Source organism: Triticum aestivum, chromosome 3A, assembly GCF_018294505.1.
Source record: "Triticum aestivum cultivar Chinese Spring chromosome 3A, IWGSC CS RefSeq v2.1, whole genome shotgun sequence".
NCBI classification, from domain to species: domain Eukaryota; kingdom Viridiplantae; phylum Streptophyta; class Magnoliopsida; order Poales; family Poaceae; genus Triticum; species Triticum aestivum.
This window is the reverse complement of record NC_057800.1, coordinates 278084327-278156415: the sequence shown is the minus strand read 5'-3', so window position 1 is coordinate 278156415 and position 72089 is coordinate 278084327. Positions and strand designations below refer to the sequence as shown.

Here is a 72089-nt window from a genome sequence, read left to right as displayed (position 1 = left end):
TGTTGTGTCTATCATTCCTCTTCTAACCGGACTCTCATCCAAGTGCTTTCATTTTGCCAAGTTCATATTCTTTACCTTCCATTTACAACCGGAGTGTTGTCGTAATTGATCCTTATCGTTCCCTGTACATCTCGTTTCTACCGGAGTGCTTGCTCGTACTTCTTGTCCTTTGTGACACTTTTCCTATGTCTTTCAACCTACAAGGTTCTAGTAATGTTGCTTGTTCCTTTTTCTAACGGAGTGTTTTCAACTTCGATCATATCCGTTGTATTCTTTTCTCAAAATGGTTTAACCTCTCAAGGCTCGTGGTTTCATTCGTTTGTCAAAGAACCAACTTTGTTTTACCTCTTCCTTTTCTGCTTCCCTCCGGTGCCATCCTAGATCTCGGGATGAGATCCTCTCATAGTGGTGGAGTGGCCAGAAAATGTTCTCGGAATGGGTTGAAAGTTGGCATGTAGTGTTGTTAGGTTGCCAGTAGGCCGCCTGCCAAGTTTCATCGCATTCGGAGTCTGTTTGATGCCCCAACGGTTAACCTATAGCGGCAGTATAGCCGGTCTTTTCATCGGACGTTTTCGGTCTCCGGAAACCATGCCAGGCTGCATCTCTACACTCTTCTCTCAGACCAACCAGCTCTCCACAGTCCACCTAGGCCCAGCCTACCCCTCTTTGTGCCATGCACAGGCCTCTCGTGCGCGTCCGAAACTTCCCCGGACCCGACCCGGGCAGTCGTCACCATTGGATCCGGATCATCCCCAAACATCTACAAAACATCTCGGTTTTTCTTTTTGGCCTCCCTAGCCTATTTATCCGGGACCGTCCGATTAAGATCGGAGGGACGAGATACCCTCGTAACCCGGCCCCCTCGGTCGTAACAGTTGAGTCTAGATCAACCCTGAAATACCACAATACTTCTTTCGTTTCTTCTTTTGAGTACCCAATTGACCTGGAGCCGTCCGATGATGATCGGACGCACCTAAAAACCCCTTCCGTCTTCTATATATATAGACCAACCCTAAAATTTAGGGAGTTGTCCCATCCATTCCATCACCGCGCCGCCACTCCACCTCGTCTCTCCTTCCACCTTGGGATCTTCCCAGATCCAAATCCTCCCGCAGCCAACCGCTAGAGCTCACCTCCAGATCCACAAACCCATCCATCCAACAACCATGAGGGCCTCCCCTGCCTTCTCACTCGGTCTAGATCGGAGCCCGAGCAAGAAGTGCTCGCTCCCGAACCAGCGCACTCTTGCCGCCTCCGAGCACCTTGCCACCAACCCTCACCGGCCATCGGAGCCCTCGCCGTCCGCGACCGCGCCGCAGGACCAGACCGCCCCTTGCTCCTCTTCCTTCTTACTTTTCCTCTAGCTCCTTTTCCTTCTCTTTATCTTTGTCTCACATCTCTCCCGCTCACAGGACGCCATGACCGAGCCGAGTTTGAGCTCGAGCTCGGGTTGATCCGCCCGTCTCTGTCCGGCTTCTTCCGCTAGGAGCACCACGGCATCGACCGTTGTCTTCCTCGCCTACGCTCGCTTCCACAAGGACCCGGAGAGCTTCTTCCTCGACGTCCACCTCCCCTGCACGCGACGTCGCCGCTGCTTGAGCCCCAAGTCCGGACACTGCAGGTGTTGCCCCGCGTCCTGCTCGTCTGAGCTTAGAGATGAACGCAACGAGGGTGCCCTCTCGCGTTGACCGTGCACTGCCACGCCAAGTCCCCTCACCGAAGTCCTTCTCCACGCCACTGCGAAGGAACGGCTGAGCTGACGCCGCCATGATCTGACTCGTCGAGTGGATCGACAAGTCCCTGCACGCGCCCCTGCCATGTCGCCTTGGCCTCCTTTGCTTTCCGCGTCGCCGGAGTCCATCGAGCTCCATCCACGCCGTGCTTCATCCTTCTGTCGGGAGCATACAGAAGAAGCCGCCCCTGCCGCGTTGACCACAAGTCCCACGATACCCCGCCTGCTTTTTCTCGCTGCCGCCGGCATCGTCCTGCTCGTCCCGTCTCCTGCCAGCCTCTCCGTCGCCACGCCGGAGCCGCGCCATCCCGCCGCTCACCGGAGTCCCACGCACCCCTGCAGCGTCGCTGCCTTCTGACAAGCACGAGCTCGATTCTCTGCCTCCCTGCATCGAAGGAACCAGGCGCGTTGACTACGTCTGTGTCACACCCTAGCAAGTTCATGCATTAGAGTGTTTGCATCATGTTTAATTCTCCCAGAAAGATGAAATGGGGATAATAGAACCCCCAGCATCCCCTTAAACCAACTAGGGTTTACTAAAATTGGTTTTAATGAACCCAAAATGCCCTTCACAAAATGTTCATCATTTCTGGATTGGGCTAAAACCCCTGGCAAAAATGGTGCACTCTTTTCTAGGACATTCTGGATTTTTTTAATTAAATCATAAGTATTTGAATTTGGACATTTAAATGCTATAAAATACTTTAATTGCTCAAATAATTCTGGAAATAAGTGTGGGCTGTTGGAAATAATCTAAACAGAGCCTATGATTATTTTCAGGATTTTTTTGTAAGTGCCTAACTATTTTTAATAAAGCCACAAAGTTACAACAATAATAGAAAATCAATAAAAACAGAAAACAGAGAGAAAGAGAAACCCACCTGGGCCTTCTTACCTGGAACTCCTGTAGCCCAAATGGCCGGCCCAGCACGGCCCAGTCCATCTAGCCGTGCCATTCGTCCCCTTCCTTGGGACAGAAGGACGCCGGGCGCGTGCCCGACGCGCGCGCACCGCCGAGCGCCACCTCCTGCTTGCCGCTTCGCCGCTGGACGAGCTAGACGGCCTCCACGTCGTGCCCCCGACCCCCTGGACACCTCAAACTCCTCCCCCTTCTCTCTCCCTCGCTCCCCCGAAGCCATGGCCGACGCAGCCGATGCCGTCTTGCCGTCGTAGCCGTAGCCACCATCGTCCCCATGCCGCCCCACCATGTCCACGAGCTCCGCCGCATCTCCCTCGACCTCCTCGCTGAGCTACGCAACGCTGGAAGCCCAGCAACGTCTTCCTCGACCTCTTCTTCAACCTTCGGGCTCCGAGATCGCCGGTGACCCCGCGCTCGACTCGCTGCCTCCCCGAGCTCTCCGAGGCCACCGCTGCACTCGCTGTGAGCTCCTCTCTCTTCTCCCCCTAGCCACGTCGCTCGAGCTGCCCCCTAACCCCGTTGGCCATCACGGCCGAGAGCTCGGCTCCGCCGGCCATGTCGTCGTCGTAGCCACAGACGCGTAAGCTCGAATCCGAGCGCGTCATCGCACTCACCATGTCCCCAGGAACCCAACACACCACCCCACATGCCTCGCCGTGCCTTGTAGCCTCGGGTTCATCTTCACCTGACTCCGACCGCCGCCAAACTCGTCATCAGCGTCGTTTTCGGCAACCCCGAGCCCAACTACTGCCACCAAACGCTGTGGCTTGCTCCCAGCAACACGTAGAGCCTCTCCGCTGCGCAAATGGTCGTCTGTGGGCGTTTTCCGAAGCCTCCGCCGCGTCTGGCCTCGTCGGCGGTTAAACGCCGGTGGGTTTGACCCATTGACTTTGACTGGGTGGGCCTAGGTTGACTCCCCTGAGTCTATGACAAGTGGGCCCCCTCTGCTAATTAACCTAGGGTTAGCACTAACTAATTTTAGTTAGTTTAGGTCACTGACATGCAGGCCCACGCCCCACTGATAGTTTAGTTAGTGTTAATTTAACCCTGTTAATTAGATGTTTCACTGACGTGTGGGTCCCAGCCATCAGGTTTGACCTGGGCTGGCGCCTTTGACTCGCTGACATCATAGTGACGCAGTGCTGATGCAGTTATTTAATTTCTGGGTTTATTCTTATATAGGAAATTCCTGAAATTAGCCAAAACATCTAAAAATCATAGAAAATCAACCATAGCTCCAAATCAAACAAATTACATATGAAAAATGATCAGAAAAATTCAATCTTTCCATCTGTAATGGTTTCATGCATGACAAAACACTTTAACCTTGCTGTTTAGGTGAAACAAGCTAATACACTTATTATGCATAAGAACCTAAGCTTCCATTTGAATCTTTGATTCAAATGGATCCATTTCAACTTGTTTCACATTGCATTAGGCAGGACACCTCATTTTGCCATGTCATAGCATGCATCATATTGTTGTATATTGCCATGTGTTGATTATATTCTGTGGTGTCTTTCGTGGTAGGTTCTGCCTCCGAGGATATCTCCGAGTATCCAACTGAAGGGCAGTACCCTACTACCACTCCATCAGGCAAGCAGCCCCATTGATCATATCAATACAATCCCATGTTCTCGCCTCTGCTCTCATTTACTGCATTAAGACAACAACGTTTCAAACTGTTGTGTGCTACGGTAGTTGAACCCTTATCCTCTGCATGACCTGTCATTGCCACAGTAACTAGATGAAACCCACTAGCATGTGTAGGAGTTGATTGAGCCATGTATGTGTTTCCTACCTTGCTATGCCTGCTATGCTTAGAGTTGTGTCAGGTCTGGTTCATCTGGGCGATGGGCTAGAGTGAAATGATTATGTCGGTAATGTGAGAGATGTGTTGAACATGATTTGGTAAAGGTATCGATGAGAGGCCATGTAGGAGTACATGGTGGGTTGTTTCATTGAGGCCGTCCCTAAGAACTGAGATCTGTATGTGTGATTTAAGAATCAGCTACTACCATGCATTGGCCGAACCTAATTGACCCTCTCGGCTTCTTAATCACCCTAGTACTCTGTCCAGGAGTTGCAATTAGTTTCTGGTGTTTGTAGGTTATGTGTTGGCGGCCGTGCGTAGCGCTGACCCTAGGGGTGGGCTATGATGCGGTAGATACACCGTGGCACGGTGTACCGAGTCACCCGTTTGGTGTCTCGGGAACCCTGTTCACATCGTTCGGGGCCGTATGTGGAAACCTCGGCCGGACTCCCTGCGGATGGAACCTGGATAGGCGATAAACCTGGACTAGAGACTTGAGTGTTTAGGTAGGCCGTGGCCGACACCCTCGTTGGGCTTCCGCTTGAAGGTTGCCGAGTACATGTCGTGTAAACGACGGTAAGTGGTGAGAGCGTGTATGAAGAAGTACACCCCTGCAGGGTTAACATCATCTATTCGAATAGCCGCGTCCGCGGTAAAGGACTACTTGGTTGCCTATACAGTTCATAGACAAGTTAATGGTTACTACTAAAAGACTCAAGATAAGTGTGAGTACCGAGGATGGCCCTCTCGTAGGATGACGAGGGAGGATCCCCGGTGGAGTATTGTGTTGGTGATTAGTGGACTCGTGTGCGAAAACTATTTTACTAGTGGTGTCTCGTAGGATAGCTTAGCCAAGAGTCAAAGCTGGCTTGCTGCAATAACTCCACCACCTTCTTGAGAATGAGCATGTATAGTAGGTTCTGTTGTAAGACTTGCTGAGTACCTTTGTACTCATGTTTGCTTTAATTACTGTTTTCAGACGACAACACCAGCCCCCTCCGATGGGTTTTATGTAGACCTCGACGTCGATGAGTAACTTGCCACCCAGGTGGTGATCCTGGCCATGGAGGGCCCTATGTAGATAGACAGGCTTCGAGAAGACTTCTTTCTTTCTAGTGTCTGTACTCAGACTATTTGCTTCCGCATGTGCTTGTATGCTTGTATGACTTGAGTGTCGGGTCATGTGACCCCTACCTGTATGAACATGTTATGTATGGCTCTCTGGAGCCTTTAAATAAAGTACTTGAGTTGTAGAGTTTTGTTGTGATGCCATGTTGTATTTGCACATATCGAGCATATTGTGTGTATGATTGAAATGCTTGGTATGTGTGGGATCCGACAACCTAGTTGTTTATCCTTGACAGTCTCTCTTATGGGGAAATGTAGTCTAGTGCTCCTCGAGCCATAGTAGTCCGCTACAGCCTGGTTCACCGGAGTCCTGCTAGCCCAGCACTACTGCTCAGGACACTTGACTGGCCGGCATGTGTTTCACTTCGTTCCTATGTCTGTCCCTTCGGGGAAATGTCACGCGGTGACTTCCGGAGTCCTGCCTAGCCTGCTACAGCCCGGGTTCCCCGGAGTCCTGTTAGCCCAGTGCTACAGCCCAAATTCACTTGCTGATGACCGACATGCTCGATGTGATTCATGTATGCCTGTCCCCATAGGTCTGTGCCGCTTTGGGTCACGACTAGCCATGTTGGCCCGGGTTCTCTGTCATATGGTTGCTAGCGACACTATCATATACGTGAGCCAAAAGGCGCAAACGGTCCCAGGCCATGGTAAGGCGACACCCGTGGGGATACCGTGCGTGAGGCCGCAATGTGATATGAGGTGTTACCGGCTAGATCGATGTGGCTTGGAATCGGGGTCCTGACAGCGTTGGCATCAGAGCCGGACTGCCTGTAGGTTCGTTGAGCCAAACTGGTCGATTTCGAGTCTAGAAATGCTTTAGTTATATGTAGGGGAATTGATTGTGGGAGGGAACGTAAGGCTCTTTTACTCCTTTACCTTATGCCCTCTGATCTGAGTCATTCTCTTCTCTCTCTACGTGGGTTAAGGACTAGGCTCTCTTCTTTCTATCAAGTTCACGTGTTACTAATCCGTAGTAGCTTATAGGATTGTTGTTACCAGCCACAGTACAGTTTCTACTACTTTTAGTATGTTGTCAGTTGAATCAAAACCTTGATATGATGTTGTTGAGTGGTATTGCAACTGCTGTCGATGTCTCAAATCTTTTCCTGAGCATTTACAGCCGTTATGTTGTCCGATTTCCCCTAGAAAATTCTAATGCCTTTGCATTATTCTATGCTTTCAGATGGCCACCCGTTCACAGAACCAAGTGGTTCGTCTACCCGGTGCCTCGATGTGCCTGGCCACACGGCCATGTTGGTTCGAGTGATGGTCGAGTCAGGTTATCGGTGGTATTCGGAATATACCGTCGAGGAGCAGTTCAAAGACTTCAACCAGAGCCAGTACCTCTGTACCGTCAGGATATATCCCTCTTATCCTGGAGCCACTGAGCCCCTTCACTGTTCCTATGGACTTGGGGTCACTATTGAGATGTCTGTGCAGGATGCAGCCTATTCAATGATGACTATCATTCGAGCCAGGACTGCCTTGCTTCAGAACACATATTTCCGTTACATGCCAGCCTCACTTCCTGGAGCACAGGGGTACTATCAGGCTTTGTACTATGACTCTACACATGAGGAGTCACTACTCCGCACCACTGCCGAGATGCTCGAGGATAAGGACCGCGAAAATCGGGCCTTGCGTATGGAGCTTTTCCACACTTGTTCTGATCATTGGGCCACTTTGACTCGGTTTGCACCTGCGGTGCAGGCAGGATACATGGACATGAGGGACTTGTACCCTGTATGGTCTAGATTGCCAGATTGTATGGAGTGGCGCAATGTAGGAGGCATCACCCCTCCTTGTGGTCCCCGTCTGCCACCACCTGTGGGACCAAGGCCACATCCGAGTCCCTATGGTCCGCAGGCTCCGCAGGACCGTCTATTCCCAGATGATCATGTTCCACTTCCAGGCTTTGGTGGTGACTTTTATGAGGATTACTACGAAGCCGTTTGAGCTAGTAGTAGTTTCACTAGTACTGCAATAGTTGTATTCTCCACAGTCCTACGTGACCCGTGGGATACGACTTGGTGTGTATCATGCTCCGGAGGTATAGAAAAATAATGTATAGGAGCTTGGAATGCCTTCGATGAGATGTAATGTCTTTCACCGTAGTTGTACTCTAGCTTGGGCTTGTACTAAACTATGTAGGGTGTGTATGACCAATGGTATATATATGGCAGTTTCTATATTACCATGTCGTGCAATGAACATCTTAGCATTCCATGTTATCCATTACATTCTGCACTTCCTTGCTAAGTTTGTGCCAAATCTAAACCGTTGTCTTGTTTTCTCCTAGGATGGTCAACACCCGCAGCAACCCTGCTGCCCCGGAGCAGGGGGAAGCCAGTGCAGCTAGGGGTGAAAAACTGCCTCACTCGCCTTCTCTGACCGAAGTTATGCTGGAGGCGGAAAGAAACAAGTGTGAGACTAACCGCTTGCTGGAGTGGATTGAGCAGAACACTGCACGCCATCAGCGAAATGACTTGGTGTCAATCAATGACTTTATCAAGTTGTACCCACCAAAATTCCGTCAAGCCCCTCGATGCGGATGACTGGCTCCGCAGCATAACACACAAGCTACGTTCTGCCAACGTAGCCGAAGCTGATAAGGTTACCTATGATGCCTATCACCTCGAAGGCCCTGCTAGCCTTTGGTGGGAAAACTTTGAGGCTATGCGCCCAGTCGGCCAAATCACTACTTGGGCTGAATTCAGTGAGGCTTTCCGTGAGCATCACATCCCGGAAGGTCTCATAGATCGCAAGAGGGAAGAGTTCTGCAATTTCACCCAAGGAAGACTGACTGTGGATGCATATAGTCATGAATTTGGGAATCTGGCACGATATGCTCCTGAAGAGGTATCCACCGACGCTAAGAAGCAGGCAAGGTTCCGCAAGGGACTTAGCCCTGAGCTTCGCCGCGATCTTCGTCTGCACGAGTGCACCTCCTTTTAGAAGTTGGTCAATAAAGCCATCAGTGCTGAGACAGGCCAGTCTGACTATGACGCTTCATGCAAGCACTATCGTGATTTTGGTTCTTCATCCGGCTCGGGATCTCAGAAGCGCTGGGTGTGGATTCCAAGCACGGCACTGCCACCCAGGCTCATTCCGAGGCCACCCTTCGAGGCACCTCGCCCCAACCAGCAGTTTGCACCGTCTAAGCCCTATGGTGGCCCCGCTGCTAATGCTGCTCCATGCCCCAATGTTGTGACATGTTTCAAGTGTGGAGAGCTGGGTCACTACAGTCGAGAGTGTCCCCAGAACAACAACCCCAATCAGTCTGGAAAGTCCGTTGGCCGTGGTAAGCCAGCGGGAAAGACCTTCTATGCCAAGCCAGCCACCACTGCACGTGGCCATGTCAACTATGTCACAGCTGAGGAGGCTCATGAGGATCCTAACGTCGTCCTTGGTACGCTCCTTGTTAATTGCCATCAGACATCTGTTCTTTTCGATACTGGAGCATCTCATTCATTCATATCTGAGAACTATGCTCGATTGCATAACACGACATTCTGTGACATGCCCACTTCCATGGTAATTCAAACTTCGGGTTCCAAATGGCAAACTTCTAGAGTAAGCCATGGGAACGAAATTCTTGTCAATAGACTTGTCTTCCTTGCATCTTTAATAGCTCTCAAGTCCTCGGACATAAACATCATCTTGGGTATGGACTGGATGTCAGCTCATTATGCTCAGATTGATTGTGCCACTAGAACCGTTCAACTTACTCACCCATCGGGCAAGACAGTCAATGTCTTAACTCGAGTGTCCAAGCGCCAGCTTTACTCCCTAAATGCAAACCCCCTTCCAGACCTTGAAGATATTCTGGTAGTCCGAGACTTCCCGGATGTCTTTCCAGAAGAACTGCCAGGTGTTCCACCTGACAGGGATGTCGAGTTTGTGATAGACCTTGTCCCAGGAACCGTTCCAATTTCTAGAAGACCCTATAAGATGGCACCCTTAGAACTAGTCGAGCTTAAGAACCAACTCGATGAGTCCTTGAAAAAGGGTTTCATCCGTCCTAGTTCCTCTCCTTGGGCTTTCCCCGTCCTCTTCGTCAAGAAGAAGGATGGAACGGATCGGATGGTTGTAGATTACTGACCTGTCAACTTGGTCACTATCAAGAACAAGTATCCGCTTCCCAGGATCAACGATCTGTATGACCAGCTCGCTGGATCCTCAGTCTTTTCCAAGATGGATTTGAGGTTGGGCTACCATCAAATCAAAATCATAAACGGGGACATTCCCAAAACGGCCTTTGTTACTCGTTATGGCCAATACGAGTACACCGTCATGTCCTTCGGTTTAACCAATGCCCCAGCCACTTTCTCTCGGTTAATGAACTCAGTCTTCATGGAGTATTTGGATAAATTCATCATGGTATACCTCGATGATATACTCATCTACACCAAGAATGAAGAGGAATATGCCGAACATCTAAGGCTGGTATTGACGAAACTTCGAGAGCATCGCCTTTATGCCAAATTCTCCAAGTGTGAATTTTGGTTGCCAGAAGTGACCTATTTAGGCCATGTAATCTCTGGTAAGGGTATTGCTGTCAATCCCGAGCGAGTTCAAGCCATCCTTGATTGGACTCCACCTGAGACGGTCAAGCAAGTTTGAAGCTTCCTTGGCTTAGCGAGTTATTGTCGCCGCTTCGTCGAGAATTTCTCCAAGGTTGCTAAACCCCTAACTGAACTCCTCAAGAAAGATAAAAAGTTCGAGTGGACCCCACAGTGCGAGTTTAGCTTTCAGGAACTGAAAAGACGCCTGACATCTGCTCCCGTACTGGTACCACCAGATTTCTCCAAGGACTTTATTATCTATTGAGACGCCTCGCGACAAGGACTAGGTTGCATACTCATGCAAGATCGTCAGGTAATTGCCTATGCCTCACGGCAATTACATCCACATGAGGAAAACTATCCCACACATGACCTAGAGCTTGCAGCTATAGTCCATGCACTTAAAACTTGGCGACATTACCTTCTCGGTAATCGTTGCGAGATCTTCACCGATCACCAAAGTTTGAAATATATCTTCACCCAACCGGATTTGAATCTCAGGCAAAGACGTTGGGTTGAGTTGATCTCGGATTACGATTTAGGAATAACTTATACCCCGAGCAAAGCCAATGTCATGGCTGATGCGCTAAGTCGTAATATTGTAACAACCTGATGTTACAACAGAGTCAACCACTTCTCCACGAGGAATTTCGTAAGCTTAATCTTCACATTGTTCCTCAAGGATTCCTATCCACCCTGGTGGCGAAGCCTAACCTTATGGATCAGATCATAACCACCCAGCGGTATGATAAGGGCATATCCCGGATTAAGGAAAACATTGCTAGCGGAGTTGCTAAAAGTTTTTCCATGGATGAGCGAGGTGTTATCTTCTTCGAGAACCGCTTGGTGGTTCCCAAGAAACAACATATACATCAGTTGAATCTTAAGGAAGCTCATGAATCCCCTCTCACCATTCATCCCGGTAGTACTAAAATGTATCAAGACCTACGCCAGAGGTTTGGGTGGACTAGGATGAAGAGAGAAATTGCTCAATACATTGCTAGTTGCGACGTCTGTCGTCGTGTTAAAGCAGAGCATCAACGGCCTGCTGGCACCCTTCAACCTTTGGCTATTCCTGAGTGGAAATGGGATAAAATCAGTATGGATTTCATTACTGGGTTTCCTAGGACCAAGAGAGGGAATAATGCTATCTTCGTCATGATCGATCGTCTTTCCAAAGTAGCCCATTTCCTACCTGTTCATGACAGTATCACCGCTAGCCAACTAGCTGAATTATACATCTCCCAAGTAGTGTCTCTTCATGGTGTCCCATTGGAAATTAACTCAGACCGTGGGAGTCTCTTCACCTCTCGATTTTGGGAAAGTTTCCAAAATGATATGGGAACTCGTCTCTCTTTTAGCACCGCCTTCCACCCCCAATCAAGTGGTCAAGTAGAGCGAGTAAATCAAATTCTGGAAGATACCATTCACGGAGTTTTCTTATAACAATAGTTATCAAGCTAGCTTGGGCAAAGCTCCTTTCGAAGTTCTCTATGGACGAAAATGTTGAACGCCTCTTAACTGGTCAGAAACCGAGGAAAGACAACTCTTTGGCCCGGATATGATTCAGGAAGCAGAAGAGCAGGTTCGCGTTATTCGTGAGAAATTGAAAACAACCCAATCTCGTCATAAGAGCCAATATGATCGTAAACATGAGCTCATGACCTATGAAGTCGGCGAGAAGGCTTACCTTCGGGTTACTCCGTTAAAGGGAACCCATTGTTTCGGTATCAAAGGCAAATTGGCTCCTCGATACATTGGACCCTTTCGCATTCTTGCCAAACGAGGAGAAGTTGCCTACCAATTGGAACTACCTCCGCATCTTTCTAGAGTTCACGATGTCTTCCACATTCTCAACTCAGGCGTTGCTTCGCGGATCCTATCCGTGGAGTGGACCACGAAACGCTTGATCTACAAGATAATCTCTCATATCGGGAATATCCCGTTTGTATCCTTGATCAAGCCGAGCGTACCACTCGACGCCATAACATCAAGTTTCTCAAGGTTCAATGGTCACACCATTCCGAGAAAGAAGCCACTTGGGAAAGGGAGGATCATCTTCGACTCGAGTACCCCACCTTCTTCCCAACAGATCCTAAATCTCAGGACGAGATTCTTTTGAGTGGGGGTGAGTTGTCACACCCTAGCAAGTTCATGAATTAGAGTGTTTGCATCATGTTTAATTCTCCCAGAAAGATGAAATGGGGATAATAGAACCCCCAGCACCCCCTTAAACCAACTAGGGTTTACTAAAATTGGTTTCAATGAACCCAAAATGCCCTTCAACAAAATGTTCATCATTTCTCGATTGGGCTAAAACCCCTGGCAAAAATGGTACACTCTTTTCTAGGACATTCTGGATTTTTTTTTTGAATTAAATCATAAGTATTTGAATTTGGACATTTAAATGCTATAAAATACTTTAAATGCTCAAATAATTCTGGAAATAAGTGTGGGCTGTTGGAAATAATCTAAATAGAGCCTATGATTATTTTCAGGATTTTTGTAAGTGCCTAACTATTTTTAATAAAGCCACAAAGTTACAGAAATAATAGAAAATCAATAAAAACAGAAAATGGAGAGAGAGAGAGAGAGAAACCCACTTGGGCCTTCTTACCTGGCGCGCCTGTAGCCCAAATGGCCGGCCCAGCACGGCCTAGTCCATGTGGTCGTGCCAGTCGTCCCCTTCCTTGGGACAGAAGGACGACGGGCGCGTGCCCGACGCGCGCGCACCACCGAGCGCCACCTCCTGCTTGCCGCTTCGCCGCTGGACGGGCTAGACGGCCTCCACGTCGCGCCCCCGACCCCCTGGACACCTCACACTCCTCCCCCTTCTCTCTCCCTCGCTCCCCCGAAGCCATGGCCGACGCAGCCGCCGCCGTCTTGCCGCCGTAGCCGTAGCCACCGTCGTCCCCATGCCGCCCCACCGTGTCCACGAGCTCCGCCGCATCTCCCTCGACCTCCTCGCTAAGCTACGCAACGCCAGAAGCCCTGTAACATCTTCCTCGACCTCTTCTTCAACCTTCGAGCTCCGAGAACACCGGCGACCCCGCGCTCGACTCGCTGCCTCCCCGAGCTCTCTGAGGCCACCGCTGCACTCGCCGTGAGCTCCTCTCTCTTCTCCCCCTAGCCACGTCGCTCGAGCTACCCCCTAACCCCGTTGGCCATCACGGCCGAGAGCTCGGCTCCGCCGGCCATGTCGCCGTCGTAGCCACAGACGTGTAAGCTCGAATCCGAGCGCGTCACCGCACTCACCACGTCCCCAGGAACCCAACGCACCACCCCACATGCCTCGTCGTGCCCCATAGCCTCGGGTTCATCTTCACCCGACTCCGGCCGCCGCCAAACTCATCGCCGGAGTCGTTTCCAGCAACCCCGAGCCCTACTACTGCCACCAAAAGTTGCGGCTTGCTCCCAGCAACGCGTAGAGCCTCTCCGCTGCGCAAATGGTCGTCTGTGGGCGTTTTCCGAAGCCTCCGCCGCGTCTGGCCTCGCCGGCGGTTAAACGCCGGTGGGTTTGACCCATTGACTTTGACTGGGTGGGCCCAGGTTGACTCCCCTGAGTCTATGACAAGTGGGCCCCCCTCTGCTAATTAACCTAGGGTTAGCACTGACTAATTTTAGTTAGTTTAGGTCACTGACATGCGGGCCCATGCCCCACTGACAGTTTAGTTAGTGTTAATTTAACCCTGTTAATTAGATGTTTCATTGACGTGTGGGTCCCAGCTGTCAGGTTTGACCTGGGCTGGCGCCTTTGACTCGCTCACGTCACAGTGACGTAGTACTGACGCAGTTATTTAATTTCTGGGTTTATTCTTATATAGGAAATTTCAGAAATTAGCCAAAACTTCTAAAAATCATAGAAAATCAACCATAGCTCCAAATCAAACAAATTATATATGAAAAATGATCAGAAAAATTCAATATTTCCATCTGTAATGGTTTCATGCATGACAAAACACTTTAACCTTACTGTTTAGGTGAAACAAGCTAATACACTTATTATGCATAAGAACCTAAGCTTCCATTTGAATCTTTGATTCAAATGGATCTATTTCAACTTGTTTCACATTGCATTAGGCAGGACACCTCATTTTGCCATGTCATAGCATGCATCATATTGTTGCATATTGTCGTGTGTTGATTATATTCTGTGGTGTCTTTCGTGGTAGGTTATGCCTCCGAGGATATCTCCGAGTATCCAACTGAAGGGCAGTACCCTACTACTACTCCATCAGGCAAGCAGCCACATTGATCATATCGATACAATCCCATGTTCTCGCCTCTGCTCTCATTTGCTGCATTAAGACAACAACATTTCAAACTGCTGTGTGCTACGGTAGTTGAACCCTTATCCTCTGCATGACCTGTCATTGCCACAGTAACTAGATGAAACCCACTAGCATGTGTAGGAGTTGATTGAGCCATGTATGTGTTTCCTACCTTGCTATGTCTGCTATGCTTAGAGTTGTGTCAGGTCTGGTTCATCTGGGCGATGGGCTAGAGTGAAATGATTATGTCGGTAATGTGAGAGATGTGTTAAACATGATTTGGTAAAGGTATTGATGAGAGGCCATGTAGGAGTACATGGTGGGTTGTTTCATTCAGGTCGTCCCTAAGAACTGAGATCTGTATGTGTGATTTAAGAATCAGCTACTACCATGCATTGGGATCCTTAATTGACCCTCTCGGCTTCTTAATCACCCTAGTACTCTGTCCAGGAGTTGCAATTAGTTTCTGGTGTTTGTAGGTTATGTGTTGGCGGCCGTGCATAGCGCTGACCCTAGGGGTGGGCTATGATGCGGTAGATACACCGTGGCACGGTGTACCGAGTCACCCGTTTGGTGTCTCGGGAACCCTGTTCACATTGTTCGGGGCCGTATGTGGAAACCTCAGCCAGACTCCCTGCGGATGGAACTTGGATAGGCGATAAACCTGGACTAGAGACTTGAGTGTTTAGGTAGGCCGTGGCCGACACCCTCGTTGGGCTTCCGATTGAAGGTTGCCGAGTACATGTCGTCTAAACGACGGTAAGTGGTGAGAGCGTGTATGAAGAAGTACACCACTGCAGGGTTAACATCATCTATTCGAATAGTCGCGTCCGCGGTAAAGGACTCCTTGGTTGCCTATACAGTTCATAGACAAGTTAATGGTTACTACTAAAAGACTCAAGATAAGTGTGAGTACCGAGGATGGCCCTCTCGTAGGATGACGAGGGAGGATCCCCGGTGGAGTATTGTGTTGGTGATTAGTGGACTCGTGTGCGAAAACTATTTTACTAGTGGTGTCTCGTAGGATAGCTTAGCCAAGAGTCAAAGCTGGCTTGCTGCAATAACTCCACCACCTTCTTGAGAATGAGCATGTATAGTAGGTTCTGTTGTAAAACTTGTTGAGTACCTTTGTACTCATGTTTGCTTTGATTACTGTTTTCAGACGACAACATCGCCCCCTCCGATGGGTTTTATGTAGACCTCGACGTCGATGAGTAACTTGCCACCCAGGTGGTGATCCTGGCCATGGAGGGCCCTATGTAGATAGACAGGCTTCGAGAAGCCTTCTTTCTTTCTAGTGTCTGTACTCAGACTATTTGCTTCCGCATGTGCTTGTATGCTTGTATGACTTGAGTGTCGGGTCATGTGACCCCTACCTGTATGAACATGTTATGTATGGCTCTTTGGAGCCTTTAAATAAAGTACTTGAGTTGTAGAATTTTGTTGTGATGCCATGTTGTATTTGCACATATCGAGCATATTGTGTGTATGATTGAAATGCTTGGTATGTGTGGGATCCGACAATCTACTTGTTTATCCTTGGTAGTCTCTCTTATGGGGAAATGTAGTCTAGTGCTCCTCGAGCCATAGTAGTCCGCTACAGCCCAGTTCACCGGAGTTCTGCTAGCCCAGCACTACTCCTCAGGACACTTGACTGGCCGGCATGTGTTTCACTTCGTTCCTATGTCTGTCCCTTCGGGGAAATGTCACGCGGTGACTTCCGGAGTCCTGCCTAGCCTGTTACAGCCCGGGTTCCCCGGAGTCCTGTTAGCCCAGTGCTACAGCCCGGATTCACTCGCTGATGACCGACACGCTCGATGTGATTCATGTATGCGTGTCCCCATAGGTCTGAGCTGCTTTGGGTTCATGACTAGCCATGTCGGCCCGGGTTCTCTGTCATATGGTTGCTAGCGACACTATCATATACGTGAGCCAAAAGGCGCAAACGGTCACGGGCCATGGTAAGGCGACACCCGTGCGGATACCGTGCGTGAGGTCGCAATGTGATATGAGGTGTTACTGGCTAGATCGATGTGACTTGGAATCGGGGTCCTGACAGTCTGGACCGGCCTCGCCTAGGCCCAGCGCCACCTCTTTCCTGCAGCCCACAGAGCTGGCCCAGTTGTTGTTGGCCGAGCGTGAGCAGTTCCCCGCAGCCCAGTCCGCCTCGGATTCAGCCCATGTCATGTTTTTTTCCGTTCTATGAATTTGTCCTTTTATCCAGAGTTTACGGTTTCACAGAAAAACCCCTAGTCTTCATGCATATAATAACTTATGAATAATGCATCATATGTAATAACTTTATATATGAAACTTTACTAGAATTTCATCTAGTTTAATAATATCCAACTTTCAATCATGTTTGACATGGTTAAAATGATGTTTGCTTATATTTTGCCTATTGCCATGCTAGAATGATTTAATTCATAAATAATTAACCGTAGCTTGGATTTATTTAATCTTCATATGTAAATGGGGTAAAAAAATGCCTAGTTTAACATGGTGGCATTACTTTGCATGTTTAACAACTCTAAAAATAGGCTTTAGGGCAGATCAGTACCAAACCTAATATATGCATATGAGGATTTTCCGGAATTGTTGTTTGTTGTTCCGGCCTCATTTAAACTTTCCTAGTTAAGTAGTTTTATTATGCTTCACCTCTTGCCATGCTAACTAACATTTAATTGTGTTGAGTACATAAACGGGAGAGAACTAAATAAGTCATGTGGTGTTCCGTCAACATGCAACTCGTTGCATATTGAGCTCCACTTAATTTGTACTTTTGTTTGTGCACTCTGCCATGCCTCATTAAACCGGACATGCATCATACTTGGTTGTGCATCATGCCATGTTTATGTGATGGTTGTTTACTATGTTGTTTGCTTCTTTCCGGTGTTGCTTCTTCGGGTTAGTTCCGATAACGTCGCGTTTGTGAGGATCCGTTTGACTATGTCCGTTTGTCTTCTTCATGGACCCGTTCTTCTTCCTTGCGGGATCTCAGGCAAGATGACCATACCCTCGAAATCACTTCTATCTTTGCTTGATAGTTGCTCGCTCTTTTGCTATGCCACGATACCTACCACTTGCTATATCATGCCTCCCATATTGCCATGTCAAGCCTCTAACCCTCCTTTCCTAGCAAGCCGTTGTTTGGCTATGTTACCGCTTTGCTCAGCCCCTCTTATAGCGTTGTTAGTTGCAGGCGAAGTTGAAGTTTGTTCCTTGTTGGAACATGGATATGTTGGGATATCACAATATCTCTTATTTTAATTAATGCATCTATATACTTAGTAAAGGGTGGAAGGCCCGGCCTTATGCCTGGTGTTTTGTTCCACTCTTGCCGCCCTAGTTTCCGTCATACCGGTGTTATGTTCCTTGATTTTGCGTTCCTTACGCGGTTGGGTGTTATGGGGACCCCTTGACAGTTCGCTTTGAATAAAACTCCTCCAGCAAGGCCCAACCTTGGTTTTACTTTTGCCTCACCACCACCTACTTTTCCCTTGGGAGTCGCGCTCCCGAGGGTCATCTTTATTTTAAGCCCCCCGGGCCAGTGCTTGTCTAAGTGTTGGTCCGAACTAGAGTCCTTTGCAGCGCCACCTCGGGGAAACTCGAGGTTTGGTTTTAGTTGTACGGAGCGCTCATCCGGCGTGCCCTGAGAACGAGTTATGTGCAGCTCCTATCAGGATTTGTCGGCATAGTGGGTGGTCTTGCTGGTATTGTTTTACCATTGTCAAAATGTCTTGTAACCGGGATTCCGAGTCTGATCGGGTCTTCCTGGGAGAAGGAATATCCTTCGTTGACCGTGAGAGCTTGTGATGGGCTAAGTTGGGACAGCCCTGCAGGGTTTTGAACTTTCGAAAGTCGTGCCCGCGGTTATGGGCAGATGGGAATTTGTTAATGTCCGGTTGTAGAGAACTTGACACTTAACTTAATTAAATTGCAGCAACCGCGTGTGTAGCCGTGATGGTCTCTTCTCGGCGGAGTCCGGGAAGTGAACACGGTTCTTGTGTTATGCTTGAATGTAAGTAGCTTCAGGATCACTTCTTGATCACTTCTAGTTCACAATCGTTCATTGCTTCTCTTCTCGCTCTTATTTGCGTATGTTAGCCACCATATATGCTTAGTGCTTGTTGCAGCTCCACCTCATTATCCCTTTCCTACCCATAAGCTTAAATAGTCTTGATCTCGCGGGTGTGAGATTGCTGAGTCCTCGTGGCTCACAGATACTTCCAAACAGTTGCAGGTGCCGATGATACCAGTGCAGATGACGCAACTGAGCTCAAGTGGGAGCTCGATGAAGATTGTGGTCGTTGTGTTGTTTCGCTTCCAGTTGATCAGTAGTGGAGCCCAGTCGGGTCGATCGAGGATCTAGCATTTGGGGTTGTCTTTCTTTATTTTGGTTCCGTAGTTGGACCTTGATTGTATTCTGGATGATGTATGTTTAATCTTGTATTTGTGTGAAGTTGCGATTGTAAGCCAACTCTTTATCCCTTTTTCTTATTCAGTACATGGGATTGTGTGAAGATTACCCCTCTTGCGACAAACCTACCATGCGGCTATGCCTCTAAGTCGTGCCCCGACACGTGGGAGATATAGCCGCATTGTGGGTGTTGCAGCCTCCCTCTCATCAGGTGTATTACATCGCGCCGCAAGCCTACGTGGCGCCCTACGGGCCCCTCTCCTATGGACAGTCGCCTCAGCTAGGAGGGCTGCCACTGCTGCCCCTGATTGCGTCGCCGTCGCAGCCTGCCCTCCCACCCGCGCCATGGGACCCGGCGCTCCTGGCGGCCCTGCACTTCGCTCCCTCTCCGTCCACCTACGCTAGCAGCGGCGACTGGTATATGGATACTGGAGCTACCGCGCATATGGATGCTCATCCCGGTAACCTCCACACCTCCTACCTCGTCCACACCTCCGCTCGCATCACCGTCGGCTTCCCATTACTCTTATAGGACATGCATCTTTTCCATCCACATCTACTCCGTTGTCATTATCTAACATCTTAGTTTCTCCTGATCTTATTAAAAATCTTGTCTCTATTCGTTCTTTTACACGTGAAAATCCTATTACCGTTGAGTTTGACGAGTGTGGTTTTTCTATTAAGTACACTCGTACCCGGATGGTACTCCACCGATGTGACAGCCCCGGCGAGCTCTACCCGGTCCACCTCACCGCCTCCACCACCTCCGCCACCCCAGTCGCCCTCGCCACCAGTGTGGATCTCTGGCACGCTCGCTTGGGTCATCCCAACCCCGCCACCCTTCGTCATATACTTCGGAGTTCTTCTTTCACGTGTAATAAGATCGATGATCACTCTTGTCATGCATATCGCCTCGGCAAACATACTCGTCTTCCTTTTAGGGCGTCTTCTCATGTTGCATCGTACCTGTTTGAGTTAATTCATAGTGATCTTTGGACCTGTCCAGTTGCAAGTAATATGTGATATCTTTATTACCTTGTCATTCTTGATGATTTTGTGCACTATGTGTGGACCTTCCCGTTGCGGCGTAGGTCCGATGCTATCTCCATCTCTCCGAATTTTACTCCTATGTTCTCACGCAGTTTGGTCGTCCCATCCTTGTGTTTTAGATCGATAACGGGAAGGAGTTTGATAACTTAGTTGTTCATACTCTCCTCACCACACATGGCACGACTTTTCGTCTCACATGCCCGTACACTTCGCAACAGAACGGTCATGCGGAGCACACCCTCCGCACTCTCAATGCCTGCGTTCGGATGCTTCTCTTTCATGCCAATGTGCCCCCGCGCTTTTGGCCGATGCTCTCGTCACTGCATCACTCCTCATTAACATCCATCCCTGTCGTACTCACGGGAACTTTGCACCTCATCATCTCCTCTTCGGTGCACCACCCTCTTATGATAGGCTTCATATTTTCAGTTGTCTCTGCTATCCTAGCATCGCCGCCACTGCGCCACATAATCTTGCACCCCGCTCTGCGCATGCATCTTCCTCGGCTACCCACCTAACACTAAATCTACCGCTGCTACGACCCGGTCTCCCATCGAGTATTCACCTCCCGACATGTTTACTTTGATGAGAAGGGTTTTCCTTTTCAGCAGTAGGTACCTCTCGTCGCCCCGTCGCCGCTGGCCACCGGCGGCCCTTCGGCGACCCTGTCAGGTGGACGGCCCAGCTCGGCTCTCGAACCGCCCCCGGGCTTTGGCGGTCCCCGCGCCGTGGGACGAGCTGCGCTTCGCGCCCTCATGCCTCCTTCGCTGTCACCGCCGGCGCCTTCCCCGGCTGCCTCGGGTGCCGCCCCTTCGCCGCCGCCTCGTAGGCGCTCTCGCCCGCGGCCTCACCAACCGCCTCGCCAGCAGCCTCACTGGCCCTGGCGCCCTCGCCGATCGCCTCGCCGGCCTCAGCAGCCCCCTCGAGCCTCATCCCAGAGTTGCCATCTCGCCCCCTCACTCGTGCTCGAGCCGGCGTTCACCGCCCGAGTCTTCGGTACTCCAGCGACGAGTATCTCCTCGCTGCCTCCACCACCGAGCCATCCCCGATTCCTGTGTCTGCCAGAGCAGCCCAACGTGATCCTCACTAGCTTGCTGCGATGCAGGAAGAGCTCGACGCTCTTCAGCGGAACCGTACCTGGACACTGGTTCTCCAGACTTCTCGCGCCAACGTCATCAGCGGCAAGTGGGTCTTTTATCATAAGACCCGCTCGGATGGTACACTTGAGCGCTACAAGGCTCGTTGGGTGGTCCGTGGGTTTCGGCAGCGTGCTGGCATCGACTTCACTGAGACGTTTGCACTGGTTGTCAAATCGGGCACGATCCGCATCGTCCTCCAGCTGGCGGTCTCCCGAGGCTGGCCGGTTCATCAGATGAATGTCTCCAACGCCTTCCTTCATGGCCATCTTGAGGAGCAGGTTTACTGTGAGCAGCCCACCGGTTTCGTCGACGCCTCTCATCCCAGGCATGTGTGCTTGTTGTCTTGGTCTCTATACGGTCCCAGGCATGTGATGACTAAGGGACTGCCTACTTCCACCTTCGAGGAGTTTCATTCCAGTCTATGCGTCTCTGGAAACGTTTCGACTGCGGGGGGGTGAATATATTGTGTGTGTGTGTGTGTATTGTGTCTTGGGCCCACCTCCTCTCCTGTATAGTTGAGGTGGTGGCCCCATCCTGTACATCATATATACGTGCCTGGTGCACCGATCAATGCAATTGTGTTGTACGGCCTATTCTAGTCTTCTACACCGAAGATTTTGCGTGCACTCGTGACTTACCCCTTCGCCCTCTCCTTCAAGAGGACAGGCGGCTAGGGTTTCTGTCTACCATCGGCGGTGCCATCGATCTACCTCTTCTCATATGACCTTAGGGCCATGGGACCTCGTTGCATCTAGGCCCTTGCCGGTGGGAGGGCTTCGTTTTTATATGTTTCTTTGAGTTTTGCTAGGGTTTGTCATGTTTAGAAAGGCGAGACGGCGGCGGCTCCCTGAAGATGAAATAAGGTTCTCCACTCTTAGCCCCCGTCTGAGTGATGTGTCTAGTATCGTCGGAGGGCGTGTGGAGGTGTCTCCGACGGATCTCGCGGGATTGGGTCAGTGGTTGTCTTGGTGGATTCGCTCGGATTCGGTCTTCGTTCGTCTACATCAGTGTGTCTTCATGTTGTTCTGGTGCGCTGGTTTTATGGGGTCTTAACACGACGACTTTCCAGTTGTCTATTAGACAAGTTTTGCCCGGCTACATGAGGGAGAGGTGATGACGGCAGCACCTTCGGCTCGTTTCAGTGCTTATAGTCATCATTGGGTGGTTCACGGATCTAGATGCAATTTTATAGATCTAGATACAATTTTATTATTTCTAATGTTCGTTGTAGTGTCATGATTATTGATGAAATAAATCAAAAGTTCGGCAGGAAAAAATGGGTTAGATAAAATAAATCAAAAGTTTGCCGGGAAAAAATGGGTTAGGTGCCGACGGGATACTCGTCCGGATTGGCAACGAGTAGTCTCATCCAAGCAATGTGATGCGGTGGGACTCGGGGCAACAGTGACGAGAATGAAGCGGGCATACTCCGGACCTGGGACGCCGACAACAATTGCTTTGAACCTAGGACACCGGCAACAATTGCTTCGAACCCGCGATGGCAATGGACAGCCGATAAAAGGGGAACTAGATTCTCTAACATCACGAAGGGATGTAACGGAAGCTACAGTATCCTGACATCCCTTCTTCACATCCATATGATTAAACTTAAAATGACTTAAATTAATTTGTAAATTACAAATCTATTGTATACATTTACAAAAATTACATACAAACAAAATTATGGTGCAATAAAATTAATTTCAGATTTTATTTTCTATAAACAGTAATTGTGCAGTGTCTTTGCTAGTGTCCATAACATCACTTTGTCGTTTTGCACTAGAATTGCACTATAGCTACGTGTCATTCCTTCTTGATGTTAAAGGATCCGTTCCCGATAAAAGGGTGGTCATGATCCAGCAGAGAGAGGAGCTAGCACTGCCTCGAGAAAGTAATAGCCTAGGTGAACCATTACGACCACTTAGCAGTGGCATTTTGGTTGTCAATTCACAGTATTCCACTTCAATCTTGGTTAATCTAGCGCTTAAGAATTATAATCTCTAACATATCCCTAGACAACTTGTGGCAAGCAAAATGGTTTGCTATGAACCAGTCTGGCAAAAAGTGTCTACGAACAGTACTCTTAACTCTAATGGCATTAAAAAATGAGCCGAATGTTTAATTGCAGAGGTGTCAGAAAGCAAACAAGCCATAAACATCATTTAAGAAATAACCTTATAATTCATAATCAAAGTCCTTGGTAAAGTCCTATGGAAAAGCAAAATAATCTTAGCAGCTCGAAATAACAAATGGTTTGAAGATTCAGCACGGCGCCCAATGTTAAGATTGTTTCTCTGATACCATCATGATATCATTTGCTGTCGTGACAAACAACCAACCGATGACAAGAAAATTTGACGTCTGTGAGCCCTACTTGATGTACTGGGAGACCCACTTAAACCCATCGCCATAGCCCATCTTGCGGACAACGCTGCACATGAACACCTCAAGAGGCCGTACATTGGAGTCAACAAGATTCACCTTGCCCTTCCCAGTTGTGAAGTTGCTAAGGCCTAGGTGATACCGCAGCTCTTCTTCAGATGCTGCATATGGAATGTCAATCTTATTGCCAAGGATGAGAAATGGGACATTTGCCAAGGAATCATCAGAAAGGAGAGCATCAAGCTCCTTTTTTGATTCAGTAAACCGCTCCTTGTCATATGCATCTACCAAGTATACTACAGCATCAACCTGTTGGGACAAAAACAAAGTTAGCGGGAATATGAAGTGTCTTCACTCAGCGCATGAATAATGACGGGGCTATTTGGTAAAAAGAATATGCATATCCAACTATGCATGAGTATCCAAATAAGTTGGCACAGAGCAGCAGATGGAAACAGCAAATTTACCATAAATGTCCACACCGAATAATGCCTTGCTACAATTTAAGCGGAATGACATAGGGTGAGAAAAACTAAAAGGATAGGCCAATAAATAATTCAGTTCACTATCCAATAATAAGAGCAGCTGACCCTCATATTAAACTAAGGTACATGGGAGCTTAAACCACACATAGAACGAATTGTGATAACCAAATAATCAATATACCACTATGACAGCTAACAAACTGTTGCATTGTAGAAAACTACCAACTCCACACAGGTTTATGTGTTGTATGATGACTTAATACTGCCTGGTGAAAATCCTAGGATGCACTACCGGGGGCATGGTCAAAATGCAGGAGTACCACATGAACTTTGCAGAAAACTGCAACTATAATTCATAGATGATTTCTGTAGATTTCTCACTTCTCGAATGGGGCACAACAAATTGATTACGGAAAGCATAGATAATTCTGTTACATACCACCAAGTGCACATAGGATTTTAGCAAGGCAGTCTTTAAACTAAGTAGCAGAAGTGTCGTGAGAAGGCAAATGCAAATGCAAATGGAACACACAAAGAGAAGAATATTGCACATGGAACACGAGAATAGCTCAACAGTAATAAAACCTCAACATACGAAAATTCGTTTCTGAGTCCAGGCTCAGATGCTCTCAAAATCAAGGCCTTCAAGTCTTATCGAGATTGGCGATGCGTGTTTCATAATTGGCTGTATCTCTTCCGTATGGTCACTGCAAATAAAATTGGCCCAGCATTTATATCTGGTAGGTATCGTTATGAGACATCTGGTGCATTCTACCAAGAGAACCTAACGTCCTGAGTCGTGTCATGCAATAACGCACTATTGATAGCCCAAACAGCCACCTACCCATCCATCCCATTCTCACGTAGCATTACTGATCCAGGCTATTCCACCGATCTCGCTTCATTCCCCACATCCACATCGCCTTCCATGTCAGCCTCTGGATCCTCGTCCTCTAGGGCTGCACCGGCCTTCTCTCCTCTTCTACGAACAGATCCAGACCAACCTCGCTGAAAGAAGTGAGATCCATGGTGGCCGGTGCTCAGGTGGTGACTACAGAACGTAGGAAGAAGCCCCTCGGCAACCATGAGGCCCAACACGCTGGTCCCACGATGTCCTCAGTTTCCCCCCTTCCCCTGTGTCATGGATCTGGAGGTCATCGTGTCACCATCGCCGGCCACCACCGATGCTGCGGCAACTCTTACTCTCCTTGGCAGTAAAGGTGTGATGGAACCAGATAGACCTCGCTGTTGGTGTGGGCCTTGACGTGATCCTTCTTCACGACGTGGACAACAACGAGGGAAAAAGGATTCTACCAGTGCATCCGACATGACATAAGCATCTGTACACATTTGTTACTTGATTCTCTTCAGATTCATAATTTGTTCAGTGTAGTCGCATTCTGCTTTTCATCGTGTTCAACCACTCGTGTGCTTTTTTGTCTTCCAAGATGTTTATGCCACTAGAGTCAACACCCACCAACATGGCTAAGATGGATCAACATGTTTCTGCTCCATGTACCAGAATCCATTCATCTAAACTCTAAACAGCCGCCCAGGCTACGCAATAGGTCCACCGTATGCACCTGTTCACACAGGTATACAGGACTTCTACATGCAACATTCCTGTGACCTCAGATATCATTTCCCGAATCCCAAGAGCAGATGCAACGGACAGGATACCATGTGCATCTGAGCCTGGGCACCAAAACGCTCCTCTCTCTAGCATACATACATGAAATCTATTGGGTTTTTCTTAGCACAGATATGTGCACCAACCTTTAGAGTTCAAACTTGTTACATGCAGAACTACTTAGAAAGGTTGGCAATTCAGTGTTCCTTGAGTACTATTACAAAGGACAACATTAAAGTAACAACAGTCGCTCTTTTCAACAATTAAAGGCAGAGGATAGAAATGACGAGAAGGAATCATCTCTCAGATAGATCTGACTATTCAGCAAAGGCAGACTAATACAGATATTAGAAAAGATTGACGCTAACCTTTGCGTAGTAGTCCTTCCAGACCCGTCGAGCGATCTGGTGACCGCCGAGGTCGAAGGCTTTGAACTTGATCTTGCCGATGCTGAGCTCCTCGGACGTGGGGTGCTGCGTCGGCTGGTGCTGCACCAGCCGCTGCGTCAATTGAAACACACAGAAGCACGGGTCAGATCTACCAGATCGGATCAGATCCAGGGAGTGAGATCCCGTGTACGTACCTCGTCCTTGAGCATGTGGAGGAGAGTGGTCTTGCCGGCGTTGTCTAGGCCGAGGAAGAGGATCTTGGCCTCCTTCTGCCACAGGCCGAGGGAGGCCAGCACCCCGTAGAACCAGTCCCACAGGAACATCCTATCTGCTGGCCTTCTCCTACTCGCACACCCCTTCCACTGGGCTGGGTTTTCTGGGGTCTATCCTGGCGATGGCGGCGACAGAGATCGCCGGATGGATCTGGGGCTGGTGGGAGAACAAACCGGGGACGGACCGAGGGAGGCGAGGATGGATCTGAATCTCTCTCTCTCTTGCTGCCTACCTATTCTTTGCTTGGCTGGGATTGATTAAGACATTAACTGCTCGGCCTCGGCGTGAGAATTCAAGGGGCGAGGCGAGGTATGGTGGGCGCCATGCGTACTGCACGTGGGGCCGGCTTTCTCCTAATTCCTTCCAATCGATTTCTCTGCGAATTCGTCGTCCCATTTCCGCTATCTTTTTTCTTTTGAGGGAAAAAAATATCCCTATCTATTCTTTGATTCTTCAATTCTTTGAGGATCTCTAGATGTTTATTCCTAAATAGATACAAGCCACTTTTTTTTTCTTTACCGTGCAATCATGGGTCAGTTCTTTCAGAGTTTATGGTCGGGTGTGAAAATAAGTTGGCGCCTCCTCAGCTTATTCTACAAGTCTAATATAAAATTTTACTACTATTTATAAAAAGCCTACTAGTTAAGATTAACTAATAGAATAAACTAGATAAGGGACAACTTATTTCCACAACTGAATATGAGCCCAAAAGAACTGGTTCATGTCATATAAGCAAGTTATATGTTGAAAATATTAGCACTTTTCCGATTAGACTTATCCACGAGTAAACAGTAAACATGGCATAAAAGGTATCCATCTCATAGCAATAACTAAGCATACTAGCACGTATAGAACATAGAATCGAACCTTCTATGAGCATCACATATACGGTTAGCATAAGTACGAGTAAATGAGGGATGAACAGATCATACCCTCCGGTTGGCTAGGCCAACGCGGCGGCGGCGGCAGCAGCCTCGGCGTTGTCCGTGGCCTTCTTCTTAGCGGCGGCGGCGGCGGCCATGGTGTCGATGCAGAGGAAGTAGTGGAAGCAGAGGCGAACGGAGTTGGGGACGGATCGGGAGCAGTCACGTCGAGACGCTCCCCAAAAACCTTATTGCCGTTTTCCCGGGCAGGATCTCGAACGACAGGGTTCCGGAGGCACCTGCTCTCCCGACCAGCCGTGCACGCGGTCATCGGGATGGGATCGCCGGAGGCAGCACGGAGTGAGGAACAGTAGATGACGGCTAGGTCACGCGAGAGGGAGTGAGTGAACCGAACTAGGTTACTTCACTGGCCAGAGCCTTCTTATATAGTCCGTAAGGGAGAAAGTCGTGGGCCTTGCCGAGGCCCACGACCGAGTCGACCCACTCCCGGCAAGGGAGTCGTTGTTCCCGGCAAGGGTCACACTCTCGGCAAGGGAGTCAACGAATCCTGACAACGCGGGTCCCGGCAAGGGTCGCACCCCCGACAAGGGAGTCGACGAATCCCGGCAATGCAAGTCAGCCCACAGCCCAACATCTTGGACAGTGGCCCACATGTTAGCGACTCGTTAATTAATCCTTGATTAATTAATTCGTTCCTGAGCGGCAAAAATAAGCTTCGGCTCGGCTCATTCCCGCAACCCACGGCGCGCGCGTCGTGACGAGGCGGGCGGCGGAGGAGGAGGAGCGCGCGTGTACCACTCCTCTTCCCAAGCTCACAATGGCAAGTGGTAGAGCAGCCCTTATAAAGGGGTCTCAACTCTCTTCAACTAGCAAGGTGGGACTAAACTTCCCACCACCTGCCATCTCATGCATGGGCCTCAAGATTAACCAGGGATTAGTGTCTTATATGGGCCTAAGCCCATCCATAATCCAACAATCCCCCACCAGATCTCGAGGCACATAAATTTGTCAACTGTTCCAAACAATGTTTGATATACCAGAATTTTCAGTGAAGACTGTTAAGTTGAACTTTCACCTAGAGCAACAGGATTAGACTTCTTCACAACTGAACAATGGACTATGCCTTGAATTGTCAGTTTGGCGTGCAGAAGTTTTGCCTATTGTCAGCTGATACATGGCTGTCGTAGGCTAAACCCCACGGGTGGAGCTTATTAGTCATACTTCATACCTTCTCATGAGCTTACTAGAGATTATCCATTCTCATAGATTGTGACCAGCAGTCGGGCTCACATAGGTGTGTTCCTCCAAAGAATGCTCTGTCGGTTAGCATCTTGCTTACATAAGCTTTGGAACACATTAAGACAAAAGTCAGCCTGCCTTACAGAATTGAGAGTATTACTGCATCTCCAATGGAGTGGGTTTATTAAGGATACTCTCCTCAGTTGACCGCTGGATTGTTTTCCCAGGTCCTAATTCACGGGATCTCCGATCACATAGGTTGGGTTACCCCACGGCAACTTACGTGGGTCTCATACCCATCTTTCTCGATGCATTTTCTATCACAATCCGTGATAGCCCTTTCGTAAAAGGGTCTGCCAGATTCTTAGCCGTCTGGATATAATCCAACGCTATTACTCCGGAGTTTCTTGATTTTCTGACAGATTTCAATCTTCTTCTTATGTGCTTTGTGGATTTCATGTTGTCCTTTGAACTCTTAGCCTTGACAATCACTGTTTGATTGTCACAGTTCATAAGGACAGCCGGCACTGGTTTATCAACCACCGGCAAATCCATCAAAAGCTCTCGAAGCCATTCTGCTTCGACGCATGATGTGTCCAATGTTGTGAGTTCTGCTTCCATAGTCGATCTGGTTAAGATCGTCTGCTTGCAAGACTTCCAGGAAACAACGCCACCACCAAGTGTGAAGACATGTCCACTTGTGGCTTTCATCTCATCAGCATCAGATATCCAATTCGAGTCACTATATCCCTCAAGTACCGTCGGGTACCCAGAATAGTGAAATCCATAGTTCGCAGTACCTTGCAAGTAACGCATCACTCGCTCAACAGCATGTCAATGCACATCTCCCAGATTGGAAACAAACCGGCTCAGTTTGCACACAACAAATGAGATGTCAGGATGAGTAGCACATGCTAGGTACATCAGTGAACCAACCACTTGAGAATATCTCAATTGATCTGCAGTCGTGCCTTCGAACTTTTGAATCCGCACGCTAGGATCATATGGTGTTGCAGAAGGTTTGCAGTTCGAATATCCAAAATGGCTCAAAATCTTCTCAACGTAGTGGGATTGCAACAGTGTAATTCCACCATCAGAATTTCTTAGTAGCTTCATGTTCAGAATAGCATCAACCACACCCAGGTCCTTCATCTCAAAGTTGTGAGATAGAAAGGACTTGACCTCCTCAATGACCTTGAGGTGGGTCCCAAATATCAGTATGTCATCGACATACGGACACAGTATAACTCCTTCGCCCCCACCATAGCGATAGTATACACATTTGTCAGCTTCGTTCACAACAAAGCCAGCAGATGTCAGAGTAGTGTTGAACTTCTCATACCATTGCTTAGGCGCTTGTTTCAGGCCATACAAAGATTTCACTAGCTTACACGCCTTTATTTCTTGACCATTTACTACAAAGCCATCCGGCTGTTGCATGTAAATTTCCTCGTCTAGCTCTCCATTAAGGAAAGTCGTCTTAACGTCCATCTGATGAACGAGAAGACCATGTGAGGCAGCCAAAGCGAGTAACACTCGAATGGTTGTCAGTCTAGTCATAGGTGAATAAGTGTCAAAGAAACCTCTTCTTCTTTCTGGGTATAACCCTTGGCCACAAGGCTAGCCTTGTACTTCTCAACAGTACCATCGGGCCTAAGCTTCCTTTTGAACACCCACTTACATCCTAATGGTCGACAACCATAAGGACGATCAATGATCTCCCATGTCCCGTTAGCCCAGATGGAATCCATCTCACTACGGACCGCATCCTTCCAGTAGTCAGCATCCAGAGATGCATACGCTTCTGAAATGGAGCTGGGAGTATCATCATCCACGAGGTACACGAGGAAATCATCACCAAAGGACTTTGCAGTCCTCTGTCTCTTGCTCCTAACAAGAGCTTCCTCGTCATCCTCCGTGGAAATCTTATCACTTTTATGTTCATTATATTCCATCAGAATAGCAGGTTCAGGAGTCTCATCAGATTCAAGTCTAGAATTGCTTTACATATCTCTCATGGGGAAAATATCCTCAAAGAACGTAGCATCCCTAGACTCTACAATTGTACCGACCTTCTGGTCAGGTACCTCAGATTTCACCACTAGAAATCTATACCCAACGCTATGCTTGGCATAGCCAAGAAAAACACAGTACACGGTCTTTGGTCCCAACTTGCGCTTTTTGATTATCGGCGCGTTGACTTTCGCCAAACAGACCCAAATGCGCAAGTAAGAGAGTGTGGTTCTTTTATTTTTCCATTGCTCATAGGGAGTAGTCTCATTATCCTTTGTGGGAACTTTATTCAGGACATGACAAGATGTCAATACAGCCTCCCCCCACCATGCCTTGGATAAACCCGATGTATCTAACATGGCATTAACCAAATCAGTTAGAGTACGGTTTTTCCGTTCGGCAACCCCGTTTGACTGGGGTGAGTAGGGAGGCGTCCTCTCATGAATAATACCATGTTCCGCACAGAATAAATCAAACTCATTAGGAAAGTACTCTCCACCATGATCATACCGGACTCGTTTTATTTTCTTCTCAAGTTGGTTATCAACTTCAGCCTTATAGACTTTAAAGTAGTGTAGAGCCTCATCCTTAGTATTTAACAAATACACATAGCAGAATCTAGTGGAATCATCAATCAGAGTCATGAAGTATTTCTTTCCACCTTTAGTCAACACACCATTCATCTGACGGAGATCTGAATGTATGAGCTCTAGAGGTGCTAGGTGTCTCTCCTTCGCAGGCTTATGAGGCTTACGAGGTTGCTTAGCTTGCACACACGCATGGCACTTAGAGCCTTTGGCTAAAGTGAAACTCGGGATTAAATCCATCTTAGCTAGCCGCGTCATACAACCGAAATTTATGTGACAAAGACGTGAATGTCAAACCTCAGATTCGTCACATTAGAATGAATTTGATTCACGAATTTATTACAGAAATCCTCTAGGGAAAGGCGGAACAAACCACCACAATCATATCCTTTTCCAACAAATAGTCCATACCGAGATACGACTGCTTTGTTAGACTCAAATACTAACTTAAACCCTTCTTTACATAGAAGGGAGCCACTAACGAGATTCTTCTTTATGGCGGGGACATGCTGCACATTCTTCAGTTGCACGATCTTTCCCGAAGTAAACTTCAGATCTACCGTGCCAACACCATGAACAGAAGCATGCGAGCCATTCCCCATCAGGACGGAACAATCTCGTGCGACCTGGTAGGAAGAAAACAAAGACACATCAGCACACACATGAATATTGGCCCCAGTGTCAACCCACCAATCGGTGGACTGACAAACTGAAAGTATGGTAAACGGATTACCATACCCAGATGCCGCATCATTGTTGCTCAGAGTGACATTCACAGACTTGGAGTCCTGTGATGGCTTCTTGTACTTGTTTGGGCACTTGTTTGCCCAATGTTCATCTGAACCACAAGTAAAGCAGCCATCTCTCTTTTTGTCTTTCTTCTTACCCTTCTTCTTAAAGGTAGTATTCTGCTGGACAGAGTTCTTTCCGTTGAACTTGTGGAAGTTCTTCTGCACCACATTGGCGCTAGAAGAACCCTCTGCCCCTTTCACGTGTGAGTCTTTTGCTCTCGAGTTCTGCTCAACACTGAGATGACCAATGACATCCTCAACAGAGAATTCACGTCTCAAGTGCTTGAGAGAAGTAGCAAAGTTCCTCCAACTAGGAGGGAGTTTTGCAATAATGCAACCCGCGACAAACTTGCCTGGTAACTCACACTTCAGGAGCTCCATCTCCTTAGCAATGCACTGTATCTCATGAGCCTAGTCCAATATAGAATGGTTATCAACCATCCTGTAATTATGGAATTGCTCCATGGCATACAGCTCACTGCCAACATCAGTTACGCCGAATTTGACTTCGAGCGCATCCCACAAGTTTTTGGCAACTCCCATATGAATATAGGCGTCAACCAACTTGTCTCCAATGACACTCAGAATTGCTCCTAGAAAGATTGTGGTTGCCTCCCTAAACGCCTTCTCCTGTTCGAGAGCAATCGTTTCTGTGAGGGACAGCACCAACCCAGAACACGTTCATCGCTGTGAGCCACAAGGTGGTCCTAGTCTGCCAACGTTTAAAATGCGTCCCGGTAAACTTTTCCGGTTTCAGAGTAGAAACAAAGCCTTGAATCGAAAAGTGCCTAAAATAAGGTTTTTGGATTGTTTGGTCAGGCCAACGCGGCGGCGGCGGCAGCAGCCTCGGCGTCGTCCGTGGCCTTCTTCTTAGTGACGGCGGCGTCGGCCATGGTGTCGATGCAGAGGAAGTAGTGGAAGTAGAGGCGAACGGAGTTGGGGACGGATCGGGAGCAGTCGCGTCGAGACGCTCTACAAAAACCTTATTGCCGTTCTCCCGGGCAGGATCTCGAACGACAGGGTTCCGGAGGCACGTGCTCTCCCGACTAGTCATGCACGCGGTCGTCGGGATGGGATCGCCGGAGGCAGCACAGAGTGAGTCTTGGCAACGCAAGTCAGCCCACAACGACTCGTTAATTAATACTTGATTAATTAATTCATCCTTGAGCGGCAAAAATAAGCTTCGGCTCGGCTCATTCCCGCAACCCGCAACCCGCGGCGGGCGGAGGAGGAGGAGGAAGAGCGCGCGTATACCACTCCTCTTCCCAAGCTCCCAATGACAAGTGGTAGAGCAGCCCTTATAAAGGGGTCTCAACTCTCTTCAACTAGCAAGGTGGGACTAAACTTCCCACCACCTGCCATCTCATACATGGGCCTTAAGATTAACCAGGGATTAATGTCTTATATGGGCCTAAGCCCATCCATAATCCAACATTATATACGTGCAAATCATAAATTATAATTTCTTTTCACCTACTGTATGCATGCATCGGTAGCACATCATTTCTAAATAATTAGAACCCACTATCTATTTTTTCTAACCATGCCAGATAACCAAGTTATGCATGCAAGTCATAATTTTTTTTTGCATTATTCTATGCATGCATCGCTGGCACATAATTGTTCCTAAAAATAGTTATAACCCATTATCTTTTTCTAGCCATGCAACCATGTCACATAAGCAAGTCATAAATTATATATTTTTTGCATTATTCTATGCATGCATCACTGGCACATCATCGTTCGTAAATAGCTATAACCCACTACCTTTTTTCTAGCTATGCAACCATGTCACATAAGTAAGTCATGCATGCAAGTCATAATTTTTTTTGCACTGTAAGACAATAAGTTTTGGGGAACCAGCACAACCCTCTAGGGGTGGCTTATCTCATTATATATAATGGTTGTGTTACAATATGTACCATATACGTACATAGGTACAGAAGCTATACATAGTCTAACACCCTCCCTCAATCTTAGCCACTTTCTAAAGAACTGAGAAGGGTAAGATTGCGCCTACAAGCCTCAAACTGTGGCAGCAGTAAAGGCTTAGTGAAGATGTCTGCAAGTTGATCCTTAGATGAGATAAACTTGATCTGGAGTTGCTTCTGTGATACACGTTCCCGTACAAAATGATAGTCAACTTCAATGTGTTTCATTTGGGCATGAAATACTGGATTTGCAGAAAGGTATGTAGCACCGATGTTATCACACCAAAGAATAGGAGGCTGTGGTTGAGACAAACCCAACTCTTGAAGCAAAGACTGCACCCAAATAATCTCTGCAGTAGCATTAGCCACAGCCTTGTACTCAGCTTCAGTACTGCTACGTGACACAGTAGCCTGTTTCGGAGCACTCCAGGCGATCAAATTAGAGCCAAAGAATACTGCATAACCCCCCGTGGATCGCCTGTCATCTGGGGTACCAGCCCAATCTGCATCAGAGAAGGCCGAAAGGACCCGAGAGGAAGTCGGCCGAATATGCATACCAAATGTCAGGGTGAACTGAACATAACGAAGAATGCGTTTAACAGCAGCCCAATGAGTATCTCTGGGAGCCTGAAGATACTGACAAACCCTGTTAACAGCATAAGAGATATCTGGTCTTGTGATCGTCAAGTACTGAAGTCCACCAACAATGCTCCTGTACTCTGTGGCATCCGCAGGAGACAAAAGCTCACCATCAACGTTGTTATCTTGTCGGTAGATGACATGGGTGTGGTGGTCGGTTTGCACTTCAGCATGCCAACTCTCTGTAACAACTCCAAGGAGTACTTCTTATGCGTAAGGACAAGACCAGTAGCACGAGAAGTGACCTCAACTCCAAGAAAGTAGTGAAGCTTCCCAAGATCTTTGACCGCAAAATCAGCACCAAGAGAGCAGACAAAGGCATCAGCAGCATACTGAGAAGAGCTGACAAGGATAATATCATCGACATATACCAAAAGATACATAGTGACTTCTGGCTTCTGTAGAAGAAATAACGAAGTGTCAGCAGTAGACGGCACAAACCCATGAGCACGAAGGGCAGAGGCAAGGCGGGCATGCCAGGCACGAGGAGCTTGCTTCAAACCATATAGTGCTTTGGAAAGACGACAGATATAGTCAGGACGATCAAGATCAGAGAAACCAGGCGGCTGTTTCATATAAACCTCTTCCTCCAAAAATCCATGTAGAAAAGCATTATGCACATCAAGTTGACGAAGTGACCAACCACGAGAAACAACAATGGAGAGAAGAAGCCGAATAGTGGTAGGCTTGACGACAGGACTGAAGGTGTCCTCATAGTCAAGACCATGACGCTGCCGAAAACCGCGAGCAACAAGTCGCGCTTTGTAACGCTCAATAGATCCATCCGAATGCTTCTTCACTTTGAATACCCATTTTGAGTCAATAACATTTACCCGTGGTGGTGGAGGAACGAGAGTCCATGTCTTGTTACGAAGAAGAGCATGAAACTCCTGCTCCATAGCCTCTCGCCAATGTGGAATGCGCAGGGCAGCCTGATATGAGCGAGGCTCAGAAGATGGATCCGCAACAGCAGCAGCCAAACAAGCAGCCAACCAAGCAAACGTACCATCCTTACGTTCCTTAGGTTTGAAAATGCCACTGCGACTGCGTGTATGTGGTCGGGACACAGGAACCACCGAGGTCGACGGAGCAGCCTGCAACGGGCTGGAGGACGGCGACGTTGATGAGTCAGCCGGTGACGAGGAGCCAGTCACGGTAGCCTCGGACTCGGTTGGCGAAGAAGGCCGACCCACCGGCGAAACCGGCAGAGCAGACGAAGCAGCTGGCAACTCCGGCATCACAGACCGGGCCGATGGCGAGCTCGGCATAGTGGGCCGTGGCGCGACCGGTGTCGCGGGCCGATCCGCTGATGAAGGCGACGTGAGGACCCGAGCCGCGGGCGAAGACGGCGTGACGGGCCGAGCTGCAGGCGAAGACGGCGTGACGGGCCGAGCCGCGGGCGACTCGGCGGCCGCTGGCGAAACGGACCGAGCAGTGGAGATGCTCGGCGCGACGGGCTCGTCGGGTGACCATGCATGGGCACGCGAATCGATGCCATGCAACATAGGGCGATCGACGTGCCCACCAGAAGACGACGACGATGATGGTGAATCCTCCAACAGCTCCAAACGAGCTCCACGTCCGGTTCCTGCACCATGGTTAGGTAACAGCAAAGGAGAGTATGCAACATCATCAAATTGGTCAGAAGCAACAGAGGATGAATGCAGGGATGGTGGTTCGACAGTGGACACAGGAAGGTTGGCAAAGGGAAAAACATGCTCATCAAACACGACGTCCCAAGATATATAGACACGATTAGTGGGAACATGAAGACATTTGTAACCTTTATGAAGAGAGCTATAGCCAAGAAAAACACACTTCTTAGAACGAAACTCAAGCTTGCGCTTGTTATATGGACGAAGATGCGGCCAGCAAGCACACCCAAATACCTTGAGAAAGGTATAATCAGGTTGTTCATTAAGGAGAACCTCAATGGGAGTCTTCATGTTTAAAACACGAGTAGGAGTACGGTTGATGAGAAAGCATGCAGTGGTGAAAGCATCACTCCAAAACCGAAACGGAACAGATGCATGGGCCAAAAGAGTAAGACCAGCTTCAACAATATGACGATGCTTACGTTCGACTGAACCATTCTGCTGATGTGTATGTGGACATGCTAAACGATGAGCTATCCCAAGCGACTGAAAGAAAGAGTTGAGGTTGCGATACTCGCCCCCCCAGTCTGACTGGACATGAACAATTTTGTGCTTGAGAAGACGTTCAACATGTTTTTGAAACTGAACAAAAATATCAAACACATCAGATTTGCGTTTAATAAGGTAAAGCCAGGTAAAGCGACTATAAGCATCAACGAAACTGATATAGTAATTATGACCACTGACAGAAGTCTGAGCAGGACCCCATACATCTGAAAACACAAGTTCTAAAGGATGTTTCACCTCACGACTGGACTCCGAAAAAGGAAGTTGATGACTCTTCCCTGCTGACAAGCATCACACACTGCTACATCTTTATGACTAGACAAACTAGGAAGCTCATGACGACGCAAAATATGACGGACAATAGGTGTGGCCGGGTGACCAAGACGAGCATGCCACTGTGACGGAGAGACCCGAACTCCACTGAAAACACGAGCGACACCAGGATGCTCCAGACGGTAGAGGCCCTGGCACAACCGCCCACTAAGAAGAATGTCCCTCGTGCCCCGATCCTTAATAAAAAGATCAAAAGGGTGAAATTCACAAAGCACATTATTATCACATGTGAGTTTAGGAACTGAAAGAAGATTACGGGTCACAGATGGAACTCGAAGAACATTGCGAAGCTGAAGACTCCTATTGGCATGTCTAGTGAGAAGAGATGCTTGACCAATATGAGAGATGTGCATACCTGCTCCATTGGCGGTGTGGATCTTGTCGGAGCCATGATAGGGTTCACGAGTGTGAAGCTTCCCCATCTCTCTGGTTAGGTGCTCTGTCGCCCCAGAGTCCATGTACCAGTGTGGATCGATGGAGTAGGACTGAGTGTGTCCCTGTTGCTTCTGCGGCGCGGGACGATCAGCCATGGTGACCTGACGGGCATTGTTGCGTGTATCTTTGCCGTCATTGCCAAGACCAAGGAAGCTTCGCTGGAAGCGCTTATGACACTTGGAGGCCCAGTGCCCATCGCGGCCACAAAGCTGACACACACGTGGACCGCCAGCCCCCGGTAAGGTCGCAGTAGGTGGGGGGGCCGAGGCGGGCGACGGTGGTAGCCCCAAGGGAGACCGGGGTGATGAAGAAGAGCGGCCACCCTTGGTGGCGGCGTTGGCCGAGAGGGAGCCAGTGCCCCTGGTGCGGCGAGTCTCGACCCGTTGCTCAGTGAGAAGGAGCCGAGAGAAAACCTCGTGTGCCAGCATGGGTGTCGAGTTGCCCCGCTCGTTGATGATCTCGACTAAGGCATCATACTCCTCATCAAGACCATTGACAATAAACGAGTTGAACTCGGAGTCGGTGAGGGGCTGTCCAATGGAGGCCAATGTGTCGGCGAGGCCCTTGACCTTGTTGTAGAACTCAGTGGCAGTGGAGTCAAGCTTCTGACACTCTCCAAGCTGACGACGAAGTGCAGAGACACGAGCCTGGGACTGCGCCGCAAAGGTGCGCTCAAGGATGGTCCATGCCTCATGAGACGTCTTCGCGAAGACAACAAGGCCGGCAACTGCCGGCGAGAGCGACCCTTGGATGGAGGAGAGGTTCGCCTGGTCCTGCCCTGTCCAGACGCGATGGGCCGGATTGTAGACCGGACCGTGCATGCTGTCTACCAGCGCGGATGGGCAGGGAAGCGATCCGTCGACGTAGCCTAGCAGGTAGTGACTCCCCAAGAGCGGGAGAACCTGCGCACGCCAGAAGATGTAGTTGTCGGCGGAGAGCTTGATGGTGATGAGATGACCGAAGTGAAACGGCGGCGGCGAAGACAATCCCATCGAGGAGGCTGCCTGGGGTGCAAACACCATGGAGGCAGCCGGAGGCACCGAAGCCGATGCGGGAGGAGGCGGGACCGCAGCCAGGGCGGGCGCCGCAAAGCTCGCGGCCGGTGCGGACGCCGCAAGGCCCGCGGCCGGGGCGGACGCCGCCAACCCCGTCAGCGGGGCAGTGTGATCCGCTTGCGGCAGGAGCGGCGGGACGACGCCTGCGAAGTCCGCAGCGGACGGCGGCGCCGCGGTGTGGACCACGAGGTCACGCCCAAGCGAGGGCGCCGGCGGCGTGGAGAAGACGGAGCCGATGCTCCTTGTCCCGATCGGAGCCGGAACAGAGACGACATCGAGCGGGAGGTTGAGCAGAGCCGCAAGAGAGGCCGGGAGGAAGCCCGCAACAGTGGAACCGGTGGTGGCGGCGCTCGACATGGCGGCGGCGCGATCGGTGGCGCGGCGGCGGCGGTGAAGGCGGCGGCGGCTGCGGCGGCGGTGCGGGTATTAGGGTTTAGAAGCGGAAGCGATCGTAACCTAGCGTGATACCATGTAAGACAATAAGTTTTGGGGAACCAGCACAACCCTCTAGGGATGGCTTATCTCATTATATATAATGGTTGTGTTACAATATGTACCATATACGTACATAGGTACAGAAGCTATACATAGTTTAACATGCACTACTCTATGCATGCATCGCTAGCAAGTCAAAAATTCATGCATCTACTAAATCACTAAGCTTCCTAGGGTGGGAACTCCCGAGAATCGATTGAGGAGTCAAATTTTGATCGTCTATTTTGACTTGGTCGTCCCGAGGGGTGGGTCCTCTTGTGGCTAGGGGTGTGGGCTGGGTTGTCGGTGGGGAACATCTTATCGCGCAGCTTGCACCCCGTCGTCCTCTCCTCGCGACCTCACCCTGGATCTCTCTGCCAAACAACCATCGATGTGCAGCTCGACCGCATCTTTCCTCCCTCGATTTGGGTGATAGGAGTGGAGGCGGAGCCATGGACGTCACCAACGTGGGCTGCTGGGCACCGCGCTCCTCCCGCAGGCGCCCCACCATCTCCTTCCGTCGGCGCCGCACCGCGACCTTCTCGCTAGCTATTCTCCTCTCCGGGCTCCGGCGCAACACCCCTACCCAGCCCCAACCTCCTTCGCCTCGCCATCCACCTCCTCCACCTCGATCCAGGCCGATGGTGGAACCAGGCAAGTGGGTTTTGTTCTTTCTTGACACTTTCAAGTCAATAATACCTATAGTCATGAACGCTACAAGGTGGAAATTGGGAAGTGGATAAAATATTTCCTTCTGGATGGACGCTTGGTGCATGGAGCAAAGACTAATGGATAGATTTCCAGTTTTTTTCACCTTTGCCATGGATAAGTAGTGCTCTGTTCAATCCCAGTTTTCAGACAACTCATGGTCTATTAAGCTATGGCTGGTTCTATCCACAATGGATGCTCATCAATTGGCTTAGCTATTGGTAATCTCCTAATAAAGAGCCTAAACGCCAATATAGAGATGAACACAAGAACGGGCGGGATTTTTTCTACTGCTGCTAACGTCCGCTACTTCTACAGTCTTTTCACATTTAGAGGTGTGACCTCTCTTGTGGCCAAGTTCATATGGCTTTCGATAATTCCTCTAGAGCATCGAGTGTTCCTATTAAATGAACTAGCTAATTCCCCGCGTGTTGTTGCGGAACATTTGTTCCAAAATACCAATAAAGAGATGCAAATAGAGCAAAGCAAAGTAAAAAAATTGACAATTGGTCATTAAAAATTGTATGGATCATTCACCATCTTTATTGTTTGCACCTAAACTCCTCACATGTTTATCCTAAAAATCACATTATCCAATTAAAAGTTGACAGGGTTACATCCGATTAATATGTAATAATATGATTGTCCCAATAAATATTAGAATGTTTGAACACAACACGATGAAAACCTGTCTAGCTTGCCTTTCTGAAAATTGAGGCAAATATGTGTAATTTGCTAAACAGGTTGGTTGAGACAATAATGCGTATAAATTGAAAATTTCACCGACCTTGAAGACTAATTGTTATGAAAATACTGCATTATGCAAGCAAGTAGAAACCGTTACTCATCGTACAACAGTATTTTGCATGCGTCATTATCCTCAACCATGGCGACACATACAATTTTTCTGCCTTCGAGAAATTCTCCTTTTAGATTATCGAACAACAAAGATCAGTGAAAAGCTAAATTAAGAACTTAAGTGCAGCAGCCGAATGTGCAGGAATCAAGAATAAAAAAAGATCCACTGACTTGAAGGATACACAGAGCATGGCAAACGAAATCAATGGGAGGAAAGCACTAATGCAAAAGAACACCTATGGGGCATGAACATGCGCACCTAGTAATTAACGTACCCACTCCAATCTAACTACACACATCTGACTGAAATCTAATTAATAGGTAGGTTAAGAACAATCCAAAGTAATAGAGAAAACCACTATGACGATAGGAAGGAAGAGTGGCAGAGGCTAGAGGACAGTGGGTAACTTTGTCTATTGTATAATACCTTATGATGACACTGTCAATCAGAGCACGGAAATCCTTCAGCAGTTTTTCAATGTGAATTCCATTCAAGGGGTCCTGAATCCTGATATGCTAGTACTTTGTTGCCATTGTGTCACCGAGACAAGCCTATCCGGTGTGGCCAATTGAATGCTAAACGGTCTATGAAGCAGTTTTTATGAATCTCGATGCCACGACCGAGTCCTTGGCTGGCCGGCCAGCCTCTCCACCTACTCATTCCCCCATACCCAAAAGGAAGCCATCACATGACTCTTTTAAAAGATTGATCGTTCTTTATTGAGAAGAGAAGGATGGAAACGGAAGCAGGGCATGGAAAAAACATTAGACGGTTGGGCTTCCTTTGTTTCAGATCAGGGCTAGATATTTTATGGATCAGGCTTAAATGAGATGATTGCTCTTCCTTTTGTTTCAGAATAATTTGGTAATGAGATGATTGGGCTTCGTTGTGCAGTATAAATAAGACTGCAATCCATTTCTTTTGCATGGCAGTTATGACGGCCCAAAGGATGCATGTCTCACGGTTGCATGTAGAGGCATTGCTTGGTGGAGAATTGATGACGTGGCTAGATGCTGATGTGAACACCTAGCATGTTTAGAGAAATAAGGTAGTGGGGATGAACTCTTTAGGTATTATAGATTTCAAAGCAGACTTAACACAGAGGAGAATATCACCAAAAAATGGTGCAAAATTTTCCCCTCAATCGAGTCCATTGAATATATTATGTTTTGTCGTAAAGTAGTGGAATACGTCTGGAGGTGCCTAAATCTACAATCCATGGCCAGGCAAGCTTCAGACATGCTTCAGTTTGCAAACGATGTGCGTCAATGTATACAACATAGTCTATGGCCGATTGTTTTTACAACCCTGTGTTGGTATATGTAGCATGCAATTCCAAAAAAAAATCCTACGCTCACGCAAGATCTAGCTAGGAGATGCATAGCAACGAGAGGGGGAGAGTGTGTCCACGTACCCTCGTAGACCGAAAGCGAAAGAGTTAGTTTAATGCAATTGATGTAGTCGAACGTCTTCTCGATTCAACCGATCAAGTACCGAACGTACAACACCTCCGAGTTCTGCACACGTTCAGCTCGATGACGTCCCTCGAACTCTTGATCCAGCAAAGTGTCGAGGGAGAATTTCGTCAGCACAATGGCATGGTGACGGTGATGGTGAAGTGATCCGCACAGAGCTTCGCCTAAGCACTACGTGAATATGACTGGAGGCGTAAACTATGGAGAGGGGCACTGCACACGGCTAACAATGTTTGTTATGTGTTCTAGGCGCCCCCTCCCCACATATATATAGGTGGGAGGGGGAGGGGGACAGCCATGGGGCGCCCCAAGTAGGAGGAATCCTACTTGGGGGCCTCCTCCAATTCGGCGTCCCCTTTTCCTTATCTCCGAAGGAGGGAAGGAAAGAGGGGAGAGGGGAAAGGAAGGGGGGATCCTATTCCCTCTATTTATTTCCTCCTCCCCTTTTACTTTCTCCACTTAGGCCGGCCCATATGGGGGCGCACTAGCCCCTTAGGGGCTGGTCTGTCTCGCCCTTGGCCCAATAAGGCCCATATCTTTGCCGGGGGGGGGGGGGTGTGTGTGTGCCCGGAACCCCTTCCGGTGACTCGATACGTACCCGGTACCCCCAGAACACTTCCGGTATTCGAATACTATAATCCTATATATATGAATCTTTACCTCTCGACCATTTCGAGACTTCTCGTCATGTCTGTGATCACATACGGGACTCCGAACAACATTCGGTCACCAAATCAAATAACTCATATAATACAAAATTGTCATCGAAACGTTAAGCGTGTGGACCCTACGGGTTCGAGAACTATGTAGACATGACCGAGACACATCTCTGATCAATAACCAACATCAGAACCTGGATGCTCATATTGGTTCCTGCATATTCTACGAAGATCTTTACCGGTCAAACCCCTAGGACAACATACGTCATTCCCTTTGTCATCGGTATGTTACTTGCCCGAGATTCGATCGTCGGTATCTTCATACCTAGTTCAATCTCGTTACTGGCAAGTCTCTTTAGTCATTCCGTAATGCATCATCCCGCAACTAACTCATTAGTCACATTGCTTGCAAGGCTTATTATGATATGCATTACCGAGAGGGCCCAGAGATACCTCTGCGATACTCGGAGTGACAAATCCTAGTCTCGATCTATGCCAACCCAACAAACACCTTCAGAGATACCTGTGGAGCATCTTTATAATCATCCAGTTACGTTGTGACGTTTGATAGCACACAAGGTATTCCTCCGGTATTCCGGAGTTGCATAATCTCATAGTCAAAGGAATATGTATAAGTCATGAAGAAAACAATACCAATAAAACTTAACGATCATTATGCTAAGCTAACGGATGGGTCTTGTCCATCACATCATTCTCCTAATGATGTGATCCCGTTCATCAAATGACAACACATGTCTATGGTTAGGAAACTTAACCATCTTTGATTAACGAGCTAGTCTAGTACAGGCTTACTAGGGACAATGTGTTTTATCTATGTATCTACACATGTATCAAGTTTCCGGTTAATAAAATTCTAGCATGAATAATAAACATTTATCATGATATAAGGAAATATAAAGTAACAACTTTATTATTGCCTCTAGGGCATATTTCCTTCACCTGTACAGTTACTCTCCGGCAATGCAGAAATGAAGTGTTTAATAACAAAGAATTGCCACCACATTTGATTTCACAATGCATCAGCGAGGATTTGAAGCTCTGGGCTAACATGGCAATGAAGGAATCACACAAGATTTCTCTCCTATCTTGGGCACATATATTTTCTGGCACGTAAACTATTTACGCTCATGTACTCTCTTTTGTTGTTTTTTCCCTTCATTTCGTTTTTGTTTCTGCAAGCTTTTGCTTGTTGATTCTCGTGTGCGCCCGGACCATGGTTGGCCTTCACGACCTTTTTTAATACAAGGTAGTGATCACTACCTTGCACTTAAAAAAACTTTTGTTCTTGTGTGTTTGCTTATTGTAGCGTCTGCGCTGAGGGGATCCTCATGCGATTCATAAGCACTAAATGCGAGTATCTTAAGCACTTCTTCCCAATTTTAATTCATGTCTTTTGTGAGGTTTAGTTTTCCCTCACCTTATTTTTTTCTTCCTTCTAGTGCATAGTTGAAAATTTTGGGTATATTTTGTAAGCGAAACATCTTCCCAGATGTGCAATAAGTGCTCATGAATCAAGTTAGCCTTTTCTGCACCATATCTGTCATGGTACTTATTTCATTGTTAACTTACCTATTAAAATACTAGAAAGTATCACTTTGTAATAATGATAGTTTCTCATGGAGACTGAACAATAATTCTCCAATACTTTGAGTTGCGTACGAGCCATGTGCAGGCATCAATCAGATAATTGAGGATTTATCAAGCTATATTGCGAACATGAGTGGAGAAATGGATGGAGATGGTTGGTCATTTGTTGTGCTTTATTGCAATTTTGACAGGGGATAGCTATGATCTTGGAGATAGAGATCGCAATTCCGTTCTAGTGCTTTTGCTGGCAGCCACTCCAGAGTAAGTGAGGACCTGACCATGCACTGATTCATGTAATGCTCTATTCTTGACATGTACCTAAGTTCTCACTTCATATTTTCATGCTTTGTTTCAGTATGCTGCAGGGTGTGCTCCTGTGAGAATTGGCGATTTAGTTGCATGTGTTCAGTCAAACAATATGGAGCTTGATTCTACATATGTTGAACTCTAGCTTGTTTGGAATGAAAGATTGGGATGAGGTAGCATTGATATCTATATCATGTTTTTGCACATAATCAATTACAGTTTTGATCGGTCGCCCTTCTCTGCAATTTCTATGTGATTCCCACCTTTTCATGTATATATGAGTAATGGGAATCAATCAATGCTGAGGAGTATGTGTACTAATTTTAGGATGAAATAGATTCAAATGGGAGCATTGTTCGTCTCACTCTCCTATATATGTGTTGTACCATAATTGTGAGAATCGGAATTAGTTAATACATGATAGTCGTTTTGGGGGGAATTTTAGTACTGGGATTTTGAAAAATTATCTACATCATCCTGCTTGTAGGGACTTTGACCATGCCAAACAATTATTATGAAAGGTCGTTGCTCTTTACTGATAAAACAATCAAACTTTTCAAGGCAAATATGGCTGGCAGCGACGGTGACAATTTTGTACCACAAATTAAGGAACCTGCAGGACAAAAGAAGAAGAAGCCACCGAAGAAGGTTGGTCCTTGATCAAGCCTTTTCTTATCTCCTATGTCATAGTTTATTTGCTGCTTTGACAGGTCAATTTAACAATTTCGTAGGCAAGTGCACCGGTGAAAGATGAAGAGGAAGAAGTGGCTGATCCGAAAGACTGCTTGGCTGCTTATAATCTTGGGGATTCCTCTCCAGAACATAGTGGTAATGGCTGTTGGCATTATGTTGTGTGTGTGAACACAAAACATCCATCTCTTACAAGTTTATGCTGATGGCGTAACCATTTGTGCAGCCAGGGAAATAGGAAAACAACGAAAAGGAAAGAAAGGGAGGAACGGACCAAACAAAAAAGGCGCAACAAAGAAGGGCATGTCATCCTTAGCTAAGATTTCCAATGAAGAGATAGCAGAGCCACATCATGAGAGCGAGGATGGGGGTCTTCCATGCAAGTTAAGAAAAAAACTAAAGGAAGAAAGCCTGTTGCCGAAAAGCCGAAGACGACTGCCATCAAAAAGAGGGCACCAGCTCAAAGCAAAGGCATAAGGCAGAAATGATGGAAGAAATATTCAAGCCTACTAATGACAACAATCTCGGTGTCCTTCTAGTGAGAAGAAGGCGCAGAGGATCAGGGCCTCTCCTTTCAAAAAGAAAAGCGGCTCGTTTTTGCAGAGTGGTGAGTGCTTCAACAGGGACAAAAAGATGTCGAGGCTCCTCCCTCCAGCAGTTTTGCTGAGATAGTTCCACCGAGAAGGACAACAAGGGAAGAGGAGGCAAAGTAGTCTACATCGCTTTCGCGGGCGAAGATGATGAGTCCGAGGTAGATATATAAAGTGTGGTGCAACTAACTCTGTGATGTTACTTGACCCTGAGTTTTAGATCTAATTGCCGACGAATAGATGAAATACTAAAATGAAATGTTGTAAAGTGTGGTGCAACTAATTTTGTGATGTTACTGGACCTTGAGTTTTAGATCTAATTGCTGACGAATAGATGAAATAGTAAAATGAAATGTCCTATTTTCCAGTTTTGTAAAACTTTGAGAATACCAGTTCCACATTAATGTTGATTTGAAGAAATGTTTAGCTGGAAAAATGAAGGAGTGTGACATGAGTCTTTTGCAACCGGGGGGCTTCTTGGTAAGTGTTTATAAAATGTACATCCACTGCTAAAGGTTACCAGATTTCATATTAACCAAAGAAGGGAATGACACCCAGTGTTGGTATCAAACAATGATTTTGTTGGTTGTTGTTCATTTGAGATAACTATGTTGTCTGAAATGCCCGTGGTGGTTCACGGTTTAGATTGTAAACCCCTACAAAATCCTCGGTATATGTACCAATTTCCTAATTGGTAGTTTATACTCAAGCATGCTACGGCAGCCTATTTTCAAGTGTACCTCTCACTCATTGTCAAACAAGAAATACCCATTATCACAAACGACCACACATGTTGCACAATATGTCCTTAAACAAATTTAATTTTTGATATTTATTTTATTATAAGCTGCTAAAAAACGAAGTGTATCATCACCAAACTAACGAGCACTCAAAGCCGGTATCCAAATGGCGCAGCAAAGCATGCCTTTTCCTTCTAGTATTAATTATTCACAAGTTAGTTTTTGCATTAGATTTTGTATTGACAATATATTTTTTGGGCAATTGCACCATATCTATGTAGTTGACCCTTCACATCTTTTTAATGATGACGTTCTTTTAACTATAATAAAAAAGTTATACGATTCGTATTTATTTTCCAGACTGCATTTTCTTTCCATTAGTTTTAGATGTTTTTCTACCAATTATTTGCACTTCTGTTTTAGCAAGATTCCCGCAACAACACGCGGTGCATCATCTAGTTTTCATGAAATAGAAACTTAGGTTTTGTCACACCCATCTTGCCTCATTTTCTATATCACTATGCTCCCTAATTTTAAGGCATCATAATCAATTAAGATTGCTTATTTTGAATTGTATATATCTCGATTTTGATCAGGTATTCTCGCTGGGTGTGTGGAGGGATTTTCCACTTGGTGGGCTTTCTTGGTAAGTGGTTAGGGTGTGTGGGCTAGGGTTGTTAGTGGGAAAGTGTTTCAATGTGTTGCCATCAAGACAAAGAACAGTAGTGCGCGTGTGGCCTTTCTCGGTTGTCTTTCTATGCCACATTCTTCTATACATTTTAGCTACTTTGGTAGTGCACATGGCTGATACATCTCCAATGTATCTATAATTTTGATTATTTCATGCTATTATATTATCACTTTTGTATGCTTTATATGTCATTTTATATTATTTTTATGGACTAACCTATTAAGTAGTGCTCAATGACAGTTCATGTTTTCTGCATGTTTTTGTTTCGTAGAAAAAACCATACCTACCAAAGTCCAAACACGATGAAACTTTACAGTGATATTTTCTGGAATGTAAGAGACCTTGGAAGCTTCGAGGGAGGACAAAAAGACCCACATGGGCCCCACAAGCCAGGTGGGCGCCGCCCGCTGACTTGTGGGCCCCACGTAGCTTCGATTGACCTAATTCTTGGCCTATAAATTCACATATATTCTGAAACACTCGGAGCAAGACCCGAAACAATTTTTAAGTCGCCGCAAACCTATGTTCTTCCACAATCTCATCTGGAGCCCTTTTTCGGTACTCCGCTAGAGGCGGAAATCATCGGGGAGGTTATCTTCATCAACCTTGTTGCCTCCTTGATGATGTGTGAGTAGTTCCTACATGACCTACGAGTCCATAGCAGTAGGTACATGGCTTTCTCTCTCTCTCTTTTGATCTTCAATACAATGATCTTCTCTAAGATCAATCTAACGTAATCTTTTGCGGTGTGTTTGTTGGGATCTGATGAATTTTGGGTTTATGATCAAATTATTCATTGAACTATTTTCAATCTATTGAATCCTTTCTTATGCATAATTTTATAGCTATGTATGTGTTGCAAATATGACCTAGAGGCAATAATATTTGTATTGACATATTTTCATATTCATAATCAAGGATTTTATATCCTATGTTATAACTGGTATGATCCTGGAATATGCAATTTAGTCGAAAACTCATATGCATGTGTGGTATGATAAATGGTAAATGAAAAAGGTTCCTAGGCTTGTCTATAAGACTAGCTCAAGTGTTATTGGTGATCACATTTTCCGGATCTTAGGATATCGTTAAGTGTAACGATGATCCTAATACAACATTGAGATTATGATGTTAGAAGAACGATCATATTGAATCGACCCAATCTTGTTTATTATGATTGAGTTAATATCGTCTCCATTCAATTGTAATAACACATAGTGTTAATGTGTTATATTACTCCTTAGACCATGAGATTATTGTGGTCACTTCTTACCGTACGATGGGCTTTGGGGTTGCTCAAACATCACCTGTAACACGGTGATTATAACAACAACTTATAGGTTTATCAGAAAGTTTGACAAGTGACCAGATAGCTCGAGAGTGGGATTTGCTCCTCTGGTAATGAAGAGATATTCCTAGCCCCCCCTCGGTGTGATGGCATCAATCATCATATGCCCAAACACATGTGACTTAGCCACGGGGATGTGGGAACACAATAACGAGAAAGAAGAACAAAACTAGTAACGAGGATTTTGGTATAGTGAGCATGGTGATGACTCAGGAAGATAAGATGCATCCTAGGTTTTGTAAAGTATTGTGAAGCAAAGGTAACATCGCATTATAACCAAAGGTTCACTCACATATTATTCGTGTACTCACAGGGATCGATACGGACGTCCATGGTCCCGCTGCCAGTCATTGGACGAACGGTTTCGTCCATGTCTGTGAGTTACCGAACCTACGGGGTCACAAGCTTAAGGTAATCATGATTTGCTGAGTGTTAGTAGGACAGGAGTTATGTGAATATATTTTCCAAATTATTTCATGAGTATTCAAAATAGTTTCGAGAGGATCCAGAAGCGTTTCGGGGTCATCGGAAGGGTTCCATAGAGTATCGGGCAATATCGGGTATTACCGATAAATTATATATAGGTGGGAAATGTTTTCCGGGGATGTTAATATACATATATATATATATACATTTTATATTTAATTAAATATCAACGGGCCTTCAAAGGCCAAGAGGTGGAAGGAGTTATGGGCCACAAGGGCCCATAAGGAAGTGGCGCCCCCTTGCCATATTGGGGGCCGAATTGGACTATGGGAGGAGTCCAACGCCTTGCCCTTGGCTAGTGCCCCAAGGAGGGACTTTCCCTCCTCGGTGGCTGCCCTCTCCTCCTCCTCCAACCTATATATACTAGGTTTTTTTGCTCTATTGGATATACAATTTTGGAGCCTCCTCTAGTTCTTATAATTCTTGTTCCAGTTAGTCCTAGTTGACTAATTAGAGCTTGGCTAATCCTCTTGTCCTCATAATTAGAAGACCAGTGTGGTTCTAATCTCCTCCCTCTAATTCTCCGACGACGATTAGCTCTAGACGGCAAAGCACTGCCGGATCGTGAAGGTTGCACGCTTACAACCAAGTAGAGAGGCTGTGCTTTTGGTCTTCAGTTTGAGGGATCGTTCGTGGGTGGTATGAGGGACTCTAAGTATGATCTATAATGACAAGTTCTTCTTCCGCTGCAACTGGGTGATGGTAATGATCGTGAACCCAACCCATTATGCGTCTTCATATTGATCTTGGATGATCATAGATGCAATTTTTTTTGTTTTCTACTAGTTTCGCAAAAGTGGCATCATGAGAGGTTTTATGAGTAGATGCAGGTTGCGCTCTAGATCACATGTGATCGTGAGGGTTAATGTTCTTGCTATGCTTCCCCGGAGTGTTGCTTCGGTTCAATTCATCGACGACATGGTGTCGCTTCTTACAAGGTTCTAACAATCGATCGGCTCTGGCATACACAGGAGGGTCCCTTAGATAGATGATCTTCTAGGGGGTCACACTTATTTGACGAAGTTTAGTGTGGAGCTAGAGATTTTTAATTAAGTCTCTTGTTTTACACACCCTGAAACTTAATCTAGCATCAAGAATCGTCGCCTTAATTGTGGACATGGGTAGCTAGTGTTACTTGTTAAAACTGGTTAACCATGTAACTAAAATTTTGCTAAAACCAATTAGAGGACGTCTAACTTGGTTTTGCAGGGTCTGCATATGATGTGGTATAGCCTTCGTTGTGATAATGAGTTTATGTATGAGATGGTTTTATGTTGTAATGTTAAGTGGCCTGCTGAAAGCACAAGTGCTCCCTGCACGATTTTGGCAATTAATATCAACATATATCTTGTTGGACTAATGCTTTTATCTACACTACAAAAAATACACTTCCGTGATGATACGTGTTTGCCACAGTAGGTCACGTTTTCTGTCATGCAGGTACATCCATGACGATTTTATGACAGAATCAAGATAGTCATACCTGTGCTATCGTAGAAGTGTTCCATGACAATACCAAAATTATCATCACGGAAGTGTCCACTTCCATGACAATAAATGACGCATCATGAAGTGCTTTCGTCAAGGGTAACCGACACTTGGCATTGTAACATCCCAATTTTCAATTTGGATATTATACATAGGTCATCATATGCATACCATATTTTATTTGCATTTTGGTTGTGATCCTAGAAATCTTAAGCAACTCAAGGACCCAAGGAGAGAATTGGGGATTTCATTTATTTTCATATTTGAATTTTTCTCAAATTTGAAAAGGGGATCAATTTGGTTTTAATATTTTTCTCTCCAATTATTTCCGAAATTTAAATTAAAAGAGTGAAGATAATATAACTTCTTCAAAAAAGAGAGGAATATTGGAGGAAAAATTTAAAATCAAATAAGTATTTTATTTGGATTTTATCTGAGATTTTATTTGAATTAGAAAAATATGCATTTTTGAAAATTGCATTTTAGGACAAAAAATGTTCACTTTGTTCTAAATATTTTATTTGACGGTGAAAATTGTTTTTGGCATCTTTTTCTTGAATTTTTTTATATTTATTAGGATTTTTATTCAGGCGAAATTCTTTAAAACAAAATTCCGTCCGACTAGGCCAAAGGCCCAGCCGAGCCGTGCCGAAGCCCGCGTCGCCGCCGCCTTCCTCCCTCCGTGCGCCGCACAGACGTCGAGGAGAGTCCGAGCCGGACTCTCGCTCGCGCCGCCCCCTCCAAGCCGCGACGCCGCCCCGACCCCGACCCCGCCGCGTCCTCTCCACCTCACCCTGCCCCGCCGTTGCCCGCCGCCACCGGATCTCGACGGATCTCGCCGCCGCCGTTTTTTTGTTGAATCGGTAAAACCGACAAAACCGTTGCCCCGATTTTTTTGTTAGATCGGTTTAGTTTAGTTTTTCGGTTTCGCTAATTAGCGAGCGTTCACTCGAACATCACTGTTAGCGAACATGTTCGCCCGTTTGTCCCTAATAGCGAATGTTCGTTCGATAGTCTTTTTCTTTTATTTTTATTTTCAGGCAGGGACCTATCCACGATTACTTCGTAGGTTAGCCCCTGATCTTCAAATGCTCGCAACTTTTCGCTCGCTTGTCCAAATCTAGTGAAACCAATGCCAAAATCTTCGTCTCGGACCCTCTTTCCAGTTAACCAACTTGAACATGATTTTGACAATTTAAAATTTGGTTGCAAGCAGATTTGAATTTGAATTTCTTTTGACCACAGTTAGAGTTTCATAGCTTCGATTTGATTGATTCTTTTTGCAAATCGAAGCTCTTCTCTTGTACTTTCGATTTGGATCTTTTATCTTGATTTTTACCCTTGCATCTATTGCTTGAGTGCTTATGTATGCTATTGTTTGTTTGTGATAGAGTTTTCGGTGTGCGAAGCGTGCTACTACGAGTCACTAGGGTTTTCAGATCATCAGCAAGGCAAGTAACACTTTGATCATACCCCTTTATTACCCAGTTTTATGCATTAGTTTCAAACCCTCAAACATTGCATGAGTAGGAATTGTTTAACATGTGGGTTTTGGGAAGTAGTTGTTGAGGTAGTACCTATTGCCTTTTTCAATTAAACCCTGGGAGTTACTTCTACGTTATGCTTATACTGCTATGCTATGCTCGTAGACGTGGTTTGGTTTGAGTGATTCATGACAGTTGTGAGCATTATTATGAACTAAGGGTTTATTTAAGGTGGCTACTTTAACACACATCTGGGTGGATTGTTTGTGGGCACCTGGGGTAATCCAGTGTTGTCCAAGGAGATCCCGGGAATCCGTGTGATCATCCTATGGTCCGCCACCCAGGCTCAAAGGGATCATAAAAATTTTCATGCTAGAAACTTCCGTGTGCAGCCACAAGCCATTATGGGCTCTAGCATAGTTGAGTATGTTGCGGGACCTCTTTCAGTGATAAACTAGTAGATGTAGGGGATTGTAGGTGGTACGGTTTACCCGTCGAAAGGGCTAATGTTTCTGAAAGACTGTGTCTCGGTCATCCGTTTCTCAAACACCATGTAGCGCGAGAAATCCAATGGAGGAGATCGAGTCTTGTGGGGAAAAGTGCGCAAACCTCTGCAGAGTGTACAAACTAATCATGGTTAGCCATGTCCCCGATTATGGACATCTTGAGTATCTGGTACTTGAATTATTATGTTGATCTCATCACTTTACTTAATTAATTTGTTGGGTTAATGATTATTAATTTTGGGATTGAGATGGGGTTACCATGCTCAATGTTTTCAACAAACTTGTAGTTAAATAAAATATATTCCTTTGTTGTAGGGAAAAACTAGCTTTCTACAAAATAACCATAGAGCCTCCACCAGCCAAATATGCATATAGTTATAGCTGCTACTTGTTCATTGCTCTATAGTGTTATTTTGCCAGCATATTCCTTGTGCTGACCCGCTTCGGGCTACAACGTATTATGTTGCAGACTTTTCAGACAAAGAGTAAGGTGCGCTAGGTCATTGTCTTGCACTCAGCTATGCCGTTGGAGTTGATGGACTCATTTTACTTTTGAAGCCTTCGCTGTTATCTTCATTACATGGCCTTCAACCATATTATTGTAATAAGTACTCTCTTTTGAGGTATTCGATGTAATAAGTGTGTGATTGAACTTTGTTATAAATCCTTCAAGTACTGTGTGCATCAGCATTACCGATCCAGGGATGACAGTTATGCATAGAGATTTGACCGTTGGATGTCAGATCGCTAGAAGATGGTATCAGAGCACATGCTAACTGTAGGACGCGACCAATAAGATGAGCCATATGACACTCTTCTCTACTCATTTCCGACTCTTCTCCACTTTCCACTCTATAGATGGCGGAATCAAGGAACAAGTTTGCTCAACTGGATGAAGACACCCCTTTTGGACGACACTTGAAGGAGGCCACTAGATACCTGAACATCGAAATACCGAGCTTCACCGAGACCTACACCACTAATACGTCTCCAACGTATCTATATTTTTTGATTGCTCCATGCTATATTATCTACTGTTTTAGACATTATTGGGCTTTATTATCCACTTTTATACTATTTTTGGGACTAACCTATTAACCGGAGGCCCAGCCCAGAATTGTTGTTTTTTTGCCTATTTCAGAGTTTCGTAGAAAAGGAATATCAAACGGAGTCCAAACGGAATGAAACCTTCGAGAACGTGATTTTCGGAACGAACATGATCCAGGAGACTTGGACCCTACGTCAAGAAATAAAGGAGGAAGCCACGAGGTAGGGGGCGCGCCTACCCCCCCCCCCCCCCCAGCGCGCCCTCCACCCACATGGGCCCCCTATTGCTCCACCGATGTACTCCTTCCTCCTATATATACCTACCCACCCCCAAACAATCAGATACGGAGCCAAAAACCAAATTCCACCGCCGCAACCTTCTGTATCCACGAGATCCCATCTTGGGGCCTGTTCTGGAGCTCCGCCGGAGGGGGCATCCATCACGGAGGGCTTCTACATCAACACCATAGCCTCTCCGATGAAGTGTGAGTAGTTTACCTCAGACCTTCGGGTCCATAGTTACTAGCTATATGGCTTCTTCTCTCTTTTTGGATCTCAATACAATGTTCTCCCCCTCTCTTGTGGAGATCTATTCGGTGTAATCTTCTTTTTGCGGTGTGTTTGTGTTGGGGAACGTAGCAGAATTTTAAAATTTTCTACGCATCACCAAGATCTATCTATGGAGTCATCTAGCAACGAGGGAGAGAGGAGTGCATCTACATACCCTTGTAGATCACGAGCGGAAGCGTTCAAGAGAACGGGGTTGATGGAGTCGTACTCGTCGTGATCCAAATCACCGAAGATCCTAGCGCCGAACGGACGGCACCTCCGCGTTCAACACACGTACAGAGCGAGGACGTCTCCCGCACCTTGATCCATCAAGGAGGAGGGAGAGGTTGAGGAAGAGGGCTCCAACAGCAGCACAACGGCGTGGTGGTGGTGAAGCTGTAGTACTCCGGCAGGGCTTCGCCAAGCTCTTACGGAGGAGGAGAGGTGTTGGGGAGGGGAGGGGCTGCGCCTTGGATGTTGTGTGCAGCCCTCCCCTTGCCCCTCTATTTATAGGGGAAGGAGGAAGGGGGCCGGCCCCCTCTAGATGAGATCTAGAGGGGGGGGGGGCGACCAAGGGGAGGGGGCTTGCCCCCCAAGCAAGGGGGGCGCCCCTTTAGGGTTTCCCCCCCAACCCTAGGCGCATGGGCCCAAGGGGGGGATGCGGCCAGCCCATGTAGGGATGGTTCCCCTTTCCTCTACAGCCCATTAGGCCCTCCGAGAGAGGTGGCCCCTCCCGGTGGACCCCCGGAACCCCTCCGGTGGCCCCGGTACAATACCGATATGCCCCCGAACCTTTCCGGTGACCGTATGACAACTTCCTACATATAAATCTTCACCTCCGGACCATTCCGGAACTCCTCGTGACATCCGGGATCTCATCCGGGACTCCGAACAACATTCGGTAATCACATACAAGTCTTCCTAACAACCCTAGCGTCACCGAACCTTAAGTGTGTAGACCCTACGGGTTCGGGAGACATGCAGACATGACCGAGACGACTCTCCGGTCAATAACCAACAGCGGGATCTGGATACCCATGTTGGCTCCCACATGCTCCTCGATGATCTCATCGGATGAACCACGATGTCGAGGATTCAATCAATCCGTATACAATTCCCTTTGTCAATCGGTACGTTACTTGCCCGAGACTCGATCGTCGGTATCCCAATACCTTGTTCAGTCTCGTTACCGGCAAGTCACTTTACTCGTACCGTAATGCATGATCCCGTGATCAACCACTTGATCACATTGAGCTCATTATGATGATGCATTACCGAGTGGGCCCAGAGATACCTCTCCGTCATACGGAGTGACAAATCCCAGTCTCGATTCGTGCCAACCCAACAGACACTTTCGGAGATACCTGTAATGTACCTTTATAGTCACCCAGTTACGTTGTGACGTTTGGCACACCCAAGGCACTCCTACGGTGTCCGGGAGTTGCACAATCTCATGGTCTAAGGAAATGATACTTGACATTCAGAAAAGCTACAGCAAACGAACTACACGATCTTTGAGCTATGCTTAGGATTGGGTCTTGTCCATCACATCATTCTCCTAATGATGTGATCCCGTTATCAATGACATCCAATGTCCATAGTCAGGAAACCATGACTATCTTTTGATCAACGAGCTAGTCAACTAGAGGCTCACTAGGGACGTGTTGTGGTCTATGTATTCACACATGTATTACGATTTCCGGATAACACAATTATAGCATGAACAATAGACAATTATCATGAACAAAGAAATATAATAATAACCATTTTATTATTGCCTCTAGGGCATATTTCCAACAGTCTCCCACTTGCACTAGAGTCAATATTCTAGTTACATTGTGATGAATCGAACACCCATGCAGTTCTGGTGTTGATCATGTTTTGCTCTAGGGAGAGGTTTAGTCAACGGATCTGCTACATTCAGGTCCGTATGTACTTTACAAATCTCTATGTCTCCATTTTGAACACTTTCACGAATGGAGTTGAAGCGACGCTTGATATGCCTGGTCTTCCTGTGAAACCTGGGCTCCTTGGCAAGGGCAATAGCTCCAGTGTTGTCACAGAAGAGAGTCATCGGGCCCGACGCATTGGGTATGACTCCTAGGTCGGTAATGAACTCCTTCACCCAGACTGCTTCTTGTGCTGCCTCCGAGGCTGCCATGTACTCCGCTTCACATGTAGATCCCGCCACAACGCTTTGCTTGCAACTGCACCAGCTTACTGCCCCACCATTCAAAATATACACGTATCCGGTTTGTGACTTAGAGTCATCCAGATCTGTGTCGAAGCTAGCATCGACGTAACCCTTTACGACGAGCTCTTCGTCACCTCCATAAACGAGAAACATTTCCTTAGTCCTTTTCAGGTACTTCAGGATATTCTTGACCGCTGTCCAGTGTTCCATGCCGGGATTACTTTGGTACCTTCCTACCAAACTTACGGCAAGGTTTACATCAGGTCTGGTACACAGCATAGCATACATGATAGACCCTATGGCCGAGGCATAGGGGACGACACTCATCTTTTCTCTATCTTCTGCCGTGGTCGGGCATTGAGCCGTGCTCAATCTCGTACCTTGCAATACAGGCAAGAACCCCTTCTTTGACTGATCCATTTTGAACTTCTTCAATATCTTGTCAAGGTACGTACTCTGTGAAAGACCAATGAGGCGTCTCGATCTATCTCTATAGATCTTGATGCCTAATATATAAGCAGCTTCTCCAAGGTCCTTCATTGAAAAACACTTGTTCAAGTAGGCCTTTATGCTTTCCAAGAATTCTATATCATTTCCCATCAACAGTATGTCATCCACATACAATATGAGAAATGCTACAGAGCTCCCACTCACTTTCTTGTAAATGCAGGCTTCTCCATAAGTCTGCATAAACCCAAACGCTTTGATCATCTCATCAAAACGAATGTTCCAACTCCGAGATGCTTGCACCAGCCCATAAATCGAGCGTTGGAGCTTGCACACCTTGTCAGCATTCTTAGGATCGACAAAACCTTCTGGCTGCATCATATACAATTCTTCCTTAAGGAAACCATTAAGGAATGCCGTTTTGACGTCCATTTGCCATATCTCATAATCATAGAATGCGGCAATTGCTAACATGATTCGGACGGACTTCAGCTTCGCTACGGGTGAGAAAGTCTCATCGTAGTCAACCCCTTGAACTTGTCGATAACCCTTAGCGACAAGCCGAGCTTTATAGATGGTCACATTACCATCCGCGTCTGTCTTCTTCTTAAAGATCCATTTATTTTCTATGGCTCGCCGATCAACGGGCAAGTCAGTCAAAGTCCATACTTCGTTTTCATACATGGATCCTATCTCGGATTTCATGGCTTCCAGCCATTTGTCGGAATCCGGGCCCGCCATCGCTTCTTCATAGTTCGAAGGTTCACCGTTGTCTAACAACATGATTTCCAAGACAGGGTTGCCGTACCACTCTGGTGCGGAACGTGTCCTTGTGGACCTACGAAGTTCAGTAGCAACTTGATCTGAAGTTTCATGATCATCATCATCAACTTCCTCTCTAGTCGGTGCAGGCACCTCAGGAACATTTTCTTGAGCTGCGCCACTTACCGGTTCAAGAGGTAATACTTCATCAAGTTCTACCTTCCTCCCACTTATTTCTTTCGAGAGAAACTCTTTCTCTAGAAAGGACCCATTCTTGGCAACAAAGATCTTGCCTTCGGATCTGAGGTAGAAGGTATACCCAACAGTTTCTTTAGGGTATCCTATGAAGACGCATTTTTCCGACTTGGGTTCGAGCTTTTCAGGTTGAAGTTTCTTGACATAAGCATCGCATCCCCAAACTTTTAGAAACGACAGCTTAGGTTTCTTCCCAAACCATAATTCATACGGTGTCGTCTCAACGGATTTTGACGGAGCCCTATTTAAAGTGAATGCGGCAGTCTCTAAAGCATAGCCCCAAAATGACAGCGGTAAATCGGTAAGAGACATCATAGATCGCACCATATCTAATAGAGTGCGATTACGACGTTCGGACACACCATTACGCTGAGGTGTTCCAGGCGGCGTGAGTTGTGAAACTATTCCACATTTTCTTAAGTGTGTGCCAAATTCGTGACTCAAGTATTCTCCCCCACGATCTGATCGCAAGAACTTGATTTTCCTGTCACGTTGATTCTCAACCTCACTCTGAAATTCCTTGAACTTTTCAAAGGTCTCAGACTTGTGTTTCATTAAGTAGACATACCCATATCTACTCAAGTCATCAGTGAGGGTGAGAACATAACGATAGCCACCGCGAGCCTCAACACTCATTGGACCGCACACATCAGTATGTATGATTTCCAATAAGTTGGTTGCTCGCTCCATTGTTCCTGAGAACGGAGTCTTGGTCATTTTACCCATGAGGCATGGTTCGCACGTGTCAAATGATTCGTAATCAAGAGACTCTAAAAGTCCATCTGCATGGAGCTTCTTCATGCGTTTGACACCTATGTGACCAAGGCGGCAGTGCCACAAGTATGTGGGACTATCATTATCAACCTTACATCTTTTGGTATTCACACTATGAATATGTGTAGCATTACGCTCGAGATTCATTAAGAATAAACCATTCACCATCGGAGCATGACCATAAAACATATCTCTCATATAAATAGAACAACCATTATTCTCGGATTTAAATGAGTAGCCATCTCGAATTAAACGAGATCCTGATACAATGTTCATGCTCAAAGCTGGCACTAAATAACAATTATTGAGGTTTAAAACTAATCCCGTAGGTAAATGTAGAGGTAGCGTGCCGACGGCGATCACATCGACCTTGGAACCATTCCCGACGCGCATCGTCACCTCGTCCTTCGCCAGTCTCCGCTTATTCCGCAGCTCCTGCTTTGAGTTACAAATGTGAGCAACCGCACCGGTATCAAATACCCAGGAGCTACTACGAGTACTGGTAAGGTACACATCAATTACATGTATATCACATATACCTTTCGTGTTGCCGGCCTTCTTGTCCGCTAAGTATTTGGGGCAGTTCCGCTTCCAGTGACCACTTCCCTTGCAATAAAAACACTCAGTCTCGGGCTTGGGTCCATTCTTTGGCTTCTTCCCGGCAGCTTGCTTACCGGGCGCGGCAACTCCCTTGCCGTCCTTCTTGAAGTTCTTCTTACCCTTGCCTTTCTTGAACTTAGTGGTTTTATTCACCATCAACACTTGATGTTCCTTTTTGACTTCTACCTCTGCTGATTTCAGCATTGAATATACCTCAGGAATGGTCTTTTCCATCCCCTGCATATTGAAGTTCATCACAAAGCTCTTGTAGCTCGGTGGAAGCGACTGAAGGATTCTGTCAATGACCGCGTCATCCGGGAGATTAACTCCCAGCTGAGTCAAGCGGTTATGCAACCCAGACATTTTGAGTATGTGCTCACTGACAGAACTATTTTCCTCCATCTTACAGCTGAAGAACTTGTCGGAGACTTCATATCTCTCGACCCGGGCATGAGCTTGAAAAACCATTTTCAGCTCTTCGAACATCTCATATGCTCCGTGTCTCTCAAAACGCTTTTGGAGCCCCGGTTCTAAGCTGTAAAGCATGCCGCACTGAACGAGGGAGTAATCATCAGCACGTGACTGCCAAGCGTTCATAACGTCTTGGTTCTGTGGGACGGGTGCGTCACCTAGCGGTGCTTCTAGGACATAATCTTTCTTGGCAGCTATGAGGATGATCCTCAGGTTCCGGACCCAGTCCGTATAGTTGCTGCCATCGTCTTTCAGCTTGGTTTTCTCTAGGAACGCGTTGAAGTTGAGGACAACGTGGGCCATTTGATCTACAAGACATATTGTAAAGATTTTAGACTAAGTTCATGATAATTAAGTTCATCTAATCAAATTATTCAATGAACTCCCACTTAGATAGACATCCCTCCAGTCATCTAAGTATAACATGATCCGAGTTAACTAGGCCGTGTCTGATCATCACGTGAGACGGACTAGCCAACATCGGTGAACATCTTCATGTTGATCGTATCTCCTATACGACTCATGCTCGACCTTTCGGTCTTCTGTGTTCCGAGGCCATGTCTGTACATGCTAGGCTCGTCAAGTCAACCTAAGTGTATTGCGTGTGTAAATCTGGCTTACACCCGTTGTATTCGAACGTTAGAATCTATCACACCCGATCATCACGTGGTGCTTCGAAACAACGAACCTTCGCAACGGTGCACAGTTAGGGGGAACACTTTCTTAAAATTATTACGAGGGATCATCTTATTTAAGCTACCGTCGTTCTAAGCAAATAAGATGTAAAACATGATAAACATCACATGCAATCAAACAGTGACATGATATGGCCAATATCATTTGCTCCTTTTGATCTCCATCTTCGGGGCTCCATGATCATCGTTGTCACCGGCATGACACCATGATCTCCATCATCGTGTCTTCTTGAAGTTGTCTCGTCATCTATTACTTCTACTACTATGGCTAACACTTTAGCAATAAAGTAAAGTAATTACATGACGTTTATGTTGACACGCAGGTCATAAATAAATAAAGACAACTCCTATGGCTCCTGCCGGTTGTCATACTCATCGACATGCAAGTCGTGATTCCTATTACAAGAACATGATCATCTCATACATCACATATATCATTCATCACATCCTTTGGCCATATCACATCACAAAACACTTGCTGCAAAAACAAGTTAGACGTCCTCTAATTGTTGTTGCAAGTTTTTACGTGGCTGCTATAGGATTCTAGCAAGAACGTTTCTTACCTACGCCAAAACCACAACGTGAATTGCCAATTTCTATTTACCCTTCATAAGGACCCTGTTCATCGAATCCGATCCGACTAAAGTGGGAGAGACAGACACCCGCCAGCCACCTTATGCAACTAGTGCATGTTAGTCGGTGGAACCAGTCTCACGTAAGCGTACGTGTAAGGTTGGTCCGGGCCGCTTCATCCCATGATGCCGCCGAATCAAGATAAGACTAGTAACGGCAAGCAAATTGACAATATCGACGCCCACAACTACTTTGTGTTCTACTCGTGCATAGAAACTACGCATAGACCTAGCTCATGATGCCACTGTTGGGGAACGTAGCAGAATTTTAAAATTTTCTACGCATCACCAAGATCAATCTATGGAGTCATCTAGCAACGAGGGAGAGAGGAGTGCATCTACATACCCTTGTAGATCACGAGCGGAAGCGTTCAAGAGAACGGGATTGATGGAGTCGTACTCGTCATGATCCAAATCACCGAAGATCCTAGCGCCGAACGGACGGCACCTCCGTGTTCAACACACGTACGGAACGAGGACGTCTCCCGCGCCTTGATCCAGCAAGGAGGAGGGAGAGGTTGAGGAAGAGGGCTCCAACAGCAGCACGACGGCGTGGTGGTGGTGAAGCTGTAGTACTCCGGCAGGGCTTCACCAAGCTCTTACGGAGGAGGAGAGGTGTTGGGGAGGGGAGGGGCTGCGCCTTGGATGTTGTGTGCAGCCCTCCCCTTGCCCCTCTATTTATAGGGGAAGGAGGAAGGGGGCGGCCCCCTCTAGATGAGATCTAGAGGGGGGGGGGCAAGGGGAGGGGGCTTGCCCCCCCAAGCAAGGGGGCGCCCCCTTTAGGGTTTCCCCCCCAACCCTAGGCGCATGGGACCAAGGGGGGGGGATGCGGCCAGCCCATGTAGGGCTGGTTCCCCTTTCCTCTACAGCCCATTAGGCCCTCCAGGAGAGGTGGCCCCTCCGGTGGACCCCTGGAACCCCTCAGGTGGCCCCGGTACAATACCGATATGCCCCTGAACCTTTCCGGTGACCGTATGACAACTTCCTATATATAAATCTTCACCTCTGGACCATTCCGGAACTCCTCGTGACGTCCAGGATCTCATCCGGGACTCCGAACAACATTTGGTAATCACATACAAGTCTTCCTAACAACCCTAGCGTCACCGAACCTTAAGTGTGTAGACCCTACGGGTTCGGGAGACATGCAGACATGACCGAAATGACTCTCCGGTCAATAACCAACAGCGGGATCTGGATACCCATGTTGGCTCCCACATGCTCCTCGATGATCTCATCGGATGAACCACGATGTCGAGGATTCAATCAATCCGTATACAATTCCCTTTGTCAATCGGTACGTTACTTGCCCGAGACTCGATCGTCGGTATCCCAATACCTTGTTCAGTCTCGTTACCGGCAAGTCACTTTACTCGTACCATAATGCATGATCCCGTGATCAACCACTTGATCACATTGAGCTCATTATGATGATGCATTACCGAGTGGGCCCAAAGATACCTCTCCGTCATACGGAGTGACAAATCCCAGTCTCGATTCGTGCCAAACCAACAGACACTTTTGGAGATACCTGTAATGTACCTTTATAGTCACCCAGTTACGTTGTGACGTTTGGCACACCCAAGGCACTCCTACGGTGTCCGGGAGTTGCACAATCTCATGGTCTAAGGAAATGATACTTGACATTCAGAAAAGCTACAGCAAACGAACTACACGATCTTTGAGCTATGCTTAGGATTGGGTCTTGTCCATCACATCATTCTCCTAATGATGTGATCCCGTTATCAAATGACATCCAATGTCCATAGTCAGGAAACCATGACTATCTTTTGATCAACGAGCTAGTCAACTAGACGCTCACTAGGGACGTGTTGTGGTCTATGTATTCACACATGTATTACGATTTTCGGATAACACAATTATAGCATGAACAATAGACAATTATCATGAACAAAGAAATATAATAATAACCATTTTATTATTGCCTCTAGGGCATATTTCCAACAGTTTGTTGAGACCAATGAATTGTGGGTTTATGATCAAGATTATCTATGAACAATATTTGAATCTTCTCTGAATTCTTTTATGTATGATTGGTTATCTTTGCAAGTCTCTTCGAATTATCAGTTTGGTTTGGCCTACTAGATTGATCTTTCTTGCAATGGGAGAAGTGCTTAGCTTTGGGTTCAATCTTGCAGTGTCCTTTCCCAGTGACAGTAGGGGCAGCAAGGCACGTATTGTATTGTTGCCATCGAGGATAACAAGATGGTTTTTTTATCATATTGCATGAATTTATCCCTCTACTTCATGTTATCTTACTTAAGGAGTTACTCTGTTTTCATGAACTTAATACTCTAGATACATGCTGGATAGCGGTCGATGAGTGAAGTAATAGTAGTAGATGCAAGCAGGAGTCCGTCTACTTGTCTCAGACGTGATGCCTATATACATGATCATACCTAGATATCCTCATAACTATGCTCAATTCTGTCAATTGCTCAACAGTAATTCATTCACCCACCGTAAAATACTTATGCTCTTGAGAGAAGCCACTAGTGAAACCTATGCCCCCCGGGTCTATCTTCATCATATTAATCTTCCAATACTTAGTTATTTCCTTTGCTTTTTACTTTGCTTTTATTTTACTTTGCATCTTTATCACAAAAATACCAAAAATATTATCCTATCATATCTATTAGATCTCACTCTCGTAAGTGACCGTGAAGGGATTGACAACCCCTTATCGCGTTGGTTGCGAGGAGTTATTTGCTTTGTGCAGGTACGAGGGACTCGCGCGTAGCCTCCTACTGGATTGATACCTTGGTTCTCAAAAACTGAGGGGAATACTTACGCTACTTTGCTGCATCATCCTTTCCTCTTCAAGGAAATCCAACACAGTGCTCAAGAGGTAGCAAGAAGATTTCTGGCGCCGTTGCCGGGGAGTCTACGCAAAAGTCAAGATACCAAGTACCCATCACAACCCTTATCTCCCGCATTACATTATTTGCCATTTGCCTCTCATTTTCCTCTCTCCCACTTCACCCTTGCCGTTTTATTCGCCCTCTCTCTCTCTATCCCCCCTCTCTTTCTCTATTTGCCTCTTTTTGCCCACTTGCTCTTTGTTTGCTTGTGTGTTGGTTTGCTTGTTTGTCACAATGGCTCTACCTAGATTTGGTGATCTTCACCTTAAAAGGTTAGAAGAGATCGAAAGCAATGTCAGGAGTTTTATGATTTTGCAATTTGAGAATAATAATTTCTTCAGAAACGAGCTTAAGGAACAGAAAAGTTTTATGAGTTTTATGAATAAAGAGCTCGATGATATGTCTAAAGAATTTGATGGTTTAAGATCCCAACTTGCTCGTCTTGAGAAATTGACTGCTGAAATTTCGGATAAGCAGGCTACCTTAGTTAATAGGATGGCCGCTAAACCAGATTTTTATGAAAATAAAGATGAAGATGTAAAAGTTATTGATGTGTCCCCTATTAAATCTTTGTTTTGCAATATGAATCTTGATAATGATGGGACTGAATATGATCCACCTTTACCTAGAAGGTGTTCCAAAAATTCGGAGTTTTTAGATCTTGATGCTAAATTTGATGAAAGTGGGATTGAAGAAATTAAAACCCTAGATGTTGCTAAACCCACTATTTTGGATTTCAAGGAATTTAATTATGAAAATTGCTCTTTGATTGATTGTATTTCCTTGTTGCAATCCGTGCTAAATTCTCCTCATGCTTATAGTCAAAATAAAGCGTTTACTAAACATATCGTTGATGCCTTGATGCAATCTTATGAAGAAAAACTTGAGTTGGAAGTTTCTATCCCTAGAAAACTTTATGATGAGTGGGAACCAACTATTAAAATTAAGATTAAAGATCATGAGTTCTATGCTTTATGTGATTTGGGTGCTAGTGTTTCCACGATTCCAAAGACTTTGTGTGATTTATTTGGTTTCCGTGATTTTGATGATTGCTCTTTAAACTTGCACCTTGCGGATTCCACTATTAAGAAACCAATGGGAAGAATCAATGATGTTCTTATTGTCGCAAATAGGAATTATGTGCCCGTAGATTTTATTGTTCTTGACATAGATTGCGATCCTTCATGTCCTATTGGTAGACCTTTCCTTAGAACGATTGGTGCAATTATTGATATGAAGGAAGGAAATATTAGATTCCAATTTCTGTTAAGGAAAGGCATGGAACACTTTCCTAGAAAGAAAATTAAATGACCTTATGAATCTATTATGAGAGCCACTTATGGATTGCCTACCAAAGATGGCAATACCTAGATTTATCATTGCTTTTTATGCCTAGCTAGGGGCGTTAAACGATAGCGCTTGTTGGGAGGCAACCCAATTTTATTTTTATTCCTTGATTTTTGCTCTGTTTAGTAATAAATAATTTACCTAGCCTCTGTTTTGGTTGTGTTTTTTGTGTTTAATTAGTGTTTGTGCCAAGTAGAACCGTTGGGAAGACTTGGGGAAAGTCTTGTTATCTTGCTGTAAAAAACAGAAACTTTAGTGCTCACGAGAACTGCTGCGATTTTTATTTGGAAAGTGATATTTAGTTAATTATTTTTGCAGCTGATTAATAGATAAATTCCTCACGTCCAGCAATTTATTTTAGAATTTTTGGTGTTCCAGATCTTGCGCTAGTTACAGATTACTACAGATTGTTCTGTTTTTGACAGATTCTGTTTTTCGTGTGTTGTTTGCTTATTTTGATGAATCTATGGCTAGTAAAATAGTTTATAAACCATAGAGAAGTTGGAATACAGTAGATTTAACACCAATATAAATAAATAATGAGTTCATTACAGTACCTTGAAGTGGTCTTTTGTTTTCTTTCGCTAACGGAGCTCACGAGATTTTCTACTTTAAGTTTTGTGTTGTGAAGTTTTCAAGTTTTGGGTAAAGATTTGATGGATTATGGAACAAGGAGTGGCAAGAGCCTAAGCTTGGGGATGCCCATGGCACCCCCAAGATAATCAAAGGACACCTAAAAGCCAAAGCTTGGGGATGCCCCGGAAGGCATCCCCTCTTTCGTCTACTTCCATCGGTAACTTTACTTGGAGCTATATTTTTATTCACCACATGATATGTGTTTTGCTTGGAGCGTCTTGTATGATTTGAGTCTTTGCTTTTTAGTTTACCACAATCATCCTTGCTGTACACACCTTTTGAGAGAGCCATACATGATTTGGAATTTGTTAGAATACTCTATGTGCTTCACTTATATCTTTTGAGTTATATAGTTTTGCTCTAGTACTTCACTTATATCTTTTAGAGCACGGTGGTGGATTTGTTTTATAGAAACTATTGATCTCTCATGCTTCACTTAGATTATTTTGAGAGTCTTAAATAGCATGGTAATTTGCTTAAATAATCCTAATATGCTAGGTATTCAAGATTAGTAAAAAATTCTTATGAGTGTTTTGAATACTAAGAGAAGTTTGATGCTTGATGATTGTTTTGAGATATGGAGGTAATAATATCAAAGTCGTGCTAGTTGAGTAGTTGTGAATTTGAGAAATGCTTGTGTTGAAGTTTGCAAGTCCCGTAGCATGCACGTATGGTAAACGTTATGTAACAAATTTGAAACATGAGGTGTTCTTTGATTGTCCTCCTTATGAGTGGCGGTCGGGGACGAGCGATGGTCTTTTCCTACCAATCTATCCCCCTAGGAGCATGCGCGTAGTGCTTGGTTTTTGATGACTTGTAGATTTTTGCAATAAGTATGTGAGTTCTTTATGACTAATGTCGAGTCCATGGATTATACGCACTATCACCCTTCCATCATTGCTAGCCTCTTCGGTACCGTGCATTGCCCTTTCTCACATTGAGAGTTGGTGCAAACTTTGCCGGTGCATCCAAACCCCATGATATGATACGCTCTTTCACACATAAACCTCCTTATATCTTCCTCAAAACAGCCACCATACCTACCTATTATGGCATTTCCATAGCCACTCCGAGATATATTGTCATGCAACTTTCCACCATTCCGTTTATCATGACACATTCATCATTGTCATATTGCTTAGAATGATCATGTAGTTGACATAGTATTTGTGGCAAAGCCATCGTTCATAATTCTTTCATACATGTCACTCTTGGTTCATTGCATATCCCGGTACACCGCCGGAGGCATTCATATAGAGTCATCTTTTGTTCTAGCATCGAGTTGTAAATAAATAGAAGTGTGATGATCATCATTTTCTAGAGCATTGTCCCAAGTGAGGAATTAAAAAAATGGAGAGAAAGGCCATTAAAAAAAGAAGAGAAGGCCAAAAAAGAGAGATAGAAAAGGAGAGAAGGGACAATGCTACTATCCTTTGCCACACTTGTGCTTCAAAGTAGCACCATAATCTTCATGATAGAGAGTCTTTTGTTTTGTCACTTTCATATACTAGTGGGAATTTTTCATTATAGAACTTGGCTTGTATATTCCAACAATGGCCTCCTCAAGTGCCCTAGGTCTTTGTGAGCAAGCAAGTTGGATGCACACCCACTTAGTTTCTTTTGTTGAGCTTTCATACATTTATAGCTCTATTGCATCCGTTGCATGGCAATCCCTACTCCTTGCATTAACATCAATCGATGGGCATCTCCATAGCCCATTGATTAGCCTCGTTGATGTGAGACTTTCTCCTTTTTTGTCTTCTCCACATAACCCCATCATCATATTCTATTCCACCCATAGTGCTATGTCCATGGCTCGCGCTCATATATTGCGTGAAAGTTTATAGGTTTGAGATTACTAAAGTATGAAACAATTGCTTGGCTTGTCATCGGGGTTGTGCATGATGAGAGCATTCTTGTGTGACGAAAATGGAGCATGACTAAACTATTTGATTTTGTAGGGATGAACTTTCTTTGGCCATGTTATTTTGAGAAGACATAATTTCTTAGTTAGTATGCTTGAAGTATTATTATTTTTATGTCAAAATGAACTTTTATCTTGAATCTTTCGGATCTGAATATTCATACCACAATTAAGAAGAATTATATTAAAATTATGCCAAGTAGCACTCCGCATCAAAATTATCCTTTTTATCATTTACCTACTCGAGGACGAGCATGAATTAAGCTTGGGGATGCTTGATACGTCTCCAACGTATCTATAATTTTTGATTGCTCCATGCTATATTATCTACTGTTTTGGACATTATTGGGCTTTATTATCCACTTTTATATTATTTTTTGGACTAACCTATTAACCATAGGCCCAACCCAGAATTGCTGTTTTTTGCCTATTTCAGAGTTTCGCAGAAAAGGAATATCAAACGGAGTCCAAACGGAATGAAACCTTCGGGAATGTGATTTTCGGAACGAACATGATCCAGGAGACTTGGACCCTACGTCAAGAAATAAAGGAGGAAGCCACGAGGTAGGGGGCGCGCCTACCCCCCAGGCGTGCCCTCCACCCTCGTGGGCCCCCTGTTGCTCCACCGACGTACTCCTTCCTCCTATATATACCTACGTACCCCCAAACGATCAGATACGGAGCCAAAAACCTAATTCCACCGCCGCAACCTTCTGTATCCACGAGATCCCATCTCGGGGCCTGTTCCGGAGCTCCACCGGAGGGGGCATCCATCACGGAGGGCTTCTACATCAACACCATAGCCTCTCCGATGAAGTGTGAGTAGTTTACCTCAGACCTTCGGGTCCATAGTTATTAGCTAGATGGCTTCTTCTCTCTTTTTGGATCTCAATACAATGTTCTCCCCCTCTCTTGTGGAGATCTATTCGATGTAATCTTCTTTTTGCGGTGTGTTTGTTGAGACCGATGAATTGTGGGTTTATGATCAAGATTATCTATGAACAATATTTGAATCTTCTCTGAATTCTTTTATGTATGATTGGTTATCTTTGCAAGTCTCTTCGAATTATCAGTTTGGTTTGGCCTACTAGATTGATCTTTCTTGCAATGGGAGAAGTGCTTAGCTTTGGGTTCAATCTTGCGGTGTCCTTTCCCAGTGACAGTAGGGGCATCAAGGCACGTATTGTATTGTTGCCATCGAGGATAACAAGATGTTTTTTTATCATACTGCATGAATTTATCCCTCTACATCATGTCATCTTGCTTAAGGCGTTACCCTGTTTTCATGAACTTAATACTCTAGATGCATGCTGGATAGCGGTCGATGAGTGGAGTAATAGTAGTAGATGCAGGCAGGAGTCGGTCTACTTGTCTCGGACGTGATGCCTATATACATGATCATACCTAGATATTCTCATAACTATGCTCAATTCTGTCAATTGCTCAACAGTAATTCGTTCACCCACCGTAATATACTTATGCTCTTGAGAGAAGCCACTAGTGAAACCTATGGCCCCCGGGTCTATCTTCATCATATTAATCTTCCAATACTTAGTTATTTCCTTTTGCTTTTATTTTACTTTGCATCTTTATCACAAAAATACCAAAAATATTATCCTATCATATCTATCAGATCTCACTCTCGTAAGTGACCGTGAAGGGATTGACAACCCCTTATCGCGTTGGTTGCGAGGAGTTATTTGCTTTGTGCAGGTACGAGGGACTTGCGCGTAGCCTCCTACTGGATTGATACCTTGGTTATCAAAAACTGAGGGAAATACTTACGCTACTTTGCTGCATCATCCTTTCCTCTTCAAGGAAATCCAACATAGTGCTCAAGAGGTAGCAACCGCCACTCCACCGAAAGAAGAGTGCTGGACCATTCGAGTACATGTCCCAGGAAGGACATTCATACCAGTTACTGAGTCCATAGAGTTTTCCTTTGATGCACCAACCTGGAGTCTAGGAAAGAGCATGGCAGCTTGCATCGCCATGGGACGCATCGGCGAAGTTTACCGCAAGTATCTTAAGGACACCACCTACCAGATATGTGGATGCCGAGATGAGAAATGGGAGATGATCAGCACCAAGAGGGACAATTCCATTGCAGCCTACATCCAGGAGTTAAACCAACACATTCGTCGTCAGGAGAACCAGATATGCGCCAGCATGATAGACCTGAAGAAGGTGATGACTAGGAACATGGAGCAAGAAGAGGAACTCAAGTCTACACGCGATGGATATGAAGAGGAAATTGCAGTTCTACTAGAGAAGAATGAAGATCTGAAGAAGAAGCTAGGAGTATTCCTGGGAGACCCTGCGCCAGGAGGTGACGACCATCCCGAAGACTACATCATCATCGACAACACCGACTCCGACCCTGACAGTGATGATTGATACGTCTCCAACGTATCTATAATTTTTGATTGCTCCATGCTATTGTATTATCTATTTTGGATGTTAATGGGCTTTATTTTACACTTTTATATCATTTTTGGGACTAACCTATTAACCGGAGGCAGTCCAAATGGAATGAAACCTTCAGGAGCATAATTTTTGGAACAAACGTGACCCATGAGACTTGGAGTGGACGTCAAGAAACAATCGAGGAGGCCACGAGGCAGGGGGGCGCGCCCACCCCCCTAGGCACACCCTCCACCCTCGTAGGCTCCTCATTTCTCCATCGACCTACTTATTCCTCCTATATATATCTACGTACCCCGCAAACATCTAGGAGCACCACGAAAACCTAATTCCACCGCCGCAACCTTCTGTACCCAAGAGATCCCATCTTGGGGCCTTTTCCGGAGCTCCGCCGGAGGGGGCATTGATCACGAAGGGCCTCTACATCAACTCCATGGCCTCTCCGGTGATGTGTGAGTAGTTTACTTCAGACCTTCGGGTCCATAGCTAGTAGCTAGATGGCTTCTTCTCTCTCTTTGGATCTCAATACAAAGTTCTCCTCGATTCTCTTGGGGATCTATTCGATGTAATCTTCTTTTGCGGTGTGTTTGTCGAGATCCGATGATTGTTGGTTTATGATCAAGTCTATCTATGAACAATATTTGAATCTTCTCTAAATTCTTTTATGTATGATTGGTTTATCTTTGCAAGTCTCTTCGAATTATCAGTTTGGTTTGGCCTACTAGATTGATCTTTCTTGCAATGGGAGAAGTGCTTAGCTTTGGGTTCAATCTTGCGGTGCTCGATCCCAGTGACAGAAAGGGAAACGACACGCATTGCATTGTTGCCATCGAGGATAAAAAGATGGGGTTTATATCACATTGCATGAGTTTATCCCTCTACATCATGTCATCTTGCTTAAGGCGTTACTCTGTTCTTATGAACTTAATACTCTAGATGCATGCTGGATAGCGGTCGATATGTGGAGTAATAGTAGTAGATGCAGAATCATTTCGGTCTACTTGTCTCGGACGTGATGCATATATACACGATCATGCCTAGATATTCTCATTGTTATTCGGTTCTCTATCAATTGCTCGACAGTAATTTGTTCACCCACCGTAATACTTATGCTATCTTGAGAGAAGTCACTAGTGAAACCTATGCCCCCCGGGTCTATTCTCCATCATATAAGTTTCCCATCCACTTTATTTTGCAATCTTTACTTTCAATATATATCATAAAAATACCAAAAATATTTATCTTATTATTATCATCTCTATCAGATCTCACTTTTGCAAGTGGCCGTGAAGGGATTGACAACCTGATACGTCTCCAACGTATCTATAATTTTTTATTGGTCCATGCTATTATATTATCTATTTTGGATGTTATTTGACTTATTTTTACACTTTTATATTATTTTTGGGACTAACCTATTAACCGGAGGCCCAGCCCAAATTGATGTTTTTTTGCCTATTTCAGTGTTTCGTCAAAACGGAGTATCAAACGGAGTCCAAACGGAATGAAACCTTCGGGAACGTGATTTTCTCAATGAACGTGATCCAGGAGACTCGGAGTGGGCGTCAAGAAACAATCGAGGAGGCCACGAGGCAGGGGGGCGCGCCCTCCACCCTCGTGGGCCCCTCGTTGCTCCACCGACATACTTCTTCCTCCTATATATATCCACGTACCCCCTAAACGTCCAGGAGCACCACGAAAACCTAATTCCACCACCCCAACCTTCTGTACCCGAGAGATCCCATCTTGGGGCCTTTTCCGGAGCTCTGTCGGAGGGGGCATTGATCACGGAGGGCCTCTACATCAATTCCATGGCCTCTCCGGTGATGTGTGAGTGGTTTACTTCAGACCTTCGGGTCCATAACTAGTAGCTAGATGGCTTCTTCTCTCTCTTTGGATCTCAATACAAAGTTCTCCTCGATTCTCTTGTAGATCTATTCGATGTAATCTTCTTTTGCGGTGTGTTTGTCGAGATCCGATGAATTGTGGGTTTATGATCAAGTCTATATATGAACACTATTGGAATCTTCTCTGAATTCTTTTATGTATGATTGGTTTATCTTTGCAAGT

General features: G+C 46.1%; 2 protein-coding genes across 6 annotated transcripts; one reads left to right on the top strand and one right to left on the bottom strand.

Annotated features, from left to right (window-relative positions):
• Positions 1 to 23176: 23176 nt before the first annotated feature.
• On the bottom strand, positions 23177 to 26495 carry LOC123061174 (GTP-binding protein SAR1A). The gene is made up of 3 exons (XM_044484122.1): positions 26121 to 26495; positions 25906 to 26037; positions 23177 to 23731 (listed from the first exon to the last, which is right to left on the bottom strand). The coding sequence occupies exons 1-3, from the start codon at positions 26247 to 26249 to the stop codon at positions 23411 to 23413; spliced, it is 582 nt and encodes a 193-aa protein (XP_044340057.1). The 5' UTR covers positions 26250 to 26495; the 3' UTR covers positions 23177 to 23410.
• A 12540-nt stretch (positions 26496 to 39035) lies between these two features.
• LOC123061173 (uncharacterized) lies at positions 39036 to 46026 on the top strand. 5 transcript variants are annotated; one of them, XM_044484121.1, is made up of 6 exons: positions 39036 to 39396; positions 44243 to 44316; positions 44407 to 44530; positions 44919 to 45005; positions 45089 to 45185; positions 45274 to 46026. In XM_044484121.1, exons 3-6 carry the CDS (start codon positions 44489 to 44491, stop codon positions 45522 to 45524), a joined length of 477 nt encoding a protein of 158 aa, XP_044340056.1. In that variant the 5' UTR covers positions 39036 to 39396; positions 44243 to 44316; positions 44407 to 44488; the 3' UTR covers positions 45525 to 46026. The 5 variants fall into 5 exon arrangements, with proteins under 5 accessions (XP_044340056.1, XP_044340052.1, XP_044340054.1 ...); XM_044484117.1 differs by having other exon boundaries at positions 39037 to 39396; positions 44243 to 44312; XM_044484120.1 differs by lacking the exon at positions 39036 to 39396 and adding an exon at positions 43260 to 43710 and having other exon boundaries at positions 44243 to 44312.
• Positions 46027 to 72089: the final 26063 nt, after the last annotated feature.

Coding starts and splice junctions, on each gene's coding strand:
- LOC123061174 (XM_044484122.1), bottom strand. CDS start 26,249: ATGTTCCTGTGGGACTGGTTCTACGGGGTGCTGGCCTCCCTCGGCCTG. Junction 26,038..26,120: donor TCCACATGCTCAAGGACGAG/GTACGTACACGG, acceptor CAATTGACGCAG/CGGCTGGTGCAGCACCAGCC. Junction 23,732..25,905: donor GGAAGGACTACTACGCAAAG/GTTAGCGTCAAT, acceptor TTGTCCCAACAG/GTTGATGCTGTAGTATACTT.
- LOC123061173 (XM_044484121.1), top strand. CDS start 44,489: ATGTTGAACTCTAGCTTGTTTGGAATGAAAGATTGGGATGAG. Junction 44,531..44,918: donor GAATGAAAGATTGGGATGAG/GTAGCATTGATA, acceptor AAACTTTTCAAG/GCAAATATGGCTGGCAGCGA. Junction 45,006..45,088: donor AGAAGAAGCCACCGAAGAAG/GTTGGTCCTTGA, acceptor ACAATTTCGTAG/GCAAGTGCACCGGTGAAAGA.